The sequence below is a fragment of the Vitis riparia genome, chromosome 16 (assembly GCF_004353265.1).
Source record: "Vitis riparia cultivar Riparia Gloire de Montpellier isolate 1030 chromosome 16, EGFV_Vit.rip_1.0, whole genome shotgun sequence".
Classification (NCBI taxonomy): Eukaryota; Viridiplantae; Streptophyta; class Magnoliopsida; order Vitales; family Vitaceae; genus Vitis; species Vitis riparia.
In genome coordinates, this window is record NC_048446.1 from 21603186 (window position 1) to 21675274 (window position 72089).

Below are 72089 nucleotides of genomic sequence, written 5' to 3' on the forward strand. Positions count from 1 at the left end.
AGGAATTCAGCTTGTAAATTAGTCCAAGTACGGATACTCCTCCCTCTCGGAATGTATTACAAACATCTTCAAATTCCTTGATATGGGCATAAGGATTCTCACTTTCCATTCCATGGAAAGTTGGCAGAAGTGGCACAATATGGGGTCTGATCACTAGCTGCTCTGTAGGGGGCACTATACATGATGGTGCACTCATACGAATCCGTATACGGTCCCTCATTGATCTGAATTCATTGGGATTGTACTGATGATCATGGTGACTATGCTGATCCTCAGGTGTAGTTTCCATGATGTTCAAGATTACTTCCAACTCCTTGTTATGAGGTGTTTCAAGTTTAACAAGCCTTCCTCCACAATCTCATATCCACTTTGGCATACACAACTAGTATCAACTGTAACAAAGAAAAAAAAAACAAAAATAGAGGAAAACAAAAACAAAACTACCAAAAAGAGTTCGATTAACTAAAACTAAATTAAAAGCTATGCTAGAATATAAACGAGTAAAAGAAACAACTAAAAGAGTTAGAAAAATGAAGGAAAATTCACCAAACTTGTGATGAAAACCACAAGTACTTTGAAATAATAACACTATGAAGTTGGCACCTTCCCCGGCAATGGCGCCATTTGATTCGTTCCCAATTGGTGTCTCAGCTGATTCATGTCCAGCTGGTGCTCCTTGGCTGAGGAAGTGATCAACAAAATTTATAACCTATATCACCATGCATTAGGATAGCTTTAGCTAATATAGCATAGTGGCTCTAGGATCGTTCGCTGGGAAGGGTTTTCAACTCTTAACTGATACCAATTCAAAGTTAAATTGGTGCATTTTCATTTCAAGGTTAGCTTAAGAAATAAAACACAAACTTTGTTTAAATGAGGTTTTGTTTAAAGTTAACTAAAAAGAAAGTAATGGAAATTACTTATGAAGAAAAACATTCCTTGGAGGTTTAGGTTCACAGGGGAGGTTCCTTATGCCAAAAACAGAGCTCCGGTCATTTGGTTCATTTCCTCGCATTAGAGAATTAACATATAGTTGATTCTCTAATTGGTGGTGTACAGATGTAACCTTTAAACGGATTTCAGCTCTAATTCCCTCTCACTGATGCAACTTGCAATGGCTCGTGCCTCTCACCTAGCATTTGCCATTTAAGGTGATCTTTAACTTTGGACTTCCCATCTCAAGCTTGCAAGAGATAACTAATGGATGTCTCCTTGGAGTCCAAAAGCTTACCAAGTGTTGGCAATTCTAGAAAATCCTACCTTCAAGTCACTTCCCAAAAGCTCGCAAGAGGTAAACTAGTGCATCTCCATGGACGAAGATCACTTGCCTTACCACGTGTTGGCTCAAGTGAATTGAAGGTGTTTTAAGTTAACTAAAAACATAGAAATCATTAAAGGATCACACTTTCTCTTCATTAATGGCTGAAACCACAAAGCTATAAATTCTTGCACTTGGAACCTTTCCCGGCAACCTTAACTCCAAGGAACTAAAAGTCTAGCCACTCATTCTTTGAGGAAACTTCCTCAGAGCTTGTTTGGCTAGAAAGAAAACTAATCAAGAAAATAAATATATGAAGGAAAAACAGAGCAAGTGCTCTGTAAAATATATTTCTTCCTTCCACCAATTACATAATAATTCTTCTCAAGAAAATTACAAACTTATATATGAGGTTATTCACCCTTTTTCTTACTTAAAGACTAAGGAATCCTATGATAAGTGGGTTACAAGGAGACTTTGGGGATTTAGACAACAAATATCTAAAGCAAAATATCTCAAGATGTCGGTCGGAAGTATCGGAAGCTTCAGGAGAACACCGCGGCACTATATACTGAGAGAAAAACTCTCCGGGTAAGCGCTATCAGAGGATCCGGATATGTCTGACCGGAGAAGTTGAAACGTCCTCCTCTCCCATGTTGATGTCAGGCGCCGGATGTGAAATGTCGGCGGACGAAATTCCTCCCCGGGTGGAATGAGCTATGTCGTAAGGGGGCCGTCTGCGTGTGCAAGGTGTAGGGACCCCTCTCCCGAATGACACGAAGTGCGCATGGCTATTCGGATCAACTCCATCCGGATTCCCCAAGAGGACATGTGGCACGCTCCCCTATCTGGACTCCCTTAGGGAGATGCACACGGCACTCGTGAACATCACACCTGGACGATAGCATATCCTATCCGGATATGTTGTCCGGATCATTGACTAAAGTGACCAAGCCTTGCTACAGCCCACGTTCCGCCGCCATCCTGTCCGGACATCTTTTACTCCTTGCATTCCAGATTGCTTATGGCAAAGGACTTCAAAGCTTCGGTTCTACATGTTTCTAAGCTTTCCATTGCTTTGCCATGGATTCCAAAGAACTCTCCTCAATCTCTGATTGCTTTGGTGATCAAAAAGCTATCAAAACACCAAAACTTAACACAATTTGATTAGAATTGATTGCAAAGGTCCTTAATATGTTAATTGGGTTAAAAGGTGATAACTACTACTCAAAAGTGTTTAAAAGAGTTTATTACAAGCTATCAAATAGCACTTTTTGAGTAGTAATCACTTGGTTTCTGAAATCCTAGTTATTTGCATATCAAAGACCCATAACATACTTTTCCCTATAATGAACTAAATATTATATCAACTAAAATTACAATGGTACTCCACAAAATACCATGAACTAATTCAGATCATAGGAGTGCAAAGTTTTATCTTACATAATGATGATCAAACAATCATTGTACATTAAGGAAGATCACATTTGAAGAATTGATGTTTGAGTTCTTGGTTGTTTCATCTAAAACAACATTCATCAATTCGTGTTAAAGAAATGCATAAACCTTCTTGAGCGTTGAAAAAAGAATATTATACCCACCATGGCTTCTATGTTAAATCCCTTATAAACACGTAGCGGAACCTTGAATTGTAAGGTAACCATTCTATGATCTGAGATTCCTTCTTGTTGGTTTTATGGTCAATGCACTTCTGTATTGAATCATGGAGCTTCTTATCAACATTTTCAGTGACCCACTTAAGAAGATCGTCAAAGCTTATCGAGGCTTCCTTGGCGAATCTTTCGAGCACCTTTGGTAGAAACACTTTCCTTGACTTCTTCACAACTACATTTGCTTGAAGAAACTCCCTTTTGCCACTTCCAGTTCTTCTTTAATATTTGAAGCAGTGTAGACTTTCAGCTAGGAAAAAAAAATTTGCAAGAATCAACTATGTCTAGTATATTAGCATTAGAACCAATGCTTAGTATGGAAGCAAATTTCATGGAAAAATGTCTTACAATCAAAGTTCAATGCCAGTGTTCATATACCTTCACTAAATTATGCCCATGTGAAATGACATAAAGCAATTCTAGTCTTGTTCAAAGGAGCAGGAACTGGTAGTCTAGGGGAGAGAAATTGAAGGGGAAAAGCTAAAGCTAAACTGGAGGTTGATGTAGAAGTATTATGTTGAATATCAAATCCCCAACCACAGTATTTTCACCTTCACTCCCTATGCCTCATTGAAAATAACCTGAAGATTGCCCTTATGGTCATTGCTATTCATTTTTCCTTAAAGTTGCTTTGAGAAATCAACCCAAGTTTATAGTAGACTTTCTGTTAGGGTACATTGGGACATCTCATGAAAATTGAACAAGTCCATCACATTTTAATGCACTAGTTGGTAGTGCACCATGGTGAAATTGCCAAACTAAATAATATGCAGATGAGATAATGATTGGAATCCTAAACCATATAGTAAAAAAATAATACAACATCAAGAAATCCTTCAGATTTCAGCTTGACATCCAAATGCCAATTAAGGTCCATTGCAACCGAACTGAATGTAGTTTAACCAGTAGTTCAACAACCACAAATTGAGAACAAATTGATTTAATGTCATATTCAGCTGAAATAGCACACATATGGAAATAATTTAAGCTGAAAATACATTGGTAACTTGTACCCCAACCAACTGATAGTGATAATACAGGAGCCTATAACCATTAACTAGTGACATTCAAGCTGCATTACTGTATAAAAAGATGTGCAATAGAAAGAAGTTACCACGGGGTCAGAAAAAGCTCTAGTACAAAGTGCAAAGCAAACAAGGGGTTGAAAACTCGGAAGACCAAATTTTAAGCTGATGAGTTGCCTTTCTTCACCAGATTTTTTCCTCATGTCCGTTGAAAGGATGGTTTAAAGCCATTATATTCAACACAAAAGAAAGAAAGGTGAGGATAAGGGATTACAATTTCATTGGTGATAATAATAATAATAATAACAACATTCAGATAGTGAACCAAACTGTATCTCATAGGTGAACTACTAAGTTAAAATCGCTGATGACTTTGGCCCGTTGGTTCTAATAAACTACACTTTCTAGTATACAAATTCTAATAAACTACCACTTTCTAGTATACAGAAAAGGAGAAGCAAACAAAGTATATCCTCCAATATTCCTATAGCTAGGAATGGCAATGAGCGGGTTTGGGACGGGTCACCCCTATCCCATTCCCGTCCCAAAATATTTAGTTATTTCTCAAACCCGTCCCAAACCCGGGGCGGGGCGGGGCGGGGCATTCCCATCCCCGTTATAGAGTTAAAATTAAATCCCATCCTCAGCCCGTCCCGACCCGGGTATGTGTTGTCGGGGCGAAGCGGGGCGGGGCGGGGCTGAAGCAACTCATCACCAAAAGTATTGAAGATATCAGTTGAAGCCATGATAGAGGTCTTGGACAGAGCACTTCTAGGGTTCTTCATGGCCTTCACCAGCACCAACAACACTTTTTCTCTGCAAACACCACAAACATCAGCCGACACCCATCTTCATTTTTCGAAAAACATTTCAAAATTAGAAATTCCCTTACAAGATCGGTGCCATCAGAGCGGAATGATACAACGCAAACCGCCTAGCGTAGTTCAGAGATTCACACACCTTGGCCCAATCCTTGGAATCCAATCCCTCAGTCAAACCCTTCATTTACAAACGAAATACACACAATTAACTCAAATCACAAGTAAATTTTCCCTCCAAAGGAGCCACTGAGAAAGGGAAACTTACAGTTATCTGGGTTTGTGGGTCAAGCATGGCTTTAAGATTCTCAGAAGAGATGTAGTCAATGGTGGCATCTGCAGTTGGTGGCAATGGAGCTTTGTTCTCATCATTCACACCAAAATCAGACTGTTTCTGAATTGAAACTGCAACTTTCGCTTGCTTTTTGGGCCTTTCCAGTGTTGTCGGGAGAGCATTATCCAGAGACCTCAGAGCCATTTCTTTGAGAGAGAAAGAAACAGATCCAAACAAAGAGCGTGTGTGTGTTTGGAAGATTGAAGCGTTTGATTGATTTAAAGGAATCAGTGGCTTTGACGATAAGATCTGCTTAGCCCCTATTAAGATTTGCAAGAAACGGATTCAAAACCTTAAATAGCAACCCGAAAACTAATAGAAAAAAAAATCCTTCAATAATCTGAAACTGGAAATGGAAAAATCCTAAATCTCATATCTCATTCCCGAATTAGAAACGAAATACAACACCAAATCAAGGCATCATTCAACCAAAAAATCAACAAAAAATCTTACCGGTTTGTAGATACGTGAAGATAATAGTTGTGATTCTTGATTTCTTGTGAATATGGGATAAACAAGGATGAATCGAGAGGAAATGGATTTTCAAATGGATTATCTGATGGATTTCTTCATTGAGTGGGAGGAAAAACCCTAGCGTCGATAGGAACGAGAACTGAGAGAAGAAGACCTAAAATGAGGAGAGGAAGCTAATATTTATAAGTGGGGGGTAAAGTAGTAATTTCATATTCGGGGCGGGGCGGGGCGGGTCAAATTATAACTACACCTGACCCCGCCCCGAACCCGATTCGGGTTTTTAAACAAATCCTGAACCCGGCCCATCCCCGATTGCCATGTTCCTATACCCGTCCCAATAGGGGCGGGTCGGGGCGGGTGACCCGGGAAACCCGCGAAATTGTCATTCCTACCTATAGCTAATCAGGAAAGGGGAAAAGTACATTATAAAAAAGTAAAAAAAAAAAAATCCTTTCCATTAGGTTATGAATGTGTTAAACTAAAATACTGACTACAAGAGCTAGAATAAAGCTAAGAAAAAACCTATTTGGGGCTGACTGGCTAATGAAAGATATTGAATTAATTAGTAACCAAATCTTTGCACATTATGTTCCCTTCTAATTATGTGAGAATGAGTTTTGTTATTAGGCTTTACTTGGATCATAGAAAGTTTGAGGAAAAGCACGAGAGGAAAAAATAAGGAAAAGGGGAAGGAAAAAAGAATAATGGAGGAAAAAAAAAAGGTTAAACAATTTTTTTCTCTCATTCTTCTTCGGTTTTATTTATCTTTTATATAGAGAGTGAAGAATTTGTATACAAATTTTAGACTATCTTTTATAATATTTTCTTTCATTTGATTTTCCATGATAGAACAAATACATGGGAAAATCTTAGATTCTTCCTACATGTTTTCCTTTCACTACCATTTTAGGAGATCCAAACAAACATCAAGGTTGGGATAAAATGCACATTTCAGTAATATTTTCAAGGTAAATGCAATGACAACCACACCAAGATCTAAAATCTAATACCAAATATGATCTTTTGTTAAAATCATGACTAGATTTCTGAATTGTTGTCTTTTATACATGATTCAATCCATGACATGTCAGTAAAATGATAGGTGGGACAAGAAATAAACTGTAATCCAGAAATTTCAAGAAAAAGCTTTTGTTGGTAGTAACAGACATCAGCTATATAGATTTTTCTCAGGATGATTTTAAGATCCAACCAAGAAATGCCACAAATACATATGCCCTATGTGCGGATGCCTGTTGAAGTAAGTTCAGTACCTGGGCAATTCGGGGTGTACGGAAGCAAAATATTGACTGCTCTATGGCATTTGCACTTACGATGTACCTTCCAATGTTGTAAGCAGCCTGTACTACACCAAAGAAACACATCAATTCTTTATTTGATTAAAAAATTAAAAGAAGAAAAATTTATCAAAAAATGCTAGAGGACTCCAGCAACTAAGGAATGCCTGTGGAACCCTTCAGCGAATAAGCCATTTTCCTTTTGAAATATGGCCTCCATCAATTTTAGATCAAAACTGTTAGGAAGTGTCCCAAATTCCTAATTAGTATAGATTCCTTTTTGTAAAGAATATTATATAAAATATTTCTAGGTTGATATATTATTGTAATATTAGACTTCCTTATAGAATAAGGAAGGTTGTTGGAAATATCTCTATAAATATTTTAGGTCATGAGGGGAAAAAGTTATGAGATGGAGATGGACCTGTAGAGAATAGAGATGTGAGGAAGAACGGGAGGTACCCGGTGGAGCGAGATGGCTCGTAGTAAGGTATGGATACAAGGAGTGGGGAAACATGGGATGTTTCGGGAACCCAATAGTTGTATCTAGTTCTATCCTCTATAATATTCTCTATTGTATAGTGGAATCATTATCTCTCATCCGTGGACGTAGGCATGGTTGGCCGAACCACGTTAAAACCTCGTGTACCATATGTGTGATTGTTTTATCTTTGTGTTCTTGAACTAACATTGTTGGCATCAAAGCTTTCGTTGGCACTACAAAAACATATGTTTTGATGATTATTCAAACTCAAAGGATAGGACAACAAATGAAATCCACATAAGAGATTGCATTTCAAAGGAACCACGGATTATCAGTCTCTGCTGCCTGTAGCAGCGCTTGTTTGCTCCATGGCTAAGTGGGAAGGAGCAATAGCATTTGAACTACTTAGAAGAATTATTCCCCCAATCCTAGAATGAATGAAGTGAAGAACATGTTTCATCAAACCACAGAAGTGGCAGAAATAGAAACAGAACCTGGTTAAGGGAAATTATATCAATGGAATTTCTTTTGAAAGAGTTTCAAAGGTTTTGTTTAATTGCAAAAGATTCTCTACGACCAAAACTGATTTTGGAAAAAAGAAGTGCACTTCCTTGTGGAACAAGGCCAACCTTCTAAGCGAACTGTGGGGAATTCCATATGCTAGATATGCCTGCACAAGTCCGAGGTAAAACACTTACATAGGTACAGACTGGTAGGACAAACTAATTACTAGTAAGGCAGTTCTTTACATGCATAACTAGAGAATTGTACACATTAACCCAAACTGCAGTTTGGGCATTGCTTTCCATCTGGCTGACATTCACCTTTTCCAGTTGTTCCACGAGAACTCTGAAATCATAAAAAGGAGAACGAGAAACAGTTCTAAGTCAGGACTCCTGCATAGGATACAATAGGTACAATATAAGGGAAGATCTAATGCATAATTACTTTTGTTTCAGGGACAAAGAAGGGTGACAGTCCATGCTTCAACCAGTGCTACTGTCACTCTTGTGAGTGGTAGTTGCAATCTGCTCTATTAGAACACTCCCATCTACCTCAAAAAAAGAAAAGCAGAAATAATTTATGACCTTGAAAATTCAAACTGGGCTGAATTGATTAAACCATTCCATAGGGGCGATTATCTCACTGTTCATAGAACACTGACCCCTCTTTAAATGTGTTACACCAGTAGGATGGACAACAAGGCATGAAATGGAGCGGGCCTAAGTACCCAGGGATCTCTCATTATCTTCCCAGCTCAATGCCTAGATAGACTCCATAATTTCTTTTAAACTAACGGCAGACTGATTCGTACCCTCCTGTCTCATTGCACTGAACTTGGGTGACCAATACCTACCTATAGTTGTTGATGGCGTACGATGCACGAGAGAATTGACTTTTGTCTGTTGATATCCAAGATATTTCTACCATGGATTTACAAGACCATTCCCGGTCTTCTTCAATACCACGACGAGGGAGTATAACATTAGTGGATGACCTTGACAATAACGGTGATCGATTTTTCTCTGGATTCACAGATGCCGCACCACGAAGCCAGCAATATAGTGCAGCCATACACCTGACCATTTCCTCGGACAATTTGCTCGGGCACTGGTAGAGATGATCTTTCAGAGTCCGCAGCATACTTCTGTCCATGGTTGGTAACTTTTCAAGCACCTGACATAAACAAGTGAGATAACAAGCTCAATCAAATAGCAATTACATGACCAACCAATAAATTGAATTAAACATAACTAGAACTAGTTATGTGCACATGCTACAAGGGTGTTTTAATACTCCATGGAAATGAAGTCATGGGAAAATTACATTCTGTTTTAATAGCTTTTTTAAGGCAAAAATCTTTCAAGTATAGTGGAGTATTTACTAAATCCATTGTAAATATTTTAGTGGTATGCAAAATGATAACAAAGGTGACAAATGCTATCAATTCTTGAAATTCTATACTCTATCCATATTACCAATTAAACTTCATTCAAAAAGCATGGAGAAAAAACAGAGAGTCTCCATTCAAATAGTAAGAAAACAAAAGTATTTCATTGCAATTTTTGTCTATAAGATGATTCTATTTGTAGTACAAAACAGACTTAGCTCAGGTGGTATGGAAATACAACAAATTATTTTCAAATAATAAATAAAAAGCAGTGTAACTATTCTATTTCCTTTTCACTTCTAGTTCCCCTCAATGGAAAGTTTTGTATTCACAAAATAAAAAGGATCTATGTTTTTTGGTTTATTTTATGGAGCTTAACACTCGTTTATAAGCCCATCCCATTTACTTGATTGATGGGCCACCCCCCCCCCCCCCCCCCCCATAAGGTGCAGTTCCTAAGGTTTTACTAGTTGGGAACAAACTTGCCTTCCATTACACCTTCGTGCATTCAGGAACTTTAATCCAAGTCATCTCAGTATACTCCATCAAATTGGGGTGTATATTCTGATGGTGCTTGTCTCTCACGGCTTTCTGGTTCTGTTCATGATCTGAACAATTTTTCCGTTTTGTATGGTTTTGGAAGTACAACCATTTTTCTTCTGGTTTAACTTCTAAATATGTCCAGGTGTGGACTTGCTAATCAAGGTCTAATTTAAATATCTGAACCAGTCTTCCACTGACATAAGGTCTTCTTGGACAGCTAGGTTTCTTCTTTCTCTGGGGAAGCCAACAGGTCTCTAGTGCTGTAATTGTTTCATTCTTCTTTGTTCAAATGGTTCTGTTTTATAGAGCAAACCAGGACCCAACCTTCTAAACTAGTGCCCTTTATTTTGGGGAAAAAAAACACTAGTCCATGAACCATACAATGTTTCACGCATTCAGCATAATTTTAGAAATGATAACTCTGAATGCATATATAAGGAGTCAACAACTTTTGTTAAACCCGATTTTTACCAGAAATAAAGATGCCATAAGTATGAGAAGTACGAGGAAGATGTTATCTTTAAGCTAATAAATCATACATATAAATATGCAGCAAAAAGATGCACTTCACATGAAACAGAACTATCATATATTTAGCAAGTTGGAAAAAGAAGATAGAAATGGAATACGGCAATTTGTAGATACTGGAAGATATGATATTAAATAAAATCAAATGTAACAACCACACATGAGATACACATTTGAAAAATGATAAAGGAGAAGCATAAAAAGTATACTACCTTATCAGGGTCTGACCAAGTCTTCTCAAAATGAATGCTGCCTGTCAGAACTTGGAAAGGTCGCAAAGGGAACTTCTTTGAGGAGCAAAATGCACTTGAAATTATACTTGGGTGTGTCATTGATTCATTTTTTGTATGGGGAGGAGAAGCAAAGCTTGAGCTTTGCTCAGAAGGCGGTCGACTAACGCATTGTTCAAAAATGCTCCTATAGAGAGTGAGAACATGTTGTTCACGATTTGCAACCTCTTCTTCAAGTAATTCAATCTCAGCAATCAACTCCTTCGTCCGAAATGAAAAAGAGTATCAAGGATCTGATTCTACTTATCCTATTTTATTGTGGCTCATGAATTAAAATAGCAAAGCTTTGGCATGTACAATCTGAATTGACAAAGTAATATGGTGAGAATACTTGGTGAGTATAAGAGCAGTATTCATATGCTTAATATCTGATTTGTAGGAATGCAGAGACTGAACCAACCAAAACTCTTGAGAAAAAAGGTGTTCAAACCCATTTACAGATAATCCTACTTTTTCAAGCAAAGTAGTAGGAAGCCTAGGAAGAGTATCGATAGGAAACATGCAAGTGAAGATGGGTTCAGGTTACATATAACTGCTCATGCCTTCTTGCTCATGTTCTGTTCCACAAGTATTTATGTTAAGGTAAGCCATCAGGAAAGGGCGGCACCCTCTTTGGCGAATGAGTTAAAAGAAGCATGAAGGTTCAAGATTTTCTACTCAATTAAATATGCTATTTTCTGTCCCTAATGCTTTAAATCATAAGGTAACTTTCAATCAGCAATAGTTGAATATTTAGCAAAATCTCTCTGAGAGTCGGTTCCCAGAGGCAAATTTACCTCAGCAGCAAAATGCCTATGCCCAGGTGACAATGTACTAGAAGCTCGACCCATCGCCCTCTCAAGCATAGTGCGCATGGATTTCTCTTGCTGCAAACGCAATTGCAGCTGCTCAATCTGCAAATTAATATATAATTTGCAGCAAGAATATGTTAGATTTATAAACATTGTTATATGGAAACTGAGAATTGTTTCCGAAATAGATTATTTAACAAGCATAGCGGTTTTAGCCATCTGGCATTGACAAGGAAATACATGCTATATTCTATAGTCAGCATGGATTACCCTATGTTGATGACAGACCGCACATGTCATCCGGGTGATTATGAATATGTTAGATTATGACCAACTATAAAAATCAATTGGAGTTATTGCCCATTAATGTTAAATATTAATGTATAGAACTCCTCGGTGCGGATAGGAGTATAAAGTATGGCCTTTAATTCTATGTGTACTATCAGTGCTATTATATAACAGTTTGTATAAATACTAGCCATATTTATACATGACATATAATATTAGTCACAAACTAATAACACTAATCAATGGTAGCTTTATGGTTTAATTTAGTTTATATGCCTAATCATATGCAAAGTTACTAATATAGCATCAATAATTATAATCATTATTATAACATATGTGTAAAATCAGGAATATCATAATTCGGTTTACAATATATACTAATATGCAAAGTTTTGTTAACAATTATAAACTTTATTAATCTAGAGCCCTCAACTCATAACCCGGAGTCGTTCATGTCAACTATAACGTTGAGTTGTTTATAGCATCTAGAGCTCGCATTGGTATTAAGCTCAACACAGTGTGGGTCAACTATAGCCGATCTAGATGCTATGAACAATTGATTGGCTGAGATGGTATACAATTATTAGTTCATGATAAGCCACTGTCAGGATTTAATACATTGATAGGATAATTGGTAGCCTAATCATAATGATCCATGAGGTTCAACGAGTTATTCAATACCATCCTAATATTATTTGAACAATATTTGGCTTAGTTTGATCAATGCATAAGTATGAACATAGCTATTTGATATTGTAGGACAATTCATATAAGGTTTACTTTTATATTATTCTGTATAATAAATTATTAATTATAATAATATATCCAATGAATCATAATTTTACTTTGAATACCCTAAAACACTAAACCCTAAATCATATTATTGAACAGTGCTATTATAGACGTAGTCTCATTAATTTTAAAATATTAATTATCACAAAGCATTTATAAATGAGAATAATCGGTCTATGATTCGGATAAATATGTGGATATCCTTGCGACTCAAAGCATTCTCATAACCATAGGTGAATAATATGCAAAGCATTCTCATGATGTAAAATCAGAATAATAATTGAAGCACTATGATATTATAGTATAATAATTATGCTATTCGGATTTAGGAGATATTAATTAGTTGTTCATATATAGTTTATATTAGCTCATTAATGTTAAACCCATAATAATATTTCATAGTTTATCATGTTATCTTACAGACCCTATGTATAAAATAATAACTTATCATGGTTATCTGAGCAATAGCATTCTACTCTGAAACATGTTTTAAAATATGCACTCATAACATATCAATTAGGTTTTCAAACAGATTTTTGTTTTACAAAACATAAGATGAAAGCAAAACACATGGATAGACGCAGCTTTAAGGAAGCTGAACTGAGCAACCCGAACAAGGATCAAGCCCTTAAATCTGGTGGTTCTGAAGGAAAAGATATCCCTAGAGTTGGTAGTAATTAGTGAAGATGGGACTGTACAATCTGTTTGAGCAAGCTGTATTTGGCACAATTAAAGATCTTGTTGTTCCACACCAGAATGAAAGGTTCCACTATCAAAAAGACCGCAAGGTTGTAGGAAAAAGGAGAGGAGCTACCGCCTTGTTCTATCTCTGATGGCCTGCTCAGTTCCTCCAATCCTTTGCACAAGCCCGTTGAATCTCTGACTCCTCTCCATTTTCTCACGTGGCTCTCATGCCAAATGTAGCCTCATTGCCAGGGTTAGTGAAACTCCACTGGTTGGGAATATGACACCAGATTTTGAGATAGAAGATATTTTTTTATCAGGAGTTCATCAAGGTTGAACTTTCAGAGTATATTGGGAAGAAATATGTGTATTCTCACATCTCGCATGGGTCCAAACGGATAGAAAGTCAGGTGGCCTTGGAGATCTCAGGTGACTCTTCATCATTGGCAAGGGAAGAATTATCATGCAGTCCCACTTCGGCAACTCCTCGAACCCCATGCTGCCATCCATCTGCATCCAAACCTTTACCAGATCACCTTTGTTGGCCCCACATGCAGACTGTGCAAGTCCGTGGTTTGAGTTTAAGGCAAAATTTTCTGAATTTGATGATTTTAATTCAGAGGAAGGTCTCCCAACCAATTCAGAGGATGGTAGAGTAGACACAGTTGCACCCTGGGCCCACATAAATGACCCCATTTTGCATGGCCACCCTCCTAGGCCCATTTTCAAAGCCCATGTGTTTCTTTTCTTTACCTTCAAAACTGATTTTCGAAGATCCAATTTTCAAATACACTACTTTTCATTCTTCTTTAGTGTTGAGGATCACCAAAAACCCCATTTTTCAATAAAATTTGCTTCCATTTTCTTTCCGGCAAACATCATTTCACATTTTTCTTGATTTTTTAAATGTTTTGAAATAAACATGAATTTAATTCTATAATTCCAAATAATGGGATTTATGGAATTAATTCATGTAAAAATAAATTGGGCTTTGGTGGGGGCCCAACATTAGTAATGTTTTTTTAAAAAAAATAAATTTGAGTGAAGTGCAATATCCGTCAATGATGGTTTCTTACTCTATTTAGTGACACATGTGATATATTTTGTACTTGTTATTATAAACTAACCCCATTTCATGATAGTATTTTTTTGCTTATTGCTAAGGTATGCCCTCACTCTCATTTTGATTGTTCTCCATGCATGTTTTGGCTTCCGGTGTATGATCATTTTGGTATCAATTGATTTCCTTACCAATTGTCATGTTTGCTTCATCTTATTTAGTAGAGATCCATTTTTAGGGGTTTAGAAAGGTGTTACGATCTTTACCATAGGAGTAACTATATGTACAATTTTAAGTATTTGAAATTAGTGGTAAGGAGTGATCACCATGATGCATATGAAATTTTATTACTAAGCTATAATCTTGAGTAACTATCATGATCGAAACTTGAGTTTTCTTTAAGCCTTTGCTTTATGTGAAATAATATATAAGTTTTTAATTATATTTATGTATTATCATATCTTTATAAAAATCAATTAACAAGTAAGTTCATTTAATTCACCTTTTTTGGAAAATTCAACACTTTCAATTGAAAGATGAAATAACATAATACACTTAGAAAATTATAAACAAACATTTTCCTTTGGTCCATTCACAATAACACTATGCTCAAAAAGTGAATCTTGCACTAGGCGATTAGCTTCAAATTGGTCCTCTTACTTAGTGGAGAGAATAGTTTCCAATCAATGGTATACCAAAAGCCAATAACACCCTTATTGGCTAGAGTTGCAATACATCACAACCCCTACAAAAGGTAATTAAGGTTGACAACTTATCCCCAGTTGGCCAATGTCATTGATAACCAAAGTTTTTAAAATTATTATAATAAATTAAAAGATGAATTCTCTTGTATAATAATAAACAAATCATATAATATTCCAAATTCTTTTACCTTCAACTATCATTTTTTAGGGACTGACTTATTTTGGTTGGTGAAAGCTCATATTCGTTGCAGCGACTATATTGTAGATTATATGGTGGCTCCTTGTTTACTATCAATTGCCTAGCACCATATCCAGGAACTTTCTTAATCTATGTCATGTAGCTTGAAAATATTTATCCTATCCATATATAGTGTGGTGGGGCACTAACAAGATATTGATCGGGATGCATTGTATCCTTAAACACTCGGATCCTTTAAAATAATTTAAATAATTTTTTTTGCACGTTATTGTGTTTTTCCTAAAAGGATGCAATTGAAAATGATTGTGCCGTGGTATCTTTTTTGAGAGCCCCTTCCATGATCCTTTAAAATTCTTCTTTTTAAACGGAACACTCAATGTGCATTGAGACGTCATGTTAGCATGCATAACTAAATTCTTCTTTAATTAATGTTGAGACTTCATTAAGTCCAATTTAACAAGTCCTGATCTGGCCACCAAGAACTTAATGTTGCTTAACTGCATTTGAACGACAAGAACTTGAAATTTCAAATTGCTGATGGATTCTATCAATTCCAATGAAGGAGCTCTGAGATTTCGAATGCAACTATTGACTCAATAGTTAGGTCAAAGGGTCTAACTTTTATTTAGACATCCAACGGCCAAAAGGATAATGCCATATATTATGGTTAAACGAACCTTAATTGGAACATGAAATATACTGCAATTTTATGCGATGCTGTGTGAACAGATTTATAATGCACCAAATGGATAAGAAGTTTTGCATTCGTTCCTCTGAATATAAGATTCCCACTGCACAAATTGTCTACAACTTTTGCAAACTTTACTGATACCACAACCATCTCTGGGCGCCCCACATAATTAAGTCTTCAGTGGCGGCGCATTATTTTGATGAATTAATTATATAGCATGCGGGAAAGGAAAGGAAGATCAGGAGATCTTCTCCACTATTTAATTTAATTAGCTGTTTTCACAAATCACTTGTTACGTGGAAGATAGAATGCAACAAATCAACTTTGAAATAACCCCACCCACAATTATAAGCAATTGAATGGTTGAGGTCAGCCATGGAAAGATCACATGCAGCAGATGATGGTGAAGTTGCTTGAATCCCTTTTTATGATTAGAATATACAGAGCCTTTACCACTTAAGAAATCATCAACACTATCTATTGCCAATGTGCTTTTAATATAAACAAATCATCTCAATCATCAACACTATCCAACACTATAAATAAAACCTAATAATGCACAACATGACTAAAGAGAGATGGTTATGAGCACTCAAAAGCTTAGGGACAGGAGAATCGAAATTTTCTTAATTAAGGAATTCCAAACTTTACAGCCCTGAAATTCAGAAAGAATGATGTGGCCGACATTGAAAAGATTTTTAAAGACTATGATAGTTCTTTTTTGTGAGTGGCTTCCCGCAATCTCGCTTAGCATGGGAAGCTACCTAAAGGAGGGTGCTTATAAAATAAATGTGTAACTTTTAGACCAAAATGATGGACTTAAAAAGATTTAGACCGTTGATATTCTACTCCGGATATGCAAAAGAGACATTTCTAAGAGCTTAAAGCCAGGACTTAAGATTATGCTACTGATAAAATCTCTCTTCTAACAACCTGTTTTAGTCGGCTTCCTGCACTGCTGCAATCCTATCAACAGTTCTTGGCAATGAAATTGAACGACTAAAATCGAAATTAATATTTTGATCATAAGCTTAAATGATTTCATAAATGAGTTTTATTTGGTGGCATATAGAGGTTTCGGGGAGCGAGCCAAAGCCGTGACAATTTCTAGGGTGATGAATGGACCCCCTCAAGTACTCTTGAGTTTTACAACATGTTAAGTGAATGAATAGAAGCATCAACACATCTCAAGGGCTTGCATTATCTTCTGTTTTCACTTTCTCCTCTCAAATGAAGAGTGAATCATGCATAGTTCTACTACATTTGTCTTGCATTAGATCAAACTGTTCTATTATTTGAACTCGTGTTTTTCCTTTGTTTGTCTTTTGTAAGAGTCTTCCAATCCATAGCATACATTTTAGGACATTATTTATCGGTGGACAACATTGCAGCGACAGCTAAACTACATGACAAGTGACTAAAATCATTGAATGAGATAGCATTACTTATGATATACAATCAAATTTTCCTGAAAGCTCACTTCATCAAAGATATCAGCTCCAAACCTATTCACTGTAGATTTTGAATTTCCAGTGGCAGCTGAGTTCATCTTATTTCAAGATCGGGACTGGTGATTTGCTCCACTTAAGAGCATCTATGGTAAATTTTTTTGCGAGTTCAGCAGTCAAAATGATCCAACTTCTCCAGTTTGAAAAAACCAATAATACTGTGCAATGTTAGATGCCATATATCTAGAGAAAGTATCTTGAGCCTTCAACCGAAGTAATATGGAGTGATTTAATGGACTCTCTCCTTAACTGAACTAACACTTACTTGTAATTCAGTATATATATATATATATACAAGAGACCTCTTTGCATCGCCATAGAGATAAGCTCTCCTAGATCGTGCTACATACCGTCATATTTTTCCATAATAATGTATCTGAGTGGGAACTCCTGATTCTTTCCAGCTCGTTTACACGGGTCACAAATTGGTAAGTTGTAATATAACTAGCTACCTTAATAAAGAAGTATAAAGAAGACTAGTAGTGGCATTGGCAATTGGCAAAATTCAGGCCTAGATGGCTATTAAACAAGTACTTTCCTAGCTATTTAAAAGCTCAAGGGACTGACTCCATCTTTGCAAGACCCTAGTTGGGATCTTAATTCTGTGAGGCTTCTTGCATCTTCTATCCCCATACTACAATTAATGGAAGTTCTCAGAAAGGTCTTCAAGCCTATGAGGGTTATCATATTTGTCTTGGTGATTCTTACAGCCAACGGATATGCTGCTTCAAGGCCCCTGGAACTGGGAGTGAGGATTAGAAATAGTTCTCTGGAAGTCATTTCATCTATAAGAGCTCCCGTCCCACCGTCCGGTCCTTCTCCATGCACTCACATAGGCGACAATGGTGGCAGAGTTATTGGGCGATGCCCTAGTCATGGATGAACTTACCTCTGCCACGGTGCAACTCTCAGCTAAAGTATATGTATATATATATATATATAATTATAGAGCTTGCCTAAAGAATTAAGTCTAAGATGTTATGATTCTCTTATGATTTAAATATGAGCATGTGAATGTAGATAATTAAAGATAAATCTGAAGTCCTTGAGATGGACTGAATATATATATATATATATATATATATATATATATATATATATATATATATATATTTTCTCTTTGTTTTTACCGTTTCTGTAGTTTCAAAATTCTACTTGAAAAAACAGTATAATTAATTAACAACAGAGAGAGGATGACATACTTCTTTTTTTTCCTGTTCCGAACCAGACAGTTATCTTCTTCCAAATGCATGTAGATATCACAATCCATACGGTGGTACTACCTTCTCTCTTCTTGCTAATTTCTGTGGATGATCTTCCAAGTTCCATAAAAAACTCTTAAAAGGTTCGAGATTGTATTTCTAGAATTATAGTGTGTGTGTGTATAATACTGCATCGATCATGGGATCGCTTAAAACAACCAGATCTCTCCCTCCCTTTGATGTTCTTCAGGATTTCACAAATTGATTCGGCACTTTTGCAGGATCCTGACCTGAAATTTAATTGTTTTCTTGTTCATTTCAATCATGCCAACGCTAGAATTGTGAATATATACGTTTAAAGGCCATAGAATGAAACCCAGTACTATTAGACAGCAACGGTGTCTCCATGCATGCATAGTGAGCGGAGTATGCAGCGACCCAAAACACTATTTCAACTTCTAGCATGTTTATGAATGTAAATTGTTGGGAATCTGTCATGGGTCATGGGCTCATCGTTAGCCAGTTCGGGTAAAATTTTCTAATGGCCTGTGTAGTTATGGAAAGGAAATGGCAACTTCCAAACCTTAGTTCATTAATCAGGACGCTTTGGGCCCAAACAGCCCATGGAGCTGACCTATCTGATATCTTGGCAAGTTAATTCTTTCTTTTTCTTATTTTTTTCTTCTTTTTTTTTTTTTTTTAATAAAAGCAATTACTATTAATTAACACTTATTCGTTTGGAAACTGTTTAGCCAAAATATCTGTTGACTTATTCGTTTTTCTCAACATTTAGTCATTATCATACCTATGAAAATCTACTTAAATCATTTTAACATCTTTTGCGAGGCACCGAATATTAATAGAGGAGGCATGACACTTTTAACACTTAAGTCACAATTTTAAAATCTTTTTCAAGTTTATTACAATCAATAATAGGTAATTGGACCCGCACCTTGTAAGGGAATCAGTGAATTAAGTTTGGTGGTGACATCGAAAGTTTTCCTTGTAGAGCATATCAGAGCATATCTTCAAGACTTCAATTCTATATAAAAATGAGCCATGGAAACAACTGTCACACCACTTTTCTTGAGAGATATTGATACGATCTTGTATGTGAAAAGGCAATTTTATATTTGGATGGACTAAGAGATTGTCAACTTTGCCATTACAAATTCAGAAGTCACTAAAAGCATGAACTACTGTTGGAGAATGACTCATGTGTGGATTGCAGCGCCCTCTAGGTAATTCTTGATAGATTATATTCCCATTGATATGTCAAAAACAACTCAACTAAAGGAAATGGTTTAACATTCTCACTAGAAGTTCAAATATTACTGAAAACATGGTGTGGTGGTGGGAAAGTTCTCCTTCTGTTTATGGGGTTTTCGAGGTAGTTTTGTTAAATATCCGCAGATATTCTTTTACCCCTTCCCTAAATCAAGGACACAATTTTGATGAAAAGCTTTGTGAATCTTAATTAATTTAATTAATGTATTATGATCCATTGAAAAAATATAACATTTTTGAAAAGTTTCACTTTTTACTTTTAAATATATGTATTTTGAAAAAAAAAAAAAGTAATCCTTCAAACATTCAATCTAATAATGAAAAACTTCAAAATTCTATGACTACCATATGTTATTTTTATCCATTTCCTCTTACCCCTAACTACCTCTCTCTCACTTTCCATTTTTTTATTTTAAATTTATTTATTTTTATTTAAATTTGACATGACAAGTCAAAGAATATAATTATTATGTTTAAAATTTTTACACATGGTAATCAATATAGATTTTTTTTTAAAAAAATTATTATTTTTTTTCCCTCCCCATAATATGTCCATCTTTTTGCATATATATATATATATATATATATTTTAATATAGTGGCTATAGGTGGTAATAGACCTTACCCTAAATAAAAGAAAAGTGGTATATTTTTCTCATCATGATACTTCTAACATACATTAGTGGTACTTTTTTCGTAAAAAAGTGATACAATTTTTTATGAAAAAAATACCATATTTTCCAAGGGTTGTATTGATTGGTGTTAGCGTGCAATAACACTCACTAAATTCATTGTTATTTAATCATTATATAAGATTTGGAACATGTGACGGATGTTAACAAACCTTAACTTAAATGAAAGAAGAGTGGTACATTATTCTTATCATGGTAGTACTTTTAATCATCATTTCTATCATAATGGTACTTTTAACACAATTTAGTGATTTTTTTTTAAATAAAATAGTGATATTTTTATATAAAAGAGTGGTACACTTTTTTTCAAGGGTTGTCTCGATTAGTGTTATTGTGTAATAACATCCACTCAAGTGAGTCTAAAGCGAGATGGTAAGGTAGAGGGCTTCCAATTCATAGGCCATGAAAATTTTTTTTAACTCTTCTTTCATTATCATTTGAAAAAGTGGTGGAAGAAGGATTGATTAGGATCGATTGTAAAACCTCTCATAGAATAAAACTATTAGATTGAAGCATACTCTAAATGTGCCACAAAAACACCCAAGTACAAATTATGGCATCAAATGCAAAGGCAACTTCTGGATAGACTAGGTTGTTTTGTATTCACCTGATTGCTTACATGGAGATCTTTCTTTCTCTAATAGGAATTACTAAGACAAAGCCAATTACACATTTCTACTATCAACCAGGTAAATATATTTGTAGCTGAGGAAAAGTAAGGATAATTGTAGACTAACAAAAGAGGACACAAACACATTCACTACTTAAATCAAAATCTATGTGGGAACCAACATCCACCTAGGCTAGATAGAACCATTGCTTAATAAATGACAATGGCACTCCAAAAGTTAGGTTAACTTTCCTATCACTTCAAGTCGAAAAGTGACAACTATTTTATGGTAATTCTTACCCTTACCTTTTTCTAAACATCATATCAAGGTGATAGGCTTCAAACCTATGATCCTCTGTACCCAAAACAAATGCGCAAACCAAGCTACAATACACCTCATTTCACCCATCAAAGCATATAGATCCATCAAATCAATGAACACTCAAGTCGAACTCACTCATGCTTTTGGGCACAAGAATGTGAGAACTAATCAAGACAAGATGTTGTGTAAAAGGTCAAAGGACGCCCTTTGACTAGAGCCCCTAAGACCGGGGTAGGGGATTTAATAGATACTCTTTGATGTCTTCAAAAGCATTCTGACATACTTGATCCCATTCAAAGGTTAGTCCTATCTCTTCATGCAAATGTGGGGTGCAGCGTGCCTCGTGTGTTACCTCCTTCTAAAGTCAATTGATAATATATATGCTCCTCCATTTTTTCACTAAGTCTAAGTAAATGAAATATATTATAGCCAAAGCTAATCAATCTTCTCCACTTATTATGCTTTACTACCCAAGAAGGAGAGAGAATACACAAGTGTTTACTTGGACAACACAATCATGGTCAAAATGGTTTAAGATTTAGAAATTTCAATTTGAGGGGAAGATGTTTCATCATTTTTGCATGTTATAATGCTCAACAATAAAAAATATAATAATTTCATTTTTATCAAGTTTATATCGAATGAGACAAATTAAACACATTTAAACAAAGGAAATAATATTTATTTTCCATAGTTTTAGAATATTTATTATATTTTTTTCTTTTTTATAATTCACCCATATGTATCTTTATTATTTCATTCCAAATTTCATCATATATTTATTGCATCTTCCCATGGTTACCACTTCAATATACATCTATATATAAATACAAAATAACGTTTTTGAATGAATCCCTTAGAAAGAGTGTATTATCCAAACCAATGATGAAAATATCTGTAATCACGAATATATCGGTAATCACAGATATATGGATATTTCGATTTACAGATATATTAGATATATCATAATATATCGACGGATATTTTAGAAAAAAATAGAGTTAGACCTAAAATTGATCAAAATTCATAAAAATGTAAGAAAAACCTCACAAAACTATAATTAGAAACATAATAGATATTTTAAAGTTATTTTGTTGAAGAATTTGATATATGTATAATATGATTTATCATATTTGACAATAATTTCGTATGTGTTAATAAAAAATATGACTTTTATAAATGTACATTTATTATTAAATTATATAAAATATTATTTTATAATAATATTGTGATGTTTGATTATAATATATTTAATTTTAAAATATATTTAATATTAAAATTATGATTCATTTAATTTAATTGTATTAAATGATATAAAATAAATGGTGATATATATATATATATATATATATATATATAATTTTTTAATATTTAATTACTCTATTAATGATATTATAAACACAAAAAAGAAAATTATCATGATAATTTTTATATTTTTGGTAATCAATTAAATGAAAAATTTTCATTTAATTATAAAATAATTATAATTAATTTGTTCTCTAAAATGTTTTAATATTTTGTTTATATGCTGACTTTAAATATAAATATGTTTGGTGTAATGCATTTAACAAGGGGTATACTTGTCCTAGTAGTAGGCCAAACTTCATGTAAGTCTTTTGTTTGGGTTTGAGTCCGCCTAACAACGAAAGTTTAAAGACAATTTTGAGTTTTCATAGCGGTCCTGTAGCGTGTGTTGACCGGCGTTGACCACCGTGTTGGCTGGACCATTATTCTTGTGGAATAGCCAACTGGAACATATGTATCATGAAAGTATGTAAGTGATCATGCTGATGTTACTGTTGAGAACCAAATCCGTTTGTTTACTAGGAAGTACTATTTATTAATTAGTAATACATCTGGGGTGCTTTGAAGCTTAATTTTATATTTGTGAGACATATATATTAATTAGTAAGTACTATTTATTAATTTTATATTTTAAATATAAATTTTAAAATATAATTTATCTTGTGGAATAGCTTAATTAGTGAGAGAGAGAGTAAATGTGTAACTTTAAGTTCATGACTTTTATTTCATATTAATTATTTAATTATTCTAAGAATATTAAATTTTAGATAATTAATAAGAATATTTATCAAATTGAAAAAGCTATTCAAATATTATTAAGCTATGATGAAGATAACTTTCTATAATGACTTCAGGTTTGAAGCCAAAGTTAACGTTTAGATAACAAGATTCAAATTATTTACTAATTTATGAAGTTTCTTAAAATATAAAATAACTTTTATATAAATTAAAAATCGAAATTATTTAATAATTTATAAAGAAGGGTTGTTCTTATTTTTAATTTAGACCAGTACTTAAATAGGTTATTAAAACAATCAAATACACAAAATCTTTTATATAATTTTAAAAAATAGTTTTTTTATAAGGGATAAGTTCTCTTTCAATGGGAGATTTTGAGAGAGATTTTTCTATGAGGGATAAAAGTGTTTTAGAAAGTAAGAAATATTTAAAAAAAAAAATAACAAAGTTTTTTCTTCATTTTTCAAAAATAGAAAATAGTGGACCCCTGTATTTCGGTTCATGCGCTTCCACTCGATGACGAGCTCAATAAACGATTTTATTTATTAGAAAATGACTTGAAGTCACCACTTATTTATTTTTATTTTTTTAAAAGGGTAAACAAAATAAAAAAAAAAAATTCTAAGTGTAACTCCTTATTTTGGAAAAAGGTGGTCTGTGAAAAACCGGATTGGGATCGGGGGTCGAGTTACTTATCGGGAAGGTATAGTAATGACCATAGCACCTCTCTAAGTCCCTAAAAACGGGTCTCTACTAATGAAATGAAGCAATCATGACAATTGATAAGTAAATCGAGAGATACCAAAATGATCATGCACATATGGGAATCGAAACACGCATAAAGAATGGCCAAAGTGAGAGTGGGTGCGTACCTTGACAATGAGCCATAATGCGCTATCAAGAAATAAGGTTAGTGCACAATTAAATAATATAAAGTATAACTCGCATGACACCAAACAGAATACGAAACCATCAGTGGCACACATGGCACTAAACTCAAGTTCATTTTTATTTTAAATAAAACTTATTTGATGTCGCCCCCTCCCCCCCCCCCTCACCAAGGCCCAATTTATCTTGCATGAATTGGTCTCACAAATTTCATTATTTCATAATTATGAAAAATCAAGAGAAACAGAAAGTTATTTAAAAACCAGAGTGGAATTAAAACTATTCGAGAGAAAACTGAATTTTTAAAATCTATTTGAAAATTGGAGTTTCGGAAATTATTTGAAAATTGGAGTCTTGGGAATTAAATTTAAGAATTTGAATTTTGGAAATCAATCGAAGGTGGAATTTATTTGAAAAATTGTTTAAATATGGAACTTTTAAAATAAGTAAATAAATGGAATAATGATTATAATAACGAAAATAATAATTAATAAATTAACGTGAATGGTGAAATTTTTGAGATGGGAAATTAGATTTGGAAGTCAGATTTTTAAAGAATTGTTTAAAGACGGACTTTTAAAACAAATAAAATAAGTAAATAAATGGAATAATAATAATGATAACGAAAATAATACTTAAACGAATGAACGTGAATAGTGGAATTTTTTGAGATTTGAAAATTAAATTTGGAAGACGGAAGTTTAAAAAGATTGTTTAAAGGTTGGAATTTTTAAAAATAAATAAATAAATGGAATAATAATAATAATAATAATAATAATAAAAATAATACTTAAACGAATGAATGTGAATAGTGAAATTTTTGAGATTGAAAATTAAATTTGGAAGTCAGATTTTTGAAAAATTGAACTTTAATGATTGGAATTTTTAAAGGAAATAAATAAATAAATAAACGGAATAATGATAATAATAACGAAAATAATACTGAAATGAATGAATGTGAATAGTGAAATTTTTTAGATTGAAAATAATATTTGGAATTGTGGGATTTTTGGAAAATTAAATTTAAAAATTTGGATCTTGGAAAATTAAAGTTAAAATTAGAACCTTAGAAAATTATTTTGAACTTTGAAGAATCAAATTTAGGGAATTGAATTTCGAGAATTAGAGTTTGGTGAACTAAGTTTAGAATCGGGTTTTAGAAGATTTTTTCGAAAATGGTAATAATAATAATTTTTTCGTTTTAGAAAAAAATACATGAATAAGTGAATAAATTTAGAACTTTAAAATTTTAGGGGATTTTTAAAGGATCGTTTGAGAATATATAAAAACAAAAGAAAAGAGAATACATAAAATAAACGAAGAAATGAAACTTTTAACGGAGAGAGTTTGAAAAAAAATGAAAAGAGTTTAAAGTGCATCGTTTCTTCACGTGTTCAAAGTGGCAACAAACCTATTTTTTTCTTTTATCAACTAGTTCCATGCACTGCTCGAGCTTGTTGAGATATTAGGAGTGTTTAGATATTAGGAAAGTTGAGATATTAGGAATGTTGAGATATCAGGAATGTTGAGATATTAGGATATTAGTTGTTCTTTCCTTATATCATTCATTTCTTGTATCATTCTTTCCCATTCTTAGAATGGTGATTACCCTCTATATATACTCTGTACATGAACGAATGAAATAATTAATGAAAAACTACCATTCATCAATTTGAAGATGGTATCAGAGTCATGGAATTGAAATCCTGGATATTTTGTCGATAAGGCCAGCCATCGCCCTTCCTTCGCGAAAAAAAAAAATGAGTGAAAAAAATACTATTGTTTTTCAATATGAAGGTACATTTAATCCAGGAATTATTTTGACTGAATCATACTATGACGTTTGGTCACAACTCGTGGAGATGCATATTGTTGAACGGGAAAAACTTTCCTACATTCGAGGTAAGACAAATCCACCAAAAGGTGAAGAGATGGTTGTTAATGTCCATGAGTCCAGAAATTATGAAGCGTTACTTACGCTTACCCACCGCTCAAGAAATTTGGAGTGCATTATCAAAGACCTTCTATGATGGAAGTGATGAATCCGTGGGTAGAGGCTTCAGATTGAGCTTTGGGGTCTCTTCTTTAGCAGCTTTTTGTGCCTCCTCTTTATTGAACAAAGGTAGAATCTCTTCTCTCCTCCCCCAACCTTGTAGAGTAGCAAGCACATCTGAGGGTTCAGGCAGCCCTTCTTCAAGATCCCTAAGACTTTCATTCAACTTGTCTTGCATCTTCTGATTACAGTGCTCCTCCACTAGAGTGTCAATAATGCACACCTCTTCTGGACCTTCTTCTTCTTCCAGAGTGATTAGTTTTTTGGACATATAGAAGATATTGAGCTCCAGTGTCATGTTGCCAAAAGTGAGTTGCATGAGTCCATTCCTACAATTTATAATTGCATTTGATGTAGCAAGGAATGGCCTTCCAAGGATGATAGGAACATAATTAGTTTCCTTGACAATTAGGTCCGTGTCAAGAACAACAAAATCTATTGGATAGTAGAAATTATCAACTTGAACTAAGACATCTTCAATTATCCCCCTTGGAATTTTCACTGATCTATCTGCTAGAGATAGAGTGATTGATGTTGGCTTCAATTCACCAAGTCCCAATTACTTGTAGACAAAGTATGGTAACAAATTCACGCTTGCTCCCAAGTCTAACAAAGCTTTTTCCACTACTTTTTCTCCAATCATGACTGAAATGGTAGGACAACCCGGATCTTTGTACTTCAAAGGAGACTTGCATTATATGATAGCACTTATTTGCTCAGTCAAGAAGGCTTTCGTATTCACATTCAACCCTCTTTTGATAGTACACAAGTCCTTTAAGAATTTTGCATAAGTTGGAACTTGTTTGATCATATCCAGCAATGGGATATTGACTTTCGCTTGTCTCAATACTTCCAGAATTTCTGATGCATTTCTGATTCCCTTTTACCCATGCAAAGCTTGAGGAAAAGGTGGAGGTGTGTGTTTCTTCATCACATCTCCTTTGATAAGTACTTTCTCCGGATTTGCATTCACTATTGAATCATGGTCCTCTTTCCCTTCACTAGTATCTCTCTTCTTTCCTTTGATTTCCTCCTTCTTCTTTGTCTCTTCTTCTTCTTCCTCTTCAACACGTGACTTGGGTGTTGGCAGCTCAACCTTTTTACCACTCCTTAGAGTGATCAAGGCCTTAACATCTCTCACCTATGAAGACTCTCCCTCATGAGTTTCCTCTTCATGGATACCCTTGGGGTTTTGGTGAGGTTGAGAAGGAAATCTCACCTTCTTTTGCACTGTGTTCAGGTTAGTGAGCCTTGAGATTGAATATTGGAGATTATCTATCTTCTAAGATAAGTCATTTTGCATCCCATCCATCATTTTATTCAATGTATTCTCTACACTGTCAATTCTTTAACTGAGTTGAGCATTGATGGATTTTTGATCTCCAACAAAATCTCCCACAACCTTGCTTAGATTCACTATCGCTTGTTCAAGATTTGAAGCTTGTTGAGATGGTTGAGCTGGCTGTTGGTACTGAGGTGCTCTTGGCTTCCAGGAAAAATTTGGATGGTTCCTCCAATTTGAGTTATAAGTATTTCCATACGAAGCATTGTTGTTGGGCTTGAATTGTCCAATGACATTTGCTTGATCTCCAAACATTTCCCTTACAGTTGGAATTGTAGGGCACTCCTCCACCAAGTGCTCATAAGATTGACAAATAGAACATGGCTTGACTTGCACTAGTGTTTCAGCAACAACTTGAACTTCATGTGTCTTTTTCAGTTCTAACTCCTCCAATCTTCTCGTCATAGCTGCAAACTTTGCCTCATATCAACATCTTCATTCAAGGTGTACATCCCAACCTTAGCATTAAAGGCATTCGATTGAGACTTCATCTTCCCTACTTCTCCTTTGTTCGGTTCATCCCATCCCCTTGATACTTCAGCCACATAACTCAAGAAATCCATGGCTTCCTCCGGATTCTTACTCATGAAATCTCCTCCACACATTGTCTCTAGGAGTTGCTTCATTGAGGAAGACATCCCATCATAAAAGTAACTCACCAATAGCCATGTATCAAAACCATGGCGAGGACAAGCATTGATGGCTTCCATGTATCTTTCCCAACACTCATAGAATTTTTCATTCTCTTTAGCTGAGAAGTTTGAAATTTTCCTTTTCAAGCCATTTGTTCTGTGAGTAGGAAAAAATTTCTTGAGGAATTCAACTTGCAAATCAGTCCAAGTCTGGATACCCCTTGGCCTTAAAGAATTAAGCCAAATCTTGACCTTATCCTTTAAAGTAAAAGGAAATAGCTTAAGTCTTATCAAGTCGATTGAAGCTTCTCCTTCTTGAAACATATTACAAACATCTTCAAATTCCTTGATATCGGCATAGGGATTCTCACTTTCCATCCCATGGAAAGTTGGTAGAAGTGGAACAATATGCGGTCTAATTACTAGCTGCTCTATATGGGGCACTATACATGATGGTGCACTCATACGAGGTGGATGCATGCGGTCCCACATTGATCTGAAAGCATTGGGATTGTCCTGGTGACCATGGTGACTATGCTGATCTTCAAGTGTAGCTTCCATGATGTTCAAGCTCAATTCCAATTCCTTGTTATGAGGTGTTTCAAGTTTCACAGGCCTTCCTCCATTGACTCGTATCCAATTTGGCATACACAACTAGTATCAACTATAACAAAAATAAAGAAACAAAAGAAAACAAAAGAAAACAAGACTACAAAAAAAAAAAAAAAAAAAAAGATTAACTAAAGCTAAATTAAAGGATATGTTAGAATATGAACAAGTAGAAGAAACGATAAAAGAGTTAGTAAAATGAAAATAAAAAATCACCAAACTTGTGATGAAGATCACAAGTGCTCTGAAAAGATAATATCACTGTGGAGTTGGCACCTCCTCGGCAACGGCGCCATTTGATTCCGTGCCCAGCTGGTGTACGTTGATTTTTGGTCCTCAGACAGGAGTAATCAACAAAATTTATAACCTATATCACCATGTACTAGGATAGCCTCAGCTAGTATAGCATAGTGGCTCTAGGATCGTTCACTGGGAAGGGTTTTCAACTTACAACTGATAATAATTCAAAGTTGAATTGATGCTTTTTCATTTCAAGGTTAGCTTCAAAAGAAAACATAAACTTTGATTTAAAAAGGATTGGTTTCAAGCTAACTTAAAAATAAAGTAACGGAAATTACTTATAAAGAAAAGCGTTTCTTGGAGTTTTAGGATCACTGGGGTCAGGCTCCTAATACAAAAACAGAGTTCCGGTCACTTGAATCTTTTCCTCGTATTAGAGAATTAACATATAGTTATTTCTCTAACCGGTGTGGTACAGATGCTTCCATTTTATGGATTCAAACACTAACTCCTTCTCACTGATTCATCTCACAATGGCTCGTGCCTCTCACCTAGCATTTGCCATTCAAGGTGATCCTTAACCTTGGATTTCCTTTCTCAAGCTCGCAAGAGATAACTAATGGATGTCTCCTTAGAGTCCAAAAGCTTACCAAGTGTTGGCTATTCTAGAAAATCCTACCTTCAAGCCACCTCCCAAAGGCTCACAAGAGATAAACTAGTGCATCTCAATGGATGGAGATCACTTGCCTTACCAAGTGTTGGCCCAGGTGAATTAAAGGCGTTTTAAGTTAACTAAAAACATAGAAACCATTAACGGGTCATACTTTCTCTTCATTAAAAGCTGAAACAACAAAACTTCCAATTTTTGCATTTGGCACCTTACCCAGCTTCCTTAACTCCAAGAGACAAAAAGTCTAGCCACTCATTCTCTGAGGAAACATCCTCAGAGCTTGTTTGGCTAGTAAGAAAAATACAATCAAAGTGAGTAGATAAGGCAGAGCAAAGCTCTATATATTACTTCCTTCAAAACTATACAAAAATTTGTCTCTAAGAACAAGCTCCCCGAGATGTCAGTGTAAAGAAAATTACAAACTATATATATGAGGTTATTCACCCTTTGTTCTTACTTATTAACTAAGGAATCCTATGATTGGTGGATTAGAAGGAGAGAATGGGGATTTAAACAACAAATATCTGAAGAAAAAAATCTAAAAGAGTCGGTCGCAAATATCTGGAAGCACTCAGGTGGATTTCGCAGGCATACAAGATGGGCTGTGAAATTTCGCAAGTTGAAGGTCTCCATTTCGTAGCCAAAGGCTGATTTCGCAGCAAGCACCTTGTGATTTCGCAGCTGCGAAATTGGCCTTCAGCTTGGTGTGATTGGCTTCCAATGGCTATAACTTTTTCATTTCAACTCCGATTCACACACCGTTTGAAGTGTTGGATTCCTGACTTCTCAAGCTTCAAAACGACATATAGTGTGCATGAAATGGATTCTAGGAAGTTCTCTAAATATGTCCAACAGTTGCTGTCCTCTTGAATTCTTCATGTTAGATTTCTTTCTTTGCTTTCCTAATTTGCTTTTGGCAAAGGACTATAAAGCTTCAAAGCTTGGGTTTTTCATGTAAATGAGCTTCCAATTGCTTTTCCATGAATTCTATAGAACTCTCCTCAATCTTGAATTGCTTTGGTGATCAAAATACTATCAAAAACACCAAAACTTGACACAATTTGATTAGAAACGATTGCAAAGGTACTTAATATGCTAATTGAGTTAAAAGTTAATAACTACTACTCAAAAGTGTTTAAAAGAGTTAATTACAAGCTACAAAATAACACTTTTTGAGTAGTAATCACTCCAGCTCGTGAGTTCAGGGTTATGGATTTTATCAACAACTCAACATTATGGATGATATGAACAACTTGAGATCCCTTGAGCTCAAGCCTCTAGATGTTATGCATAGCTCAAGGTTGTTGATTAGATGAATGATTTTGCATCATGAGCTAAGGGCTATGGATGACATGAATGACTCTAGGTCGTGGACTCAAGGATTTAGATGCTATGAACAACACGGGGTTATGGTTGACATGAATGACTCCGGGTTGTGAGCTCAAGGCTCTAGATGCAATGAAGAGCTCCAGGCTATGAAGGACATAAATGACTTTGGGTCGTGAGCTCAAGGCTCTAGATACTATGAATAGCATAAGGCTAGGTTAACATGAATGACTCTAGGTCTTAAGGTCAGGGCTCTCGATACTATGATAGCTTAGGGCTGTGGTTGACAAGAATGAATTCGAGTTGTGAGCTTAAGGCTCTAGATGCTATGAACAACTCAGAGTTATAGATGATATGAACGACTAGAGATCCTGTGAGCTTAGGTGTCTAGATGCTATGAACAACTCAAGGCTGAGGATGATACAAACAATTCATAGTCATGAGCCTATGAGTCTAAATGCTATGAATAACTGAGGGTTGTGGATGACATGAATAACTCCAACTCGTTAGCTCAGACCACTATATGCTATGCATAGCTCAGGGTTTAGTTTTCGTTAACATGAAGGATTCCAAGTCGTGAGCTTAGTAGTTTAGATGTTAGGAAAAGGTCTCTGGTGTGGAGAACATGAACAACTTTGAGTGGTGAGCTCAAGGATCTAGATGGTATGAACAAATCAAGGTTGTGGTTGACATGAAGAAATCTAGGTCAAGAGCTTAAGGCTCTAAATACTATAAAAAGCTCATGGTGGTGGTTGACATGAACGACTGAGAGTTGTGGATGATATTAATGACTCGAGATCTTATGAGCTTAAGCTTCTAGATCCTATGAACAACTAAGGATGGAGATTGATATGGACGATTCTTGGTCGTGAGCCTATGAGTCTAAATGCTATGAACAACTCAGGGCCTTAGTTGACGTGAATTACTCCAGATCGTTAGTTTAGGGCTCTAGATACCATGAAAAGCTCAGAGCCGTGGATGACATAAATGACTCTAGGTTGTGAGCTTAGGGCACTAAGTGCTATGAACAACTCATGGTTGTGGTTGACATCAATGACTTCGGGTCATGAGCACATGGCTCTAGATACTATGAAAAGCTCCAAGTTGTAGTGGACATTAATGACTCCCGGTTGTGAGCTTAGGGATCTAGATGCTATGAATAACACAAGATAGTGGTTGACATGAATGACTATGGGTCCTAAGTTTAGGGCTCTAGATGCTATGAACAACTAAGGGTTAAGGTTTACTTGAACGACTCCAGGTCAAGAGCTCAAAGCTCTAAATGCTATAAACAACTTAGAGTTATGGATGATATGAATGACTTGGGATCCTGTGAGCTAAGGCCTCTAGATGCTATGAATAACTTAGGGTTAAGGATGATACGAAAGATTCTTGGTTGTGAGCCTATGAACCTAAATGTTATGAATAACTCAAGGTTATGGATGACATGAATGACTCCGGGTCATGAGCTCAAGGCTCTAAATGCTATGAACTGCTCTAAGCTACGAATGACATGATGACTCTGGGTCTTGAGCTCAGGGCTTTCAACGCTCTGAACAACTAAGGGTTATCGAAGACATGAGGTATTCTACGTCATGAGGTCAGGGCTCTAGATGCAATCCACAACTCTAGGCTATGGTTCATATGAATGATCCTAGTTTGTGAGCTTAAGGGTTTAGACACTATATACAACTCATAATTGTCAATGACATGAAAGACTCTGGGTCATGAGCTTAAGGCTCTTGATGCTATGAACAGCTTAGGGTTTTGGAAACCATGAATGACTCAGGGTCATGAGCTTAGGGCTCTATATATTATGAACAACTCAGGGTTGTGGTTGACATGAATGACTTCGAGTCGTAATCTCAAGGCTTTAGATCCTATGAACAACTCAGGGTTATGGATGACATGTGCTACTCTAGGTCATCAGCTTAAGGCTCTAGATACTATGCATAGCTTAAGGCTGTGGTTGACATGAACGACTCTAGGTCATGAGCTTAAAGCCTAAGATGCTATGAAAAGCTTAAGGCTGTTGATGACTTGAGCAACATTGGGTCATAAGATCGGGGCTCTAGATGCTATGACTAACTCTTGGCTATGGTTGATTTGAACGACTTCAGGTCGTGAGCTCAGGACTCTAGATGCTATGAACATCTTAGGGTTATTATGACACAAAAGAATCCAGGTCAAAAGCTTGAGGCTCTAAATGATATCAACAACTTAAGATTGTGAATACCAAGAACATCTTAAGGCTATGGTTAAAATGAGTGACTTCAGGTTATGATCTCAGGGCTTTAGATGCTATGAACATCTTAGGGTAGTCAAATTCATAAGCTACTCTAAGTCGTGAGCTTAGTTCTTTAGATATTATGAACAGGTTTGGGCAAAGGTTGACATGAACAACTTCAAGTTGTGTGCTCAAGGTTCTTGATGCTATGAATAACTTAGGGTTGTCGATGACATGAAAGAATTTGGGTCATGAGCTCAAGGCTCAAGATGTTATGAAGAGCTCAAGGTTGTGGATGACAACAGCTACTCTGAGTTGTGAGCTCAAGGCTCTAGTGTTATGAACAACTCTAGGTTGTGTATGACATGAGCTACTCTGGGTCGGGATTTGAGGGCTCTAGATACTACGAACAACTCTAAGCTATAGTGAAAATGAATGAATTTGGGTCGTGAGCTTAGGTCTCTAGATGCTATGAACTGCTCTAGGCTATTGGTAACATTAGCTTCTCTTGGTCTTGAGCTCAGGGCTCTAGCTGCTATGAACAACTCTAGGTTGTGGCTTACATGAACAACTCTGGGTTGTGGCTTACATGAACAACTCTGGGTTGGGAGCTTAAGGCTCTGGATGCTATTAACACCTCACGGTTGTGGATGACATGAGCTATTGTGGGTTGTGAGCTCAAGGCTCTAGATGCGATGAATAGCTCTAGACTTTAGTAGACGTGAATGACTCCCGATCATGAGCTTTGTCCTCTTGATGCTATAAACAGGTTAGGGTTCTCGATGACATGAAAGACTACAAGTCATGAGATCAAGGCTTTTGATGTTATGAACAACTGAAGGCTGTGGATGACATGATCTACTCTGGGTTTTGAGCTCAAGGCTCTTGATGATATGAATAGCGCAGGCCTATGGATCACATTAGCTACAATGGATCGTGACCTCAAGGCTTTAGATGCTATGGATAGCTCTAGGATGTGGTTGACTTGAAAGACTCTTGGTTATGAGCTTAGGTATCTAGATGCTATGAACTACTCCGGGTTGTGGATAACATGGGCTACTTTAGGTCATGAGCTTAGGGCTCTAGTTACTATGAACAACTCTAAGGTATGGCTGAGATGAACAACTTTGGGTCATGAGCTCAAGGCTCTAGATGTTATTAACAACTCACAATTATGGATGACATGAGATACTATGGGTCATGAGGTCAGAGCTTTAAATGCTATGAACAGCTCTAGGCTTTGGCAGATATGAATGACCCCCTATTATGAGCTTATGTCTCTTGATGCTATGAACAACTCAGGGTTGTCAATGACATGAAAGACTACAGTTTGTGAACCTAAAGCTCTTGATGTTATGCACAACTGAAGGTCATGGATGACATAATCTACTATGGGATATGAGCTCAGGGCTCTAGACGCTAAGAATAGTTTAGGACTATGGATCACATTAGCTACTTTGGGTCGTGAGCTCTAGGCTTTAGATGCTGTGAATAACTCTGGGTTGTGGTTGACTTGAATGACTTTAGGTTATGAGCTCCAGACTTTAGATGCTCTGAACAAGTTAGGGTTGTCGATGACATGAAAGACTTTAGGTCGTGAACTTAGGGTTCTAGATGTTATGAACAACTTAAGTTCTGGATGACATTAATGACTCGAGGTTGTGAACAAAGGACTATGGATACTATGAATATCTCAGGGATGTGGTTGACATGAATGACCCTGGGTCATGAGCTCAGGGCTTTGGATGCTATGAGCAGTTCAGGGCTATCAATGACATAAGCCAATCCGAGTCGTGACCTTAAGGCTCTACATGCTATGAATAGCTCAAGGTGGTTGAAACATGAAAGACTTTGGGTCATGAGCTTTAGCTATTAAATTCTATGATTATCTCAAGGCTATGGAAAACATTAACAACCCTAGTTCTTGATCTCAAGTCTCTAGATGCTACGAACAACTCTAGGCTATGGTTGACATGAATGACATCAAGTCATGAGCTCAAGGATTTAGATGCTATGAACAACTTAGGGCTTCCGATGACATGAGCCACTCAGGGCTTAAAATGCTATGAAAAACTCTAGGTTGTTGATGATATGAAACACCTTGGGTTGTGAGCTCAAGGCTCATGATTTTATGAAGAGCTTAAGACTGTGGATGACATGAATGACTTTGGATCGTGATCTTAAAGCTTTAGATGCTGTGAATAACTCTGTACTATGGTTGACATAAAAAGCTCTTAGCCAGGAAATCAGAGCTCTAGATGCTATTAATAGCTTAGGACTGTCTATGACATAAAAGACTACAGGTCGTCAGCTTAGGGCTCTTGATGCTATGAAAAGCGTAGGATTGTGGATGACATCAACAACTTTGAGTCGCGAGCTCAAGGCTTTAGATGCTATGAATAACTCTGGGATGTGGATGACATCAGCTACTATGGATCGCGATATCAAGGCTTTAGATGCTATGAATAGGTCTAAGCTATGTTTGACATGAATAACTCTAGGGTCAAGAGCTCAGAGCACTAGATGCTATGAATTGCTATGGGTTGTGGATAACATGGGCTACTCTAGGTCATGAGCTAAGAGCTCTAGATGCTATTAATAGGCTATGGTTATGGATGACATGAGCTACTCTAGGTCATGAGCTCAAGGCTCTAGATGCTATGAACAGTTGTAAGCTTCAGTTGACGTGAACGAGTCTCGATTATGAGCTCAAGCCTCTTAATGCTATAAATAGCTCAGGGTTATCGATGACATGAAAGACTACGAGTCGTGAGATAAGGGCTCTTGATACTATGAACAACTCAGGGTTGTGGATAACATGATCTACTTTGGGTTGTGAGCTCAAGGCTCTAGAGGCTACGAAGAACTCTAGGTTATAGTTGACTTGAACGACTTCGGGTCGTGAGCTTTGGGCTTTAACTACTATGAATAACTTAGAGTTGTTTATGATACGAAAGACTCTAGATTGTGAGCTTAGGGCTTTAAATGCTATGAACACCTCAAGATTGTGCATGACATGAATGACTTGAGTTTGTGAGCTAAGGACTATAGATACTATGAGCATCTCAAGGCTGTGGTTGACATGAATGACTTAGGATTGTGAGATCAGGGCTATAAATACCATGAACATCTTAGGGTTGTGGTCGACATGAGCGACTCTAGGTGTGGACTCGCATTTTTCATGTGCGTCCCCACTTGATCAGCGAGATTCATTTTTTATTTGTAAAAAATTAATTTTAGAAAAGTCAGAGTCGCTATTTATTTTATTTTATTTTAAAGGAAAAATAAAACAAGAAATAAAACCCTAAAAAAAATGACTCCATAGTTTTGGAAAAAACATGTCTTTGAAACACCCGAGTCTAGGTCTGGGGATCAGGTTACTTATCGGGAAAGTGCCCCAAAGAGGTAGCACCCCTCTAAGCCCTATAAAGGTCTCTATTAACTAAGTTGAGGGAGATGTGGCAATTAATTGATTAATTATAGATACCTAAGCAGGCTAGGTGATTTCAAAAAATAGCATGCCAAACAAGATCAAATTACAATAAAGGAGAGTTAGGGTGCATACCTGAACTGCTTCTTAAGTGCCATCAAAAGGCATCAAAAGGTTAGTTTGGAAATATACACATAACATGCATTTTTATCAAAGATAATCAAACAAGCATCAAAGCAATCAAGTATGACATCAAACATGGACATGGCTCACGATAATATACACATTCATAGAATTTTAGAATTGGGGGTAGAAAGAGCATACCTGATTAGCGAGCATCCACACTTCTATAGGAAACAAGGGTAGCTCAACAATAAATATAAAACAAATTCATGTATTTATGATGAGGAAATGTAATCAATAAAATATCAAACAAACAATATTGAAGATAATATCATAAATGTTGGGCCCCCTCCAAAGCTTTAATCAATTTTGCATGAGTTGATTTTATGAATTCCATTGTTTGGAATCATGAATTTTTGTTCATGCTTGTGGAAAATCACGAAAATAGTTAAAAAAAAAAATCAAAGAAAATAGTGGAAGTGCATGCCCAAAGGAAAGTGGCAGCAAATAACATGTTAAAATTTGAATTTTATGCCTAGAAACTCCTAAGGAACTTTAAAGAAAACCAAAGTTGTTTTGATGAAAGAAAAGGTTTTGAAATCCAGATTTAAGATGCATAAGATCACAAAATGAAGAAAAAGAAACATTAGGAGTATGATATGTGGCGAGGTGGCCATGTTAGAGTGAGACCAGGGGGTATGACTAAGTTTGCATTGCTGATGGACGCATGAGGAGGCCTTTCCAGAGTGATAGTTGTCTGGAAAGAAGCTGAGTGCATTCATTTTAGAGCCCATGTTCATTGGATTTCAGGGCGCCACTTCGTCTGAAAAGGGGCTTCAATTCAACTCTAGTTTCTCAGGATCACAACCCGAATTATCAATAGAAGCTTCTGGTGGAGGCGTAAGACTCAGTTTCAGGTTAGGTTCCCTGTATTACTACTCATTCTCTCTGAAATTTTCTTTTGTCTATTGTTTCTGATCATAGTAATTGCTTGTCTAGTTCCTTGTTTGAGATTTTAGGGAATTTGGAGCGAAGCTTCTAGGTTTAGTTGAAGGAACTTGCACTTCTTTTCATACACCATAACTGTGTAGAAGTTGTCCATCTTGATGTAAGAATGTGGTTGTACTGGATGTGCCATCAGACCGGCATCCTATGGAAATTGATAATTTCGAACCCTTGAAACGTCATCAATTTGCTTTACTGTGCGGCTTCCTATGTCAGATGAAAATTCCTGATCACAGAAAACTGTAAGGCTATGTTTGGTTCCCAGAAAATTTGAAGGAAAATGGAAGGGAAATAAAATACAAAGGAAAAATAGAGGGAAATAAAAAGTGAAGGAAAATAAAAAAATAGATTAAAAGTTGATAAATTATTTTTTTTGTTACTTCAAACTCATTTTATTTATTTTAACTCATCAATATAAAGATTAAATAATTTAAAAATACATAAGTTTTTAATTAGTTTTAATCATATTTGATTTTCTTTGATATTTTTCATAGGACAACCAAACATAAAAAAATCATTTTCCTTTGCATTTTTTTTCTTTCCTTAGTATTTTCCGGGAACCAAACATAACCTAAGACTCTCCTTTAAGTTGAGCTGGAACCAGTCACGACATGTCACTCTATTACCAGTCCAGTTGTGGAAATTCTCATGACCAATAACTCCTAAAATTGTTGCATAGTCTGTATCTGTAGCAGTTTCTGGAGATGCCAAGACAAGCTTGGAATCGAAAATATTCAAACTTTGGTTTTCCATGGCTCCCATATCAAAATCTGAAACCACCACAATATTATGAAACAGATCCAGGTCATACTCAAGACCAAAAACATCCTCATCCCATTTCATGGCTGCTTTGAGGGAATACATGGCATGGACAGACATGGGTACATCTTGTGCTGAGGTCCAGATCCTTAAAGATACAGTTCGGCCTAAACGGGTAACAAAAGTGTCATCTCTGCTTTCCAACTGTCCAGCAACTAAAGCGAATAAGTAACAAGGTTTCTTGAAGGGGTCTTCCCAAATGATATAGTGTTTGGCATCCTAAGGGTCTCCATGCTCTATGAGATTTCCATTAGACAACAGTACTGGGTATAATGACTTATCGCCTTCAATACGACATGTATATTTTGCCATAATGTTAGGGTGATGTTGATATAATGTAATTTTTTTGGAAACCTTCTGCTACACATTGTGTACAGAAATTACGGAATGGCTTGTAAAGGCCCTCTAATGGTGTGTTCTTTTGCGGACATATCTCAGTAACAGTTTCCAGAGTAAATTCACCACTTGGAAGTGATGAGAGTGTCGGATGGTGTCCTATATATTTTATTGAGTAAACCTTTATCAAGATGTGAACCCCTTTCAGCCAGGAAACTAAAGGAACCACCTTGGATACCCCAGCCAATTAAAATATTTGGATCAAATGAACATATAATCTTAATAAAGTTGTCAAATAAGTGTTTCTCTTCAGAGGAAACCAACACCTTGCAACCAGATGTTCCGCCTAGTTTTCTCTGACATGGTTCAATATTACTTTGACAAAGCACAAAAACTTCAAGATTGAATCAAGAAATTCTTCAGCAGCAGTCTGTGCTGTCCCTGCTAGAGCCATCGCAGGAGAAACTAAGTTAACTGCCAACAAGGTTCTAGCCAGTGAGATCCCATTCCGACGTTTCTGTTTTAGCGACTGATAGCTTTCTAATTGTCCCTTCAAATAATGTAAACCAGTAGTTGCATTGAACGAATTGTCATTTAGAGTAAGGATCCGAATACTTGTAAGGCCATCAAAGAAATCAGCGGGGATGGTGTCGACTTCGTTGTAATCCAAGAAGGCGAATTGCAATTCAGACAATCTGCGAGAAGAAGGCAAATTTTCATTGAAATGGTTCCTCTGAAACCCCAAATTGCAGAGCATTGAAAGCTGGTTGAAGTTCTAAGAGAGAGGTCCCTTTAATCCCAATCCCTTAACTTGAATCTGTGTAACTCTGTCACCACTACAAAAGACATGAGGCCACAAATTTGAGTCAACCCGTTGACTCGTTTCCTTCATTCATTCGCTTTAACAGGTCACAACATTTAATTTCAAAGTATATTGTATAACTTTCAAGTATGTTCAAATCAGAGAGCTCCAATCTATTAATCTTTAACACTCTCCAGCAGATTCTGTTCTTTGTCTCTTCCTATTATACAGAAGTTCGAGCAAGTCTCGTAAAGCTTGAATCTTTAACACTCTACTACCAACTCCATGAGTTGTATCATAATAGCATGTGAATTTCGATGATGAGAGCAGTTTTTGGATAGAATGGAAGTCAAAATCGACTTCATCAACTCCACTTAATCTGATACTATAGAGCTTCTATAATGCTTTTAGAGCAGGTCCATCGTCACAAGGAAATCGAGTAAAGGTTGTCTCAGACAATCCCGGCTTTCCAATCTGAGTGAACTGGAGTTTACTCAAACAATAAACGACCCTTGTAATCAGAACCCGTACCTTCATAAACGCTAGAATTGGCTCATTAATAAGAAAGAATAACTCCGTCATTAGTTTCTCTACTCCAGCCAAATAAGGTTGATCTGTCATACCCACCAAAATACTTTCCTTCAAGCCTTAGCTACTTGAAGACAATCCATCAATTGAATCAGTCTTGACGCCACTTGCTTCCAAATGGTGACTGCAACCTATTTCAGATATTGTACTTTTGTGTAAGTTCCCACAAAAAAGGTGCATCCTTTCAAACAATTTTCTCGAGATAATAGAGTCAATTGACTTCGAGAGACATCTGTTCACATGTAGATTTTGGGACATAGTCATTGCACCTTGGAATCTCAGTTCGAATATTCTTTTCTGTAGGTTGTATTGCTAATGCCATACGAAACCAAATTCTCATCTATTAGAGTTGTTTCTTCATGGAATCAACATGAGCAGGGGAGTTCCAAATTACATGCTTCAGCAACCCACCAATGTTCATCCCAAAATCAATAACAGTAGCAGTGTCATGACTCCCACCATCTGAAGTTCTATCAGAGAACCTATTCCAATATATCTAATGTGAAATTTCTAAGTGCTCATGTTCTGGAACCTGTGACTATGCTACTTAATCCCTATTTCTGCGCAGACAATTGACCCTTTCTTATAATTTTTCTCTTCTATTTTTCGAGATTCTCTATGCTGAATGAGGCCTCATGATGAGTTAGGATTGTCCTCTTTGGCAAAGGCTCCCTTAAAAGAAATGGGAAGAAGGTCTATATCCCCATTGATCAACTAATCCCATAACAGCTTCAGAATTCTGAAATCAGTTGATCTCTTAGCTGGGTAAACGGACAAAGTCTGTATGTGATTCCCATTTATTCATCAAGAGCAAACTGAAGATACCTTTGACATCATATCCCAAGCTTCATTCCATCCAAATCCTTCATCATTCATTAGTAATCGCATCAATTCTGGAATTTCAAGGGTAGGATGTGTATCATTCAACTACGCTGCTATCTTGCTAGGAAATTCAGACCATTGCCACGAGCCCTCATCTTTCCTCTCCTTGAATATGAAAATAATGTCCTAAAGTGAGGTTTTGCATAGAAATAAAATTGTTGCTTTAGTCGCAAGAGCTTTCCACTCGATGAATATTGAACCATCATTTGCTTTGATTGAACCGTTAATCCTATATGCCCCTGTATGCAGCCTTTGTGCTTAAAGTTTTGTGGCCCTGTTTTATGATGAAGTAAACCATTGTACTAGATAGTTTTGGCTGAACTGGAAACAACCAAAGATTCCCCACAGCGTAAGCAATTTCACCTCACAAGATGGAACAGGCGATAGATCCTTCTGAAGACAAAACATTGCGCCGAGCTTCATAGTACCTGGTTATTCACTGAAGGAACTCCTCTTGGACGTGCTGATTCATACGACAAGTTGCCTGATATGTAGGCCTACCTTGTGATTGAAGATGCCACTGACCATGCTGCATTGGTTCTGCTTATTCTCCAATAGATAAGCAACTAAAATCATTTTTAGACTTCGTAATCAACTGTTGTGGATGTGACAACTGTTGAACATCTGCAATTGCCTTTGGCCAGCTTATAGAGATGTTCTCCGATGCCTTGATCGTTGTCTCCTAAGTTCAATATTCCAATTCCTATGAGCTGAACGAGTGGTACGGCTGCATTTTTTTGTAATATCCTGCTGAAAATGTTCCTATGCGCGAAGATGAGACATCAATTATGTGCTTGGCTGCTGGATTGCTTGAGATGGTCTTTCTAAAAATGAAATCAGTGGTTCAATGACTTGGCTAGGAGAAAGTTTTAGTGTTACAAGGCTTTGTGGTTTTTCCAAAATATTTACAAGAGCTTGCAAAGCACTATGCTGTCTCCACATATTGAAATCCGAACGAAGCAAAACCATGGAAAGGAGTTCCACAACTCTTACAGCGGCTGAGCCTTTAGGAATTATACTGCTATTTATTAAGATGCGGAACAATTTTGCAACTGAGGAGTATAATGAACTAGGTGTAACAAAGAGTAGTTCAAGACAATTATCAATAATGCCAGCTTTGACCACATCTAGCTTGAGGGGAGTTCGCCATGCGTAAGGAGGTCTCATTGCTATAAAATGATTGGGAACATCACCAAATTCAAATGCTGACGTATCAATAGTAAGAGAAACTTCGTTGCTATAGGTAATTAGATTCTTCATTGTTTCTACGTACTGATGAATATAGTTGGAAGTGGGCCAACTTCTCATCCTGAATAATAATCCCAAAAAAAATAAACGAATTCATGCTCCTGTAATTACCTACTTCTTCACCTCTTCAAACGACCGCAAAATTTATTCTTTTACCCTGCCTTCATTAAATATAAAAGCCACTGTATCATTGTTCAGAAGAAGAATTCACTGCCATAACAATCAATCCAAAGCTAACACTACCATCTTCACTTTCTCTGTTACATTCACCAATAAGCAAGGATCCATCAATCTCGTGTTCCAAATTACTCAAGTCAGTACTCAACTTCATATTCTGCACCTCAACAACAGGAACATTTGAATCAAAATTATGAGCACCACTCTGCTTGGGGATTGTGTTTTGAATGCGTATTTGAGTAGGCTCAGATGGAGTGGGAATTAGAACACGGTCTTTAGCATTTATATCTTTTCCATGAACTCCAATTACACATTTTATATTTTCAGTTGTATGTGACTCCCCACGCAATTCAACGGAAGAAGATACCGTAAGCTTACTAGAAATATCTCCCTCGTGATGGCTTCCACTTCCATAATAATTACCTTCAGAAAGTTCATTGGTTCCCTCAGATGACAGAGAAGTGTTCAAGTGACTAGTTGAAATTTCACTATTCAATTGGTTCTCACTTTCCAACTAATCACCTTTTTTCTTCACAAAACTGCTCTTTTCATAAGTCAGCTGGGCATGAGAGTCCATCATCTGCTCTAATCTGGCACAATTTTCTACACCTCTGTTGTTGACTTCAACAGCATGCTCTAACCCAACTCATCATAGACACCTGAGTCCTTGACAGTAGTTTGACCCGGAACAATTTCTTCCTGCCCATCAGATTTTAATAGCACTTCAACATATTCTGAGGATGTAGCCTCAGACTAAACACCGGTCTGCCTAGAAATAGAGCAGGATTCCACAACGCTTGAACTAAACTCCATTCCACTACTTCCCTGAGAGGAAACCTCAATTTCGACCAAACTATCAAACCTTAGATGCCCTATTTTTTTACCGTACAAAACCCAAAGAATGCAGATTCATCTATCAATCACAAATATCCAAGGAACATCTTCATGGTTTAAATCCTTGAGCATCAAACCCAGAATGCCACAAACTAAGAACCCTCAAGAACTATGGTAACCTCTGCATTTGTCTAACCCCAAGAAATCCCGTTTTACACGGCCTTTATAAAGTTCCCACCTTTCTTGGAATATTCACCCTGGTAGTCTTCATAGCCCAAAACACCAAAGGAGGGAGAAGGAAGAAATACATAGATGCAGAAGCAAAGAAAAACAATCCAAGAAAAGCAAAGCACGGGAGATAAAGATGGGTAAGCAGACAAGACACATTTCATTATTTTCGAAAGGCCTTGAAGAATTGAACACATCAAGATGAATTTAGTCAAAATTTTATCAAAGTTCTACAAACATTCCAGCCTAAACATAAATCTCTGTTTTAGCTATTTGTAGAAAGAATCAAAGAAATCAAGAACATAGCCATAACAAAAGGAGACATGGAAAATAGTTGAAAACGTACTTGGTTGTCTCCACTCGGTTACTTGGCTTCCCTATTATGGTTCTTTCCCGAAAATCTTTCCCAAAATACCAATCCCCCATAAAAAATCCTCCTCTCTAACATCCTTTCTCACGTATATATATCAGCCCCAAAAAAATTCAATCTGTTGAAGGAAATCCACTTTCCTTTCTTTTATTTTCTTTCATCTTCGAAAATCAGAATGTTTCTCCCCTTCTATGTAGGATCTCCTCCTTCCATATGTATGCAGCCAGCCACATTAATCCCCTTTTTCTCTCCAAAAATATTTTTCTTACCTTCTTTGAGTGCACATGCCTTTGTGAGAGTTGAATAACAACCCCCATTCTCTTGTCAAACAATAAAAAACAAAAAAACAAAAAAAAGAATAAAACCCAAAAAAAGTTAGCAAATCTTGCAACATATAAAAGAATAAAGCAAAATAAAATAAATAAATAAAGTAAAACAAAATAATAAAATAAAATGGTCAATCCTATGCGGGCTATGCAAGTCATGCGACTATGTGAAACATGTAAGAGACGCTAAAAAAAGTCTAATAGGCCAAGTGTGTCTAAATGGGTCAAAGTGAACCTAGATGAACCTAATGTGTCTAATGGGCCAGATATACTTGCACGAGCCTAGGGTGAGACTAGATGGGCCTCACTAAGTCTAACCTAAAGTGAACCTAAGTGAAGCCTAACCTAAACTTGAAGGGCAACCAAGGTCATATGTGGAACCGGATAAACCCCTCAACCAAAGTCCCCAAAGTGGCATAGAAAAAGGTAAGCAGTATAAGTAGCAATGGGCCACCAAGGAACTACTATGGAGCATTAGAAGACATGTGCTAAATGGACAAAATGGAAGGTCTACAAATATGCCCCTCTTCGGTAGAGATCACGAGTGTAAGGAATGTGAGTAAAAATACGAATAATGAGTGGAATGGAGTGAACTATACCGAAGAACTAGAAGAAGGACCAGAGATTTTGTTCTAGCACATGATGAAAGTAAGATTGGAACACAGGGCTGCAACGACAAGGATGGAACTACTCCATGTGGGGAGAATGATAGTAAAGAGATAAAGGTATGTGAAGAGTAGCACAAGGATGGAAAGATGTGAAAAGGATGACTCAAAGTCATAGATGAGATGAATGACTCTGGGTCATGGATAAGATGAACGACTCTGGGTCGGAAATAGGATAAACGACTCTGGGTTGTGAGCTCAGGGCTCTAAATGGAAAGCTGATCAGGATGCTTTCCAGCTCATGGTGCTAGGTTGAGGCCACTCACAAGTGGCTATGATGATGAAAAAGAAACATCTCAGGGATGTGAAGGATGCAAACTACTCTAGGTCGTGAGCTTAGGGCTCAGGATGCTATGAATGACTCTAGGTTATGATGCAATGGGTAACTCAGGTTTACAATGAATAGCTCAAGGCTATGGACGACATGAATGACTTTAGGTCATGATGCAATAAGTAATTCAGGGTTACGATGAATAGCTCAGGGCTATGGATGGCATGAATGACTCTGGGTCATGATGCAATAAGTAACTTAGGGTTACGATGAATAACTCAGGGCTATGGATGACATGAATGACTCTGAGTCATGATGTAATGTGTACCTCATGGTTACAATGAATAGCTCAAGGCTATAAGCTCCGGGCTCTATGACTGATCAGCTAGAAGGAGAGTATGATACACAAACTCTAGGTCAAACCACTCATGGGCGACCAAATGATGAAGGCTCAGCTTAGGGTTGGAAAGACTCCGGGTTTTAAGGAAATGATAGCTCAAGGCTACCAGACTCAAGGCCTAAGGGAAGAAGGATAACTCAAGGTTATAAGACTTAGGGTCTAAAAGGAAAGGATAGCTCGAGGCTATAAGACTGAGGGTCTAGAAGGAATGGATAGCTTAGAGCTACGAGGCTTAGGGCCTAGAAGGAACAGATAAAGAAGACCAACTCGAAAGTGGATAGGAAGTAAATGGGCTTAAAGTCGTATACTCAAAATGCCAAGGGTCGGACTATTGAACTCAAGAAGGGAAATATGCCCTAGTATCCAAGGTGCTCACACTGCTGAAACAACCAATAAATCAATCATCTGCTAAAATCAATAGGTTAGGAACCAATACATCATGACAAACCTCTGAAACGTCTAAATTGAAGGAACCCTCTGTGTCTAAAAAGTTGCTTTATCAACGAATCTACGAAGGTAAATCTCAAAGTGTGTATATCGTGTCTCATCTAAAAGAAAATCTCAAAGTGCACAAAGTACTGCTCATCTAAATAATCCAATCTGTAAGGTAACAATGATGAAAACAACTTTATCTCATGAACATTTGGCTAAAGGATCCACCCATGCTCCTCAGGTGAAACCCAATGTGATCCATCTTTATCTCAACAAATCCATGTAGGGAGGTCTTGATACAATCAATCGTCGAAAGCTCCAGACTAGTAATCAATCTAAAACGAAGTTGGCTACTGTCTCAATCTTAAGGATACTCAAATAAAATGGGAAAATATGCCCCAGTATAAGATCTGATGTCAAAGTCATGAGGTAGACAACCAACAATGATTATCCATCTATGTATTGCTGCCGGAACACAATCTCGCCAAGGATAGGGGAGTATACCCTAGTATGGATATCTAATGTATAATAAGGAATCTGTCAAAATCAATCAAACATCTCTATAACCATGGATAAGAATAGTCATACCGTCCAATAAAAACTAGGAACCTCAGAGAAAATGGGAAATATGCCCCAGTATGGATGTCTGATGCACGACAAAAGGATGAATCCGATATCATCAATGAACTATCTCCAGACTCAAAAATCCATCAAACATCATCATGCCAAGCAAGAGAGAGACCAAATGCTTCTAAAAGTATCTTCCATAAAAGAGAACATAGTAACGACTATACTTCAACCAATCTACAAAAGCCTATCCAAGTGAAGACTATCAAAGATAACGTCTGATCTCATGGCCTCATGGTGGTCTTAAGACACGGGACGTAACGTATGCCAGGGTGATATAGTGAAAGAAATGAAGGGAAACTAGGCTCAAATACCCAATGATCAAACCCATACCCTCGTGTACAAGATGTAATGCATAGAAAAATCTCATGAGCTATGGACCTAAAAGTAACCAAAGGAAATGTCAATGCTGAAACAAGAGAAAGGGTGAGTGGTCAAACTATTAATGAAACGTGTGAATGATGTGAAGAAGACATCAAATCAATAATGTGTATCAATATGCAGGGAATGGATAAAAGGTGGAATAAAGATCTGGAAATAGGTAATAGGATACAAAAGAAGGCAATGAGAAAGTGGAATGAGTGATGATCAACCCATGTTAGTACAATAAAGGAAAATCATATCACCAATGATGGAATGGTGGGTGAGATAATAATTTGGAGACCCTAGTAGAAAGGTTACTCATCTCTCATACCTAATACATAACAACCATGATCCAAGAAGCATAGGATCTCATAGAACTCTCACATGAACCCTCGACACTCCAAATGCATAACAATAATGGCTCAAGGAGTGAAAACCCATATAAAAATCTCATAAGAACTCATAATGACAAATATACCCAATAAACAGACCTCAAAAGGGAACATAAGTGCCCAATGGAGCAAGATGCCGTATACAAACATATTATTGCACTTTTTGTTTTTGTTTTTTTTTGTTTTTTTTTTGTTTTTTGTTTGTTTTATTTTGTTTTATTTACTTTTTTTTTTGAATGCACATGTTCTAATCATCAATAAATCGAACTCCAATGGGAAAAATACAAGGAATGAATAAACTCTCTCAAACCACTAATGAATACATGAACCCCAACCCATGAGACAACCTCTCAAAATAAAATCTTCGAATAAATGCCAAATGATGGGATGAATGGAGTGATACGACTACCTTTTTTGCACCAAGATGTGAAGAATCATCAACCCAAGGAAAAGAAGAGATAAGATGAAGCAAATAATGATAAAAACAAGAAAGAGAACGAAAATGTGATGATAGTAAAATAGAACAAACGGGGTGATAAAGAGACGGTAACAAGAATGGGAAGATAGGCCTATAAGTCTAAAGCTCATGAGACTTTCCTAGCAAAGTATGCATATACACCAAAGGGTCCCAACCCGGGTGTAGATATGGTAATCAAGGCTATAAGAAAGAAATAAGGCTATAACATACCACATGAGGCTCAATGGGCTAGCAATGGTCTAATATACTAATAAAGGTGATAAGGTGTAAGGCTAACCGAAATGATGGCCACCCATCCTACGGCCATAATCTCAAACATAATACTTCTTCAACTGATCTACATTGATAGGCTCTGAAAACTGGTTTCCATCTAAGTCAGTCAACCATGCAGCCTCTTCTGGAGTCAACTCTCGAATAACATAAGGCCCACTCCAACTAGGTCTGAACTTTCTTCTAGGGTCTCCAATCAAACCTCTGAGAATCCTCAAAACTAAATCCACTTTCTGTAATGGTCTAGGCTTAACCCATTTCCTGAAGGCACGAGCCATCTTCCTTTGATAGGCCTGGACATGATCGACTGCTCTCAATCTCCTCTCATCTAAAAGGTTAAGTTGATCAAATCAAGCCTGAGCCCACTCTGTCTTAGAAATCTGCTGCTCAAGGGCTACTCTCAATGAACCCATCTTTGTCTCAACTGGCAAAACAACTTCCATACCATACACTAGAGAGTAAGGTGTAGCTCCTGTAGAGGTGCAAAAAGAGGTACGATACGCCCACAATGCAAAAGGGAGTTTCTCTAACCAATCTCGAGAAGTTTCAACCATCTTCCTCAAAATTCTCTTAATATTCTTATTTGTAGCCTCTACCGCTCCATTGGTCTGTGGCCTATATGCAGAAGATCTATGATGTCGAATGTCGTACTTCTACAACAAAGTATCTACCTCAGCTCGGAAGTGCACCCCTCTATCTGAAATCAACTCATGAGGAACCCCATAGTGACAAATGATGTGTGACTTGATGAAACTGGCAACCCTAGCAGATGTCAACCTCGCATATGATGCGGCCTCCACCCACTTGGTGAAATAATCTATGGCAACTAGGATGAACTCATGACCACTAGAAGATTTTGGTGAAACCTTCCAATACTATCAACACCCCATATTGAAAATGGCCATGGCGAGGTCAAAGCGTGTAACTCTGATGGCGGTGCATGAACGAGATCACCATGAATCTGACACTCTGGGCATTTTGAACCAACTGACAACAATCTGTCTCCATAGTCAACCAGAAATAACCCGTCCTCATAGTCTTACGGGCTAGCATGTGTTCTCCCATATGCGGACCATAAACTCCTGCATGAACCTCTCTCATCACTCGATTTGCAGAGGCTCGATCTAAGGTATCTATACAAATCACAAATCTAGTAGCCAAATGCCTCAATGCTCTTCGATCCTTGGCAGTGGCTACCTCAGGGTATGTGCCAGATCTAAGAAACTGATAAATGTCATGATACCAAGGTAGATCATCCTAGACCTCTATTTCTTCAATCAAACAATAGTAGGCGGGCGTAGACCTCAACTCAATCAGCAACATACATACAACTACATCAATCAGAAAGTTCACAGAAGAAGCTAGGGTAGCTAAGGCATCGACAAACCGGTTCTACGCTCTAGGTAGATGAACATATATCAAGTCATCAAATCTTGCAACCGGCAACTCCAAATAGGTGTGATACGGCCTAGGCTTCACATCCCTAGTCTTCCAAACCCCTTGAATCTATCTGAGTACCATATTTGAGTCACCAAATACCTTCATCTGTCTAATGCCGAGTTTTAATGTAGTCTTTAAACCAAGGATACAAGCCTCGTACTCAACTATATTATTTGTGATAGGATGTCGATCAGGGAATGCTAAGCAAATAGACCTCAGAATATGATCACTTTGAGGGGATACCAATAGAACACCTATCCAATACCCTAACTGATTGGCTGCACCATCGAAATACATGTACCATCCTGATAAACTAGTCATAGCAAAAAACTCCTCATCTGGGAAGTCATCATCAATTGGTCTATCCTTGGATGTCGGTAGCGAAGCTAAGTAATCGGTGACAATGCTTCCCTTAATGGACTTGTGAGAAACATACTAAATATCAAACTCTGTCAAAAGTACGAGCCATCTCATCAGTCTACCAGTCAATGCAGGTCTATCAAATAAGTATCTTAACGGGTTTAGGCGGGATATCAAATGCATTGAATACTCTATCATGTAATGCCTCAATCTCCTAGTAGCCTAAACTGGTGCCAAGCAAAGGCGCTCAATCATAACATATTTCATTTCATACTCTAGCATCCTCTTACTCAAATAGTAAATAACCCACTCCTTCCCTAGGTCATCAATCTGGGCTAACTGATTACTAATCAAAAGATGCACTTTTATAGCTTGTTATAAACTCTTTTAAACACTTTTGAGTAGTATTTATTACCTTTTAACTCAATTGGCACATTAAGGACCCTTGCAAGTGTTACTAATCAGTTTTTGCCTAGTTTTGGTGTTTTTGGTAGCTTTTTTATCATTGAAGCAAGCCAAGAACGAGGGATAATTTTGTGCAACCCTTGGCAATAGGTTTCCAAGCCAATCAAGAGATGCAAGGAAGAAAAACAGAGAAAGAAATCCAATATGAAGCAATTTCACATGGCTATGCGAAATTCAAAAGGATAGCAGCTGCAAGACAAATTTAGAGCATTTTCTGGAGTCTATTGTATACATACTATATATTGTTTCGAAACTTGGGAAGTTAGAAGTCCAACACTTCAAACTGTGTGCAAATCAGAGATGAAATGAAGAAGTTATGGCCATTTGAAAACAACTGCACCAAGCTGAAAATGAATTTTTGCAACTCCTTTTCCACTTGTGAAATTTTCGTAAGTTGAAATTCCAACTTGCGAAAATGGGAGCCAACTTGTGAAATCCTCAAAGCTCAAATTCGTAAGTCCATTATTCAACTTGCGAAAAATTTCATGTAATCTTCAGATATTTGCACACCGACTCAATTAGATTTTTTTCTCAAGATATTTTGTAATTACCTATTTTCTCCTTGTAATCAGCTACAAATATTTTTGGGATATTTAGGATATCTAAAGGGAGGTTAAAAATATCTCTCTGGATATTTCTTAGAAAATATCTTCTATATATATATATATATATATATATATATATATAAATATATATATCTCTCTTTGTTATCATGTAAAGAAAAATATATACAAAAGAGGATCGTAGTAAGAAATATATCTATAGAGCACTTGCTCTGCTTTTACCTTCTTATTTTTGTTTTCTATTTTGTTTTTATTTCTAGCAAATCAAACTTTGAGGATGTTTTCCCAGAGGATGAGTGGCTAGGCTTTTTGTTTCTTGGAGTGAAGGAAGCTAGGTAAGGTTTCAGATACAAAAGTGGAAGTTTCATTGTTTCAGTTTTTAATGAAGAGAAAGTGTGACCCGTTAATAGTTTTTATCTTTTTAGTTAACTTAAAATCCCCTAAAATTGCCTGGGCCAACACTTGGTAAGGCAAGTGGTCTCTATCCATTGAGATACACTAGTTTATCTCTTGTGAGCCTCTGGGAGGTGGTTTAAAGGTAGGATTATCTAGAATAACCAACACTTGGTAAGCTTTTGGACTCCTAGGAAACATCCATTAGTTATCTCTTACGAGATTTTAACAGGTAATCCAAGGTTAAGGATCGCCTTGAATGCCCAATACTAGGTGAGAGGTATGAACCATTACAAGATGATTTAGTAACAGGGATTTAGTGTTTGAAACCACTAAGGGGAAGCATTTGTACCACACCGGTTCGGGAAATAACTATATGTTAAATCCCCAATGCGAGGAAAAGATCCAAGTGATTGAAATCTCCCTTTTTGTATGATGAGCCTAAGCCTAGTGATCTAAAACTCCAAGAAGCACTTTTCGTTGTAAGAAATTTCAGTTACTTTATTTTTGGTTTCACTTAACACCAACCTTTTCAAACATACTTATGTTTTCTTCTAAAGTTAACCTTGAAAAGAAAAAGCACCAATTTAGTTTTTGAACTAATATTAGTTGTAATTTGAAAACCCATCCCTGTGGATGATCCTAGAGCCACTATGCTATGCTAGCTAATGCTACCCTAGTATATTAAGATATTTTGTGTAATTAGCTATTCTCTCATTGTAATTAGTTGAAGATATTTTAAGATATTTATGATATCTAATTGAGGGGTTGAAAATATCTCTCTTTATATATCTTAAGATATCTCTTTGTAATATCATCTCAGAATCTCGAAAGACATTCTTGGGGATCGCTTGTACATTTTTTAGTAAGAAATATACAGAGCTTTGCTCTGCCTTACCTACTCACTTTGATTGTATTTTTCTTTCTAGCCAAACAACCTCTGAGGATGTTTTCTCAGAGGATGAGTGGCTAGACTTTTTGTTTCTTGGACGAAAGGAAGCTAGGTAAGGGACCCAACTACAAAAGTAGGAGTTTTCCTTGTTTCAGTTTTTAATGAAGAGGAAGTTGTGACCCGTTAATGGTTTTTATATTTTTAGTTAACTTAAAATCCCTTATAATCACCTGGGCTAACACTTGGTAAGCTTTTCGGACTCAATCCATGTAGATCCATTAGTTATCTCTTGCAAGCCTCTAGGAGGTGGTTCAAAGGTAGGATTACTTAGAATAACCAATACTTGGTAAGCTTTTGGACTCCTTGGAGACATCCATTAGTTATCTCATGCGAGCTTTTGAAGGGTAATCCAAGGTTATGGATCACCTTGAATGGTAAATGCTAGGTGAGAGGTACGAGCCATTGCAAGATGTATCAGTGAAAGGGATTTAGAGTTGAAACCATTAATGGGAAGCAATTGTAACACACCAGTTGGGAGGATAACTATAGGGCAAATCCTCAATGCGAGGAAAAGATCCTAAATCTCCTTTTTTGTATAAGCGACTTGAACTTAGTGACCTAAAAATTCAAGAAACCTTTTCTTTGTAATTAAAATCAATTACTATTATTGGTTAGTTTAAAACCAACCTTTTTCAAACCAAAGATTATGTTTTCTTTTAAAGCTAACTTAGAAAAGAAAAAACACCAATCCAATTCTTTAAACTAATATCAGGTGTGAAATGAAAACCCATCCTTGTGGAAGATCCTAGAACCACTATGCCATGCTAGTTATGCTACTCTAGTATATGGTGAAATAAGTTTATAAAATTTGTTGATAACTCCTGTCTGAGGACTGAATCAAAGGAACACCAATTGGGGACAAATCACTATGAACAATTTTGGGGTGTGGTTGACATGAACGACTCTAGGTCATTAACTCAAGGCCCTAGATGCAATGAAAAGTTCTAGGTTGTGGTTGACATATAAGACTACGGGTTGCGAGCTTAGGGATTTAGATGATATGAAAAAATTTGGGTTGTGGTTAGCATGAATGAATCTGGGTCGTGAGCGTAGGGCTTAAGAAGCTAAGAATAGCTCAGAGCTGTCAATGACATGAGCGACTCTAGGTCGCGAGCTCAAGGCTTTAGATGCTCTTAACAACTTTGGGTTCTGGTTGAAATGAATGACTTCGGGTCGTGAGTTCTAGGCTTTAGATTCTATGAACAACTCAAGGCTAATGATGACATGAAAGACTCTAGGTCATGAGCTCAAGGCCCTAAATTCTATGAACAACTTATTATTATGGATGATATCAATGACTGGGTTATGAGCATAGGGCCCTAGATGCAATGAACAACTCTGGGTTGCATTTGACATGAAAAACACTAGGTCATGAGCTCAAAGCTCTAGACGCTTTGAACAGCTTAGGGTTGTGGGTGACATGAGTCACTTTGGGTCTTGAGCTCAAGGCTCTAAATGCTAAGAATAACTCTAGGCTATCGTTAACATAAATGACCTTAGGTTATGAGTTGAGGGCTTTAGATGCTATGAACAACTCAGAGCTATCGATGACATGAGCCTCTTTGGGTCTTGAGTTGAGGGCTTTAGAAGCTATGAACATCCCTGGGTTGTGGTTTACATGAACAACTCTAAGTCATGAGCTTAGGGCTCTAGATGCTATGAATAACTCAAGGCTATCAATAACATGAAATGCTCCAAGTTGTGAGCTCAAGGCTCTAGATTCCATGAACAACTTAAGTTTATCGATGACATGAAAGACTCTTGGTTGTGACATCAGGGGTCTAGATTCTATGAACAACTTAGTGTAGTGGAAGATATGAATGACACTGGGTCATGAGCTTAAGGCCCTAGATGCAATGAAAATTGTTGGGTTGTGGTTGACATGAAAGACTTTGGGTCGTGAGCTCAGAACTTTAGATGCTATGAATAGCTCAAGGCTATGGATGACTTGAGCCACTCTTTGTCTTGAGCTCACGACTCTAGATGTTATAAACAATTCTGGGTTGTGATTGACATGAATGACTCCAGGTGATGAGCTTAGGACTCTAGATTTTATGAGCAACTCAGAGCAGTGGATAACGTGAACAACTCTAAGTCATGAGCTCAAGTACCTAGATGCAATGAACGGCTTTAGCCAGTGGTTGACATGAAAGACTCTGGGTCATGAGCTCAGGGCTTTACATGTTATGAATAGCTTAGTATTGTGGACAACATGAGGCACTCTATGTCTTGAGCTCAAAGTTTTAGATGCTATGAGTAACTCTATGCTATAGTTAACATGATCGACTTTGGGTCATCAGCTCAAGCCTCTAAATGCTATTATTAATAACTCAGGTTGTTGATGAGAGAGCTACACTATGTCATGATCTGAGAGCTCTAGATTCTATGAACAACTTTGGGATGTGGTTGACATTAATGACTCCAGGTCGTGTGCTCAGGGCTCTTGATGTTATGAACAACATAGGCCTATCAATTACATGCAAGACTATAGGTCATGAGCTTAAAGTTCTTTATGCTATGAACAACCCAGTGTTGTAGATAACATGAGCTACTGTGTGTATGAACAACTCATGGCTCTAGATGTTATGAATAGCTCTAGGTTGTGGTTAACTTAGACAACTCCGAGTCATGAGCTTAGGGCTCTAGATACTATTAACAACTCAGGGTTATGGATAACATGAGGTACTTTAGGTCGTGAGCTTAGGATCTATAACAACTCTAGGTTGTGGTTGACATGAACAACTATGGGTCATGTGCTCAATGCTTTTTATGCTATGAACAATTCAAGGCTATCTATGATATGAAAGACTATGGGTTATGAGCTTAGGGCTCTTGATAATATGAATAGATCAAGGTTGTGGATGATAGGAGCTACTCTAAGTCATGAGTTGATGTCTCTAAATGCTATGAATAGCTAAGGTTTGTGGGTGGCATGAGCTCCTCTCAGTCGTGAGCTTAGCGCTTTAGATGTTATGAACAACTTTGGGCTATGGTTGATGAGAACGAATCCAGGTCATGAACTCAAGGCTATAGGTGTTATGAACAACTCTAAGCTATGGATGACATGAGCTACTTTGGGTCATGAGATCAGTCCTCTAGAAGTGATGAATAACTCTAGGCAGTGGTTGACATGAACGAATCTAGGTCGTGAGCTCAATGTTTTAGATGTTATTAACAACTCAAGGCTATGGATAACATGAACAAATCTGGGTCGTCAACTTGAGGCCCTAGATGCAATGAACAACTCTGGGTTGTGGTTGACATGAAAGACTCTAGGTCATGAGCTCAAGGCTTTAGATGCCATGAACAACTCAAGGTTATGGATGACATGTGCCACTCTAGGTCTTAAACTTAAGGCTATGGATGTTATGAATAACTTTGGGTTGTGGTTAGCATGAATGACTCTGGGTCATAAGCTTTGGGTTTTAGATGCTATGAATAGCTTAGGGCTTTCAATGACATTACCCACTTTAGGTCGTGAGCTCAGGGCCTTAAATGCTATGAATAACTTTGGGCTATGGTTGACATGAACGACTCTGGGTCATGAGCTTAAGACTTTAGATGTTATGAATAGCTCAGGGTTGTCGATAACATGAAAGACTATGGGTCATGAGCTCAAGGCTTTAGATTCTATGAACAACTCTGGGCTGTGGATGATACAAATGAATCTAGGTCGTGAGCTCAGGGCCATGGATGCAATGAACAACTCTAGTTTATGCTTGACATGAAAACTCTAGGTCATGAGCTTAGAGCTCTAGATGCAATGAACAACTCAGGATTGTGGATGACATGAGCCACTCTGGGCCTTGAGCTCAAGGCTTTATATGTTATTAATAACCTTAGGTTATGGTTGATATGAATGACTCTAAGTTGTTGGCTCAGGGATTTAGATGCTATGAACAACTCAAGGCCATTTACGACATGAGCCACTCTCGGCCATGAGTTTAGGGCTTAGATGTTATGCACAACTCTGGGTTATGGTTAACATGAACAACTCTAGGTCGTGAGCTCAGGGCTTTAGATGTTATGAAGCACTTAAGGTTATTGATGACAAGACAACCTCCAAGTCGTGAGCTCAGGACTCTAGATTCTATGAACTGCTCGGGGTTGTGGATAACATGAATGACTTTGAGTCGTGAGCTTAGGGCCTTAGATGCAAAAAACAACTCTAGGCTAGGGTTAACACGAAAGACTTCGGGTTGTGAGCTCACGACTCTAGATGCTATGAACAATATAAGATTATTGATGACATCAGCCACTCTGGGTCTTGAGCTCAAGGCTTTAGATGCTATGAAAAACTCTAGCCTGTGGTTGACATGAATGACTTCGATTTGTGAACTTAAGGCTCTAGATGTTATTAACAACTTAAGGTTATGGATGACATGAGCTACTCTAAGTCGTGAGCTCAATGCTCTAGATGCTTTGAACATCTCTAGGTTGTGGTTGACATGAACAACTTTGGGTCGTGGGCTTAGGGCTCTTGATACTATGAACAACTTAGGGTTATTGATGACATGAAAGACAATGGGTCATGAGATAAGGGCTGTTGATATTATGAACAACTTAGAGTTGTGGTTGACATGAACGACTCTTGGTGGTAAGCTTAGGGCACTAGTTGCTATGAATAGTTGAAGGTTATGGATAACATGGGCTACTCTAGCTCGTGAGCTCAAGGCTCTAAATGCTATGAACAACATTGGGTAGTCGTTGACATGAACAACTTTGGCTTGTGAGCTCAAGGCTTTAGATGTTACGAACAATTTTACGTTATGGTTGACATGAACGACTCTAAGTTATGAGCTTAGGGCAAAAGATTTTATGAATAACTCAGAGTTGTTGATGACATGAATGACTCTAGGTTGTGAGCGCAATGAACAACTCCAGGCTATAGTTGGCATGAAAGACTCTAAGTTGTGAGCTTAAGGCTCTAGATGCAATGAACAACTCTAAGTTATGGTTGGCATGAAATACTATGAGTTGTGAGCTCATTGCTCTAGATGCTATGAAAAACTCAAGGCTATGGATGACATTAGCCACTCTAGGTCTTGAGCTCAGGGCTCTAAATGCTATGCACAACTCTGGGTTGTGGTTGACATGAATGACTCGGAGTCATGAGCTCCAAGTTATAGATGCTATTAATAGCTCGTGATTATGGAAGACATGAGGTATTTTAGGTCATGAGCTCAACGCTTTAGATGCTATGACTGAATTTGAGCTATGGTTGAGATGAACGACTCCAAGTCATGAGCTTAGGGCTCTTAATGCTATGAACAACTTAGAGTTGTCAATGACATGAAAGACTACAAGTCATAAGCTTAGCATTATAGTTACAATGAACAACATGAAAGACTACAAGTCATAAGCTTAGCATTATAGTTACAATGAACAACTTAGGGTTATGGTTGACATGAACGACTCTCAATCATGAGCTCAAGGCTGTAGTTGCTATGAACAATTAAAGGTTGTGGATAACATGGATACTCTTGGTTGTGAGATCATGGCTCTAAATGCTATGAACAATGTTGGGTTGTGATTGACATGAATGACTCTGTGTCATGAGCTCATGGATCTAGATGCTATGAACAAGTTAGGGTTATGGATGACATGAACGACTCTAATTCGTGAGGTTAGGGCTCTAGATTCTATGAACAACTCTACATAGTGGTTGAGATGAATGACTACGGGTCGTGAGCTAAGGGCTATAAATGCAATGACCAATGTGGGGTTATGGCTGACATGAACGAATCTGGGTTGTTAGCTTAGGGCTCTAGATGCTATTAACAACTCAAGGATGTGGATGACATGAGCTACTTTAGTTCGTGAGCTTAAGACAAAAGATGATATGAATAACTTTGGGTTTGGTTGACATAAACGACTCCTAGTCCTGAGCTCAAGGCTTTAAATTCGATGAACAACTTAAGGTTATCAATGACATGAGCTAATTTTGGTCATGAGCTCAAGGCTTGAAATGCTATCAACAGATTTAGGTTGTGGTTAACATGAATGACTCTGGCTCATGAGCTTAGAGCTCTAGATGTTGTGGATAACTTAGAGCTATCGATGAGATGAAAGACTTTGGGTCGTGAGCTGAGGGCTCTAGATTCTTTGAACACTCAGGGTTGTTGATGACATCAGTAATTCTAGGTCTTGTGCTCAATGTTTTAGATGCTATAAATGACTTTAAGTTGTGGTTAACATAAATGACTCTATGTCGTGAGCTTAGGGCTTTAGATGCTAGTAACAGCTCAGGGCTATGATGTAATGAGTTTCTCTTGCTTGTGAGCTTAGGGCTCAAGATGCTATGAACAACTCTAAGTTATGGTTGACATGAACCACTCCGGGAAATGAGCTTAAGGCTCTTGATGCTATGAACAACTCAGGGTTGTTGATGACATGAAAGACTCTAGGTCATGAGCTCAAGGCTCTAGATACTATGAACAACTCATAGTTGTGGTTGACATGAATGACTCTTGGTCGTGAGCTCAAGGGACTAGTTGCTATAAATAGTTGAGGGTTGTGGATAACATGGGTTACTCTAGGTCATGAGCGGCTTTAGATCCAATGAATAACACTGGGTTGTGGTTAATATGAATGACTCTATGTCATGAGCTCAGGGCTCTAAATGCTATGAATAGCTTAGGGCTATTGATGACATGAAAGACTTTAGGTCGTTAGGTCAGGGTTTTAGATGCTATGAACAACTCTGGGTTGTGGTTGACATGAATGACTCCAAGTCATGAGATGAGGACTCTAGATACAAAGAATGGGTTAGGGATGTGGATAACATCAGCTACTCTGGGTCATGAGCTTAAGGCTTAAAATGTTATGAACAACGTTAGGTCATAGTTGACATGAACGACTTTGGCTTATGAGCTTAGGGCTCTAAATATTATTAACAACTCAGGGTTGTCAATAACATAAAAGACTATAGGTTGTGAGCTGAAGGCTCTAGATACTATGAATAGCTTAGGGTCGTGTTTAACATGAACGATTCTAGGTCGTGAGCTCAAGGCTCTAGATGCTATGAATAGCTTAGGGTTGTGTATAACATGGGCTACTCTAGGTCACGAGCTCATGGCTTTAGATTCTATGAACAACGTTGGGCTATGGTTGACATGAACGACTTTGTTTCGTGAGCTCGGGGCCCTAAATGCTATGAATAACTCTGGGTGGTGGTTTACATGAATGACTCTAAGTCGTCAGGTTAGGGCTCTATATGCTATAAATAGCTCTAGGCAATGGTTGACTTGAATGAGTTTGGGTTGTGAGGTCTGGACTTTAGATGTTATGAATAGCTCAGGGTTGTTAATGACATGAAAGACTCCGAATCATGAGCTTAGGGTTATGGATGACATGAATGACTCGAGGTTTTAGTTAAGGCTTACAGATACTATAACATCTTAGGGTTGTGGTTGACATGAACAACTTTAAGTCATGCGTTTAGGGCTCTAGATGCTATGGACAACTCAAGGTTTTCAATGACATGAGCCACTCTAAGTCTTGAGCTTTGGGCTCTAGATGCTATGAATAACATTAGGATGTGGTTGATATAAACAACTCCAAGTCATGAGCTCATGACTTTTGATGCTATTAAAATCTCAAGCCTATGGATGAAATCAGCTACTCTTGTTCGTGAGCTCAATGCACTTGATGATATCAACAACTCTTGCTTGTGGTTGACATGAATGACTCTAGGTCGTAATCCAAGGGCTCTTGATGCTATGAACAACTCAGGGTTATCGATGACATAAAATACTATAGGTGGTGAGCTCAGGGTTCTTGGTTCTATGAACAACGTAGGGCTATGGATGACATGAGGTACTCTAGGTTATGAACTCAAGGCTCTAAATGCTATGAACAACTTAGGCCTTTGGATGACATGAGCTCCTCTTGGTCATGAGTTGAGGTCTCTAAATTCTATGAACAAGTCAGGATTGTGGATGACATGAATGACTTGGGGTCGTGAACTAAAGGTTATATATACTACGAACATCTCAAGGTTGTAGTTGACATGAACGACTCCGGCTCATGAGCTTAGAGCTTTAGATGCTATGAACAACTCAGGGTTTTCGATGACCTTTGCCAATTTGGGTCGTGAGCTCAGGGCTTTAATTGTTATGAACTACTCTGGGATGTGGTTGACATGAATGACTCCAAGGGGTGAGCTCAAGGTTCTAAGTGCTATGAAAAACTTAAGGTTTCTTGATGTCATGAAAGTCTTCAGGTTGCGAGCTCAAGGCTTTAGATTTATTAGCAACATAGGGTTGTGAATGACATGAACGAATCTTGGTCCGAACCTTAGGGCCCTAGATGCTATGAACAACTCTAGGCTATGGTTAACATTAATGACTCCAGGTATTAAGCTGAGGACTTTAGATGCCATGAACAGCTCAAGGCTGTCAATGACATAAACCACTCTGGGTTGTGAGCTCAAAGCTTCGAATGCTATGAGAAACTTTTGGCTATGGTTGACAAGAACAACTCTAGGTCATGAGCTCAAGGCTCTAGATGCTATGAATAGCTCAGGGTTGTCAATGATATGAAATACTCCGGGTTGTGAGCATAGGGCTCTAGATTCTATGAATAAGTTAGGGTTGTGGATGATTTGAATGACTCTCAGTCGTGAGCTCTAAGCTCTAGATGCAGTGAACAAATCTAGGTTGTGGTTGACCTGAAAAACATTGAGTCGTGAGCTCTAGGCTCTCGATGCTATGAATAACTCAAGGTTATCGATGACATGAACCACTCTGGGTCATGAGATCAAGGTTTTAGATGTTATGAAAAACACTAGGTTGTGGTTGACATGAACCACTCTAAGTCGTGAGCTTATGACTTTAGATGCTATAAATAGTTCAAGGTTTTTATGACATAAAATACTTGGGGTCGTGAGCACTGGGCTCTAGATTCTATGAATAGGTCAGGGTTGTGGATGACATGAATAAATCTCAGTCGTGAGCTCTAGGCTCTAGATGCAATGAACAACTTAGGACTATGGTTGGCATGAAAGACTTTTAGCTATGAGCTCATGGATACTTAATGTTGTGGATTATATGAATGACACTAGGTCATTAGCTCAGGGCCCTAGATGCAATGAACAATGTTGGGTTATGGTTGACATGGAAGACTCTAGTTCATGAGCTAGATGCAATGAACAATGTTGGGTTATGGTTGACATGGAAGACTCTAGTTCATGAGCTCAAAGCTCTAGATGCTATGAACAACTCAAGGCTATGGATGACTTGAGCCATGCTTGGTCTTGAGCTCATGCCTCCATATGCTGTGAACAACTCTAGGCTGTGGTGGACATGAATGACTCTGGGTCATGAGCTCATGGATTTAGATGCTATGAACAACTCAGGGTTGTCAATGACATGAAAGACTTTGGGTCATGAGCTTAGGACTCTAGATTCTATGAGCAACTCAAAGTTATGGATAACGTGAACTTTGAGTCATGAGCTTAGGTACCTAAATGCATTGAACAACTTTAGGAAGTGGTTGACATAAAAGACTCTAGGCCATGAGCTCCTCTGGACTTTAGATGTTATGAACAGCTCAGTGTTATGGACAACATGAACCACTCTATGTCTTAAGCTCAAAGCTCTAGATGTAATGAGCAGCTCTAGGTTGTGGTTAACATGATCGACTTTGAGTCATCAAGTCAAACCTCTATATGCTATTAATAGCTCATGTTGTTGATGACATGAGCTACAATATGCCATGATCTGAGAGCTCTAGATGTTATGAACAACTTTGGGTTGTGGTTGACATTAATGACTCTAGGTTCTCATGAGCTTAACCCTTTAAATGCAATGAACCATTCTAGGATGTGGATCAGATGAATGATTTTATGTCATGAGCTCAAGCCGTTAGATGTATGAATAGGTTAGGGCTATGGATGATATGAATGGTTGGTTCGTGAGCTTAGGGCTCTACAAAATCACATGAACGACTCCAGGTTGTAAGCTCAGGGTCTAGATGATATGAATAGCTTAGGGGTGTGGATGAGATGAGCTAATTTGGGTCATGAGCTCAAAGCTCTTGATGATATGAACAACTTAGGGCTTTGGATGGTATGAACAACTCAGAGATCTAGATGACATGGGGTAATTTGGGTCGGGAGCTTAAGGCTCTGGATGCTATGAACAACTTAGAGCTGTGAATGATATGAAAGACTCGAGATCCCATGAGCTTAGGCCTCTAGATGTTACAAATGACTCAAGGATTTGGTTGACATGAATGACTATGGGTCATGAGCATAAGGCTCTAGATGCACTAAAATGCTTAGAGTTACGAATGATAAGAACAATTGAGAATCCTATAAGCTCAGGCCTCTAGATGCTATGAATCGCTCAAGGTGGTGGATGATATTAATGATTCTACGTCATGAGCTCAAGCCTCAAGATTCTATGAATAGCTCAGGATTATGGATGACATGAATGACTTCGGGTTGTGAGCTCAAGGCTTTAGATGTCATTAATAGCTCCAGGTTATGGTTGGCATGAATGACTCCGGATCGTGAGCCCAAAGCTCTAAATGCTATGAACAACTTAGGATATCAATGACTTTAGGTCATGAGCTCAGGCCACTGGACATGAAAGACTTTGGGTCATGAGCCCAGGCCTCTAGATCCTATGCACAGGTTAGAGATGTCAAATACATGAAAGACTCTAGGTCATGAGCTTAAGGTTTTAGATGATATGAGCAGCTCTAGGCTATGGTTGAGATAAATGACTACTGGTCATGAGCTTAGGGCTCTAAATGCTACGAACAGCTCAGAGCTACAGTTGACATGAACAACTCTAGGTCATGAGCTAAGGGCTCTAAATGTTATGAACAACTCTGGGCTATGGCTGACATGAACGACTTTGACTCATGATCTCAAGCCTCTACATACTATGAATAAATCAAGGATGATGTTGACTTGAAGGACTCTAGGTCGTGAGCTTAAGGCTCTAGATTTTATGAGTAGCTCAAGGTTGTGGTTAACATGAATGACTCTCAATTGTGAGCTCAAGGCTCTAGATGCTATAAATAATTAAGGGTTGTAGATGACATGAATGACTTCGGGTCATGAGCTCAGGCCTCTAGATACTATGAATAACTTAGGGTTATGGTTTGCATGAAAAACTCCAACCCATGATCTTAGGGCTCTAGATGCTATGAACAACTATGGATGATATGAACGACTCTAGATCTTAAGATCGAGCCTCTATATACTATGACTAACTCAAGGTTATTGTTGATTTCAAAGGCTCGGAGTCATCAGCTCTAGGCTCTAGATGCTATGAACATTTATAGGTTCGAGATTGAAATGAATGACTCCGAGTCGTGAGCTAAGAACTCTAGATCCTATGAAAAAGTTAGGGTTGTGGATGACATGAATGACTCTGTTAAATACTATGAATAGCTCAAGCCAATGGTTGATGATTTCGTGCCCAGCTGGTGTATGTCCTATTGATTGGTGCTCAATCAACTAGTGTACCTTGATTTCGATCCTCAGACGAGAGTAATCAACAAAATTTATAACCTATATCACCATGTACTAGGATAGCCTCAGCTAGCATAGCATAGTGGCTCTAGGATCGTTCACTGGGAAGGGTTTTCCACTTACAACTGATGTTAATTCAAAGTTGAATTGGTGCCTTTTCATTTCAAGGTTAGCTTTAAAAGAAAACATAATCTTTGGTTGAAAAAGGAATTGTTTTAAGCTAACCAAAAATAGTAACTGATTTTAATTATAAAGAAAAGTGTTTCTTGGAGTTTTTGGATCACTGGGGTCAGGCTCCTAATACAAAAATAGAGTTCCGCTCAGTTGAATCTTTTCCTCGCATTGGAGATTTAACATATAGTTATTTCTCTAACCGGTGTGATACAGATGTTTCCATTTAATGGGTTCAAACACTAAATCCCTCTCACTGATTCCTCTTACAATGGCTCATGCCTTTCACCTAACATTTGCCATTCAAGGTGATCCTTAACCTTGGATTCCCCTTCAAAAGCTCGCAAGAGATAACTAATGGATGTCTCCTTAGAGTCCAAAAGCTTACCAAGTGTTGGTTATTCTAGAAAATCCTACCTTTGAATCACCTCCTAAAGGCTCGCAAGAGATAAACTAGTGTATCTCAATGGACAGAGGTCACTTGCCTTACCAAGTGTTGGCCCAAGTGATTTAAAGGTGTTTTAAGTTAACTAAAAACATAGAAACCATTAACGGGTCACACTTTCTCTTCATTAAAAGCTGAAACAACAAAACTTCCAATTGTTGCATTTGACACCTTACCCAGCTTCCTGATTACTACTCAAAAAGTGCTATTTGATAACTTGTAATTAATCCTTTTAAACACTTTTGAGTATTATTTATTGCCTTTTAACCCAATTAACATGTTAAGGCCTCTTGCAATCAATTCTAATCAAATTGCCTTAAGTTTTGGTGTTTTGATAGCTTTTTTATCACCAAAGCAATATGAGATTGAGGAAAGTTATTTGGAATCCTTGGCAAAGCAATGGGAAGCTTAGAGGCATGAAGAACCAAAGCTTTGAAGCACTTTTGCCATAAGAAAAGTTGAAATGCAAGGAGGGGAAGCAAAGAGAATCTAGCCATGAAGCATTCTTGATGACAATCATTTCAGCTACTTTTGGAGCACTTCCTGATGTCCAATTTATGCATACTATATGTCATTTGAAATCTTAGGAAGTCATCAATCCAATGCTTCAAACCGTGTACGATTTTGAGCTGAAATGAGGAAGTTACAGCCTTTGGAAGACAACTACTCCAAGCTGAAGGAAGGATTCAGCAAAGTGTTGCGAAATCACCCTTTTGTTGCAGAATGATTTCGCAGCCTTTCTGCACAGTGCTATGGATTTCCCCTGAAGTTTCATGCCACGATGGAAGCCAAACACCACAAGATGAAAGCCAACTTTGCAGCGGTGCGGAACCAACCTTTTGCTGCGAAGTAATTTCGCAACCCTTTTTGTTTGTCTGCGAAATTTCGCATACCTCATTTTCTCTTGCGAAATGGTCCTTAGTGCTTCCCGATATTTGTAACCGACACTTGGAGATATTTTTCTTCATATTTTTGTTGCCTAAATCCCCAAATTCTCCTTGTATCCCACCAATTATAGGATTCCTTAGCTTTTAAGTTAGGAATTTGGCTAAATATCCATGTAATAGCTATCAATGTAATTTTGATATAAATAGAGCCCGAGGAGCCTGTTCTGAGGGTGATGAACCTTTTGTAAAAGTTTCAAAGGAAGTAAAATACAGAGCTTAAGCTCTGCCTTACCTTCTCACTTTGATTGTATTTTTTATTTACTAAGTTATGCACTCTCTGAGGAGCTTTCCCCAGAGAATGAGTAACTAAACCTTTAGTTCCTTGGAGTTAAGGTTGCTGGGAAAGGTTCCAAGTGCAAGAATCAGAAGCTTTGTGGTTTCAGCTATGAATGAAAAGAAAGTGTGTCCCGTGAATGGTTTCTATGTTTTTAGTTAACTTAAAACGCCTTGAAGTCACCTGGGCCAACACTTGGTAAGGCAAGTGATCTCAAACCATGGAGATGCACTAGTTTACCCCTTGCGAGCCTCTGGGAGGTGACTTGAAGGTAGGATTTTCTAGAATTGCCAACACTCGGTAAGCTTTTGGACTCTAAGGAGACATCCATTAGTTATCTCTTGCGAGCTTGTGAAAGGATGTCCAAGGTTAAAGATCACCTTGAATGGTAAAGGCTAAGTGAGAGGCTCGAACCATTGCAAGTTGCATCAGTGAGAGAATTAAAGCTGAAATCCAATTGAGGGATGCATTTGTGCAGCACCTGTTAGAGAATTGACTTTATGTTAATTCTCTAATGTGAGGAATTGAACCAACTGATCGGAGCTATGCTATTGCATGAGGAACCTCCCCTGTAAACCTGAATCTCCAAGGAATGTTTTTCTTCTTAAGTAATTTCCATCACTTGCTGAGTTGTTAATCTAAGTCCAAACCTTTTTCAACCAAAGTTTGTGTTTTATTTCTTAAGTTAATCTTAAAATGAAACAGCACCAATTCACTTTGAATTGGTATCATTTTCATCTTGGAAACCCTTCCCAGTGAACGATCCTAGAGCCACTATGCTATAGTAGCTTTTTCTTTGCTACCCTAGTTCATGGTGTAATAGGTTATAAATATTGTTGATTACTCCCGCCATCAAGGAGCACCAGCTGGACACCAATCGGCTGAGACACCAATTAGGCATGAATCACTTCCTTAACTCCAAGAAACAAAAAGTTTAGCCACTCATTCACTGAGGAAACATCCTCAGAGCTTGTTTGGCTAGTAAGAAAAATACAATCAAAGTGAGTAGTGATTACTACTCAAAAAGTGCTATTTGATAGCTTGTAATTAACTCTTTTAAACACTTTTGAGTAGTAGTTATTACCTTTTAACTCAATTAACATATTAAGGACCTTTGAAATCATTTCTAATCAAATTGTGTAAGTTTTGGTGTTTTTGTTAGTAATTTGATCACCAAAGCAATCCGAGATTGAGGAGAGTTCTTTGGAATCCATGGCAAAGCAAATGGAAAGCTCAGAAACATGAAGAACCAAAGCTTTGAAGCTTTATAGTCCTTTGCCATAATCAAATCCAGAATGCAAGGAGGGGAAGCAAAGAGAGAAATCTACCATGAAGCATTCAAAAGGACAGCAACTGTCAGCCACTTTTGGAGCACTTTCTAGAGCTTAATTTATGTATACTATATTTTGTTTCAAATTTCGGGAAGTTAGAAATCCAACGCTTCAAATGGTGCACGATTCGGAGTTGAAACGAAGGAGTTAGAGCCTTTGGAAGCCGATCACACCAAGCTGAAGGCCAATTTCGTGGGCTGCGAAATCACAAGAGGATGGTTGCGAAATCAGCCTTTTGTCTGCGAAATGGTGTCCTTCAGCTTACAAAATTTCGCGGCCATCTTGCACGGCTGCGAAATTCTCTTGAGTGCTTCCCGATATTTTTAGATTTTTTGCTTTAGATATTTGATGTATAAATCCCCATTCTCTCCTTGTAATCCACCTATCATAGGATTCCTTAGTCTTTAAGCAAGAACAAAGGGTAAATAGCCTCTTATATAATGTTTGTAATTTCCATTACAGTGAGAAGTCGGGGAGATTGTTCTCAAAGACATCCTTTGTATAGTTTTGAAAGGAAGTAAAATATAGAGCATTTGCTCTGCTTTACCTTCTCGTTTTGATTGTATATTTTATTTAATTTTTCTTACTAGCCAAAAAAGCTTTGAGGATGTTTCCTCAGAGAATGAGTAGCTAGGCTTTTAGTTCCTTGGAGCTAAGGTTGCCAGGTAAGGCCCCAAATGCAAGAATTGGTAGTTTTGTTGTTTCAACCATTAATGAAGAGAAAGTGTGACCCATTAATGATTTCTATGTTTTTAGTTAACTTAAAACACCTTCAATTCACCTGAGCCAACACTTGGTAAGGCAAGTGATCTCCGTCCATGGAGATGCATTAGTTTATCTCTTGCGAGCTTTTGGGAGGTGACTTGAAGGTAGGATTTTCTAGAATTGCCAACACTTGGTAAGCTTTTGGACTCTAAGGAGACATCCACTAGTTATCTCTTGCGAGCTTGAGAAAGGAAGTCCAAGGTTAATGATCACCTTGAATGGCAAATGCTAGGTGAGAGGCACAAGCCATTGCAAGTTGCATCAGTGAGAGGGAATTAGTGCTAAAATCCATTAAAGGGAAACATTTGTACAACAACGGTTAGAGAATTAACTATATGTTAATTCTCTAATGCGAGGAAAAGATTCAAGTAACCGGAGCTCTGTTTATGCATGAGGAGCCTCCCCTGTGAACCTATAACTCCAAGGAATGCTTTCCTTCATAAGTAATTTCCATTACTTTCTTTTTAGTTAGCTTAAAACAAATCTTTTTTCAACTAAAGTTTATGTTTTCTTCTTAAGCTAACCTTGAAATGAAAAAGCACCAATTTAACTTTGAATTGGTATCAGTTGTAAGTTGAAAACCCTTCCCAGTGAACGATCCTAGAGCCACTATGCTATATTAGCTAAGGCTATCCTAATGCATGGTGATATAGGTTATAAATTTTGTTGATTACTCCCTTTTGAGGACCACAATCAAGGAACACCAGCTGGACACGAATCAAATGGCACCACTGTCAGAGACCATTGAGAGGACATGAATCAGCTGAGACACCAATTGGGAATGAATCAAGTAGGTAAGGCAGAGCAAAGCTTTGTGTATTACTTTCTTCAAAACTACACAAAAAGTGGTCTTTGAGGACAAGCTCCTGAGATGTCTGTGTAAATAAAATTAAAAACTATATATATGAGGTTATTCACCCTTTTTCTTACTTACTAACTAAGGAATCCTATGATTGGTGGATTACAAGGAGAGAATGGGGATTTAAACAACAAATATCTGAAGAAAAAATCTAAAAGTGTCGGTTGCAAATATCTAGAAGCACTCAGGTGGATTTCACAGCATGCAACATGGGTTGCAAGATTTCGTAAGTTGAAAGTCTCCATTTCGCAACCAAAGGCTGATTTCGCAGCTAGCTCTTTGTGATTTCGCAACTGCGAAATTGGCTTTCAGCTTGGTGCGATTGGGTTTCAATGGCTATAACTTCTTCATTTCAACTCCGATTCATGCACCGTTTAAAGTGTTAGACTTATGACTTCTCAAGCTTTGAAACGACATATAGTATGCATGAAATGGACTCCAGGAAGTACTCTAAATGTGTCTAACAGTTGCTATCATCTTGAATTCTTCATGTTAGATTTCTCTCTTTGTTTTCCCTCCTTGCATTCATGATTTGCTTTTGGAAAAGGACTATAAAGCTCCAAATCTTGGGCTATTCATGTAAATGAGCTTCCATTTTCTTTGCCATGGATTCTATAGAACTCTCCTCAATCTTGGATTGCTTTGGTGATAAAAAAAGCTATCAAAAATACCAAAACTTAACACAATTTGATTAGAATCGATTGCAAGGGTCCTTAACATGCCAATTGAGTTAAAAGGTAATAACTACTACTCAAAGATGTTTAAAAGAGTTAATTACAAGCTACAAAATAACACTTTTTTAGTAGTAATCACTCTCCCCAACCGACATATTGCTAGTCCCTTAGCAATGAAGGAGAGAAAAAGAAAAATAAACAGTAATATAATTTACAAAATCATGCTGATCACTTAAAAAAATTTGAAGTGGCATGATGATCAAACTCTCACATGGAACATTAAAGATATAAAACTTAAATTTCAACAAGAGTTATCAAATACATTGTCTAATCATAATTCATAAAGAGAAGGCATTATGAAAATTGAAGCTTTAAAATAGTTTCCACTTCCAAAGGACCAAACCTTACTCTTCCACAAAAATCTAAGTGTTACTTGATAGTTTCCGAATATAGTATGTTGAACTAATCTCCCCCCCCCAACCTAGCTCTTTTTCAACACTTAGCAAACTGACAAAATTCAATAGGCTAAGAACTCACCCTTTTGTTTCACAATTTTTTCATTGTAGGAGTACAAGGCTTAAAGGTACTCTTTTCTAAATTGTCCATGTAACGGGGGTCCATGAATGACTCCCAACCAATTAAGGTTTAGGGCATCAAGTTTTAAGGATCTTTCGACCACTAACTCCTCAGATTTTACCCCGGACATTTGAGAATGAATTTTAATACCCAAGCACCTATAGTATGTTAAACTCCACTTATTCACCCTTGTAACGAGCATTGAGGTCAGTGACTCCCAACCAATGAAGTCTTAGGGCACCATGTTTTAAAGATTTTCACCATATACCCCTCAGACCTTGCTCGGGTTTCAAGGCAAGAAAACATTTTTCTTTCTCTTTTTTTTCAAAGGCTCATTGGCCTTTTATAAGGTGTCCCAACACTATTAAGTGAGGTAAAAAATACCAAGTCTAAATTTTCCTAAGTCAAAAGGGAAATAGTTTTTCATCTTATAATCGAAACCTATTGTGCACAGTGTGTGAATAGCTTAAAGTGGAAGACATAAGGTTGAATTCAATAGAAGTTTCAACAATTCATCAACTTTAATAAGCATAATACAAATTCTAAGTCAAGTAAAAACAAAAATTCAATTTCTCTCATTTTATTTTGAGAATTTTTCCTTAATAACCATGGAGAGTAGAATAAAAACTAGAAAAAAAATTTAAAATTAAGAAAAAAGCAACAAAATTACCAAAATAACTTAGCATTTAAAATAAAAACTTCCTTCCTCAACTCTTCTTCCAACCAAGCTGAACATTGCCCTCAATGTGGCAAGAACGATTGAAATTACAAGGAGGAAGTGGTGCCTCCTGAGTGACATGGAGTTTGAGTAGAATAGGAGAAACCACATGTTTCAAAAACAACAAAAATTATGAGTAGAGGAAATAAAATAAGATTATGCCAAGTATACTAAAAAATTGATAGACATGTATTACTTTAAGAAAGTACACTATGGAGCAAAAACAAGTAATACATCCAATCCTAATATATAAAACATAAAAAACATGGGATTATGAGTTCTACTAAAGTAAAGAAATACATAAAAGAAAATAGGTAAATGATCATATGGTGGTGGTAGGATCATGTGGAGATGATGGCTCAGCTGTAGAAGTCTGAATGCTCGGGATGGATGCTTCTATCTCTCCTGTAGTTGTCTCTTTAGGGGGCATGGTTTGCTCTACTAGATAAGGATCTTGGAATGGATCTGTAGGCTCTGATGGGCCAGGTATATTGTGCTCAAGGGGCGATATAATACCCAAATGCTACTATATCTGCCTAAGGATGGCAGTATACTGGGTTTGGGTGGCGATAAGCTACTCCTGATGGGCACATATAGCCTTCATTTGCTGGGTCAGGATGCTCTGAGTAGCTGTCAATGTCTACAAAGTATGACATAAGCCTCTAAACTCTGAAATGGATATGGTAATCCTAGACTCATATGGAGGAGGCTCGGATGCAACTGGTACAACTGGCGGAGTCCCTGGTGTGACAAGAGGAGCAGAAGATGCAACCTCAAGCACAGGTCCTGTAGAGGGCACTGCAGGGGTAGGTGCTCTCATGTTCGTAGGTATCTCAACCTACTATGGCTCCTTTAGATGCTCTGGCTGTGGTCTCTGTGGATGCTCTGGTCCAGTTAGGGCTCCTGGCTCTGCATCATAGGCTGTCATACTCGTCCATTTGTCAAGAGTGAATATTTCTCGGCAAATGCGTCTACGCTCAAGTTGAGGCTCAGATGGATATCCTAAGTGTTCCAAGATTTGACAGAGCAATCTCGTGAATAGAAGTGGAATGGCATCCGCTCTCAGCAGCTTCTTCCTGTAGACCTTCTCTTCAAAGTAAAGAAGAGCGACCATGATGAGATGATGAGGGATA

The 72089-nt window shown here is 37.3% G+C and overlaps 1 pseudogene; it reads right to left on the minus strand.

The window, feature by feature from the left end:
- Positions 1-2809: 2809 nt before the first annotated feature.
- Positions 2810-42714, minus strand: LOC117933407 (annotated as a pseudogene).
- Between the last annotated feature and the right edge of the window lie 29375 nt (positions 42715-72089).